General features: G+C 34.1%; 5 protein-coding genes across 6 annotated transcripts; 3 read left to right on the forward strand and 2 right to left on the reverse strand.

Annotated features, from left to right (window-relative positions):
- Positions 1-1,189: 1,189 nt before the first annotated feature.
- On the forward strand, positions 1,190-4,870 carry LOC136989510 (protein obstructor-E-like). The gene is made up of 5 exons (XM_067287691.1): positions 1,190-1,301; positions 3,234-3,458; positions 3,533-3,721; positions 3,901-4,063; positions 4,140-4,870. The coding sequence occupies exons 1-5, from the start codon at positions 1,262-1,264 to the stop codon at positions 4,315-4,317; spliced, it is 795 nt and encodes a 264-aa protein (XP_067143792.1). The 5' UTR covers positions 1,190-1,261; the 3' UTR covers positions 4,318-4,870.
- Positions 4,871-10,810: 5,940 nt separating this feature from the next.
- LOC136989445 (cholesterol 7-desaturase nvd-like) lies at positions 10,811-19,365 on the reverse strand. 2 transcript variants are annotated; one of them, XM_067287599.1, is made up of 8 exons: positions 19,068-19,365; positions 16,358-16,579; positions 16,092-16,266; positions 15,608-15,796; positions 13,994-14,172; positions 13,696-13,923; positions 11,143-11,313; positions 10,811-11,072 (listed from the first exon to the last, which is right to left on the reverse strand). In XM_067287599.1, exons 2-8 carry the CDS (start codon positions 16,559-16,561, stop codon positions 10,920-10,922), a joined length of 1,299 nt encoding a protein of 432 aa, XP_067143700.1. In that variant the 5' UTR covers positions 16,562-16,579; positions 19,068-19,365; the 3' UTR covers positions 10,811-10,919. The 2 variants fall into 2 exon arrangements, with proteins under 2 accessions (XP_067143700.1, XP_067143698.1); XM_067287597.1 differs by lacking the exon at positions 19,068-19,365 and adding an exon at positions 16,974-17,861.
- An 8,024-nt stretch (positions 19,366-27,389) lies between these two features.
- On the forward strand, positions 27,390-39,608 carry LOC136989514 (large neutral amino acids transporter small subunit 1-like). The gene is made up of 9 exons (XM_067287699.1): positions 27,390-27,903; positions 32,940-33,065; positions 36,168-36,264; positions 36,322-36,366; positions 36,427-36,550; positions 37,165-37,268; positions 37,327-37,423; positions 38,617-38,944; positions 39,010-39,608. Exons 1-9 carry the CDS (start codon positions 27,450-27,452, stop codon positions 39,075-39,077), a joined length of 1,443 nt encoding a protein of 480 aa, XP_067143800.1. The 5' UTR covers positions 27,390-27,449; the 3' UTR covers positions 39,078-39,608.
- Positions 39,609-50,340: 10,732 nt separating this feature from the next.
- On the forward strand, positions 50,341-51,588 carry LOC136989446 (uncharacterized). The gene has a single exon (XM_067287600.1). It carries the CDS (start codon positions 50,341-50,343, stop codon positions 51,586-51,588), a length of 1,248 nt encoding a protein of 415 aa, XP_067143701.1.
- Positions 51,589-54,387: 2,799 nt separating this feature from the next.
- Positions 54,388-57,472, reverse strand: LOC136989447 (gastrula zinc finger protein XlCGF49.1-like). Its single transcript, XM_067287601.1, has 2 exons — positions 57,301-57,472; positions 54,388-54,761 (listed from the first exon to the last, which is right to left on the reverse strand). The coding sequence occupies exons 1-2, from the start codon at positions 57,470-57,472 to the stop codon at positions 54,388-54,390; spliced, it is 546 nt and encodes a 181-aa protein (XP_067143702.1).
- Between the last annotated feature and the right edge of the window lie 14,617 nt (positions 57,473-72,089).

Consider the following 72,089-nt stretch of genomic DNA (forward strand, 5'->3'; position numbering starts at 1 on the left):
GCAAGACAAGTTAATTAAAATAATTAAAGAGATATCACATAATAAATGAAAATTTCAGTAAATTTAATTAATATTTATTAATATGTACATGAATATAAATAAAATTAAGCTTTTAAATTACGTTTTTCTTAAAATTAAATATATGTACAACCCTTTTTTAGGCGTAGACGTCTGCTACTTCAGGCCACTGATGTTCTTCTATCCACCTTTTGAAGGTCGTCTTGAAGAAATTCTATGAAAAAAAATCGAAAATAAAATAAAAATAATTAAGAAAATATTTAAAACGTATTTAAAATAATAACAGTCAATTGCATTAAAATAATTAAATAATTGATTAAATAATATGAAATTAATTTAGCGATTAAAACAAATTATGTTCTTGGAGGAGAAAGATCTTTAAAATGATAAAGAAATTAAGTTAAAAATGACAGAAAACTTGTTCTATAATTTTTAAAATTTAAATATATATTAAATTATTTTATAATATAAAAAATAGAGCATATATTGTAATTATAAAACAAATTAATACAGTGTTAAGTAAGGAACCGAACTTTTGTGCTGTGAACATCTAGAACTGCACAATTTCATGTTTAAATGATTATGTCCACGAATTTCGTGTAAAAAATAACAATAAAATTTTTAGAACGTCAGGAAACAGTTTTATGTAACAAAATGTCTTCTTTACATTTTATTATTGAAGTAATATGGAACATTTCCTGCACCCCTCTATAAACGCGCCTCGACAATACACTGCTTTCTTTTTTTAAATATATTTTTAAACCATAGAATCGTTCGATAAAACTAATTTGAAAAATTTCCGGAATAAATTACACATCTAGAAGTTCGGGTACATAAAAGCATGTGACACTAACCCAATTTCGAGGTCGCATCATCAGATCAAAACATTTAACTAGGTCATATATAAATTAAGGATTAACTCGGTAGAAGTCAACAATTCGTTTTATGTATCCATAAATATATGTATGTTTTTATATATATATATTTATTTACGTATTTGTATAGTTATAGATACAAATGTATGAGAATGTTACCGTTTCGATTCATAGAATCTCTTTTAACTGACAAACCGGACCGTTATTTGGAACGAGGGTGAATAATTGAGCACGCGCGCATGTAGATTCGAATCGTCCAATCAAAAACCGTTTCGCCCGGCGACGTTCCCAAGACACAAAAAGAACTCAAGCATATTTGAAATCTCAGTGTGTCTCGTAAGCTCTTGGAACTAGGTTTACTATTTAATATGATTACCTGGATTGTTTTATTCACTATCTTAACAGTGGGTGAGTACATATACATATACTTTTTTGGCATTTTTCTGAATTTTTTATTACTGTAGTAGCATCTGTGTGAGATAAAATTTATATTTTGAACATACATTAGGATTTTATAAGGTTATTCTTTGCTCTGATACGCTGGAAATAGTTGTGCCCATTGTAAAGTTGTCTCTACCATTTGTAGAAATTAACACATGTGCCATAACTTAATAAGATGTGTTATGCACAGAAAATACTGTATTTTTTTTAGTAAATTATGACATTAAAAACAGAATTTTATGACTTTATTGGAGTTTTTTCGTATAGAAATTGAAGCAGTCTACAGGAAATTTAGGTCTTTTTCTTTAAGTAACACTTATCTCTGGCAATCTTTCGATTTTGTAAACTAGTTCGATACGTGACCCACAAATTTTCTTTTTTAGTAATTATTGTATCACGTGTTAATTAGGTTTTCTGTTCCCTTTAATCTGATAGAACCGTTTGGAGTATTTATATATATTATTATTATCCTTTTTTTACAAGATCGTAAATTCTTAGAGATCCTAATCAGAAGAATGGATCGTCAATCTGGGAGTTACCCAAAGAAATAAAAAGATATACAAAAATTATCCGGTTTTTCGAGTTAATCATAACTACATAACTATCCATGATAGAAGAATGCGGGTCAACGAGGAAGGCCTTGCCATGAGGCCGATAACGAGGTATACAACCGAGTCGATATTCTAAAAATATTTTTACAGCATGAGGCATGAATCCGCAGACGAAACAACAGACATCTAACTTTAGTATCAATTTGCGAATAGAAATTTGCATTAACCGAATAAGAGAAAACAATTTTCCTGTTTGAAATATGTAGAAAGTTGCCTGAGGGACTAAAAATTGTGCAACAGAAGCCACAGAACGGTTATTTTAATACCCAAAAAGTAAACTGGATAGATCAACGTCCCTATGTGTTAAATCCGGTGAAAGGTTTCCTTTAACTAACTAGTTATCAAAATATTAATATGGAAAGTAAATTTTTGATGTTTCTTAAGCTTATTATATCTTCGTAATTGATTTCTTACAGATAAAATTCCTGTTTTGGTGCTAGAAGCGCCTTCCTCTTATACGCTAAATTACATCCAGTTCTAACTGTTACGATTATAAAAAAAGATAAATAATTTATGTATAATTTTGGAAGATATTAATGATAAGAGTTCAGTGAATGGTGTAATAGTTTTGGCATAGTCTTATTATTTCCTTAAACGTAGAAACTAGTAACACTTAACATGTTTGAAAATTGACATATAGCTCCTAACGAGTATCTTGTAAGGAGGAAATCACCCGTTACTTGTTTACTAAAAATTATTTTTAGGTAATTTATGGAAATTAAGATGTGTTCTGGGTAAATTAACGGAAATACTATCTTAAAATTTTTATAGAAGAAATTGATATATGTTAAGTGAACTTAAGAAGATGGGTACGTACAGCTTTACCGCTTTGCAATTTCAGAAAAAGTAGTTAAATTCGGAATTAATAAATTGAAATATTATACAAAAAGTTGTAAGGATTAAAATTGTTTTAGCATATTTTTCAAATCATCATTTAATAATCCGAAAAATTTAGAAACATGCTAAGTATGATAAAAATGCAACCTTAATTTAGGCAAACAAGTTAAACATGTTTTTCAATCAACTCTTGTTTTTCGTATGAGACAATGAAAAGAAAAGTAAATTTATTCAGTAATTATTTTTATTATGAAATGACAAATACGAATTTTTTAGATGAATTATTTTTAGAATTTTCATAGCTTGAGAATAAATATTCTCGAAATATAATTAGGCCCTATACAAGGAAGTAACCTAATCGTAGATATAAATATTTATCTATGTATTAATAATATTATTATTTCTAAATTGATTTTTCTAATATAATTTTATGTATTCATGTTTCTGTCAGGATGGGCTCAACAGAAACCAAAGGATAACATTTGCAAAAAGGAGTACGGCCTTTATCCACACGATCAATATTGCGATTATTATTATGAATGTATTGATGGAGTGGCAACATTGCAAGCATGCCCAAATGGTTTGGCATTTTCCGGAAAGGGCAGAGGATTGTTAAGTAACTGCGATTACCCTCATAGAGTGCATTGTCCTGATAATGATGGAAGAACTATGGGTCGTAAGTATCATTTCGAAACCCATTAAATATTTTAATATTGTAAAATTTTTACACCCTATTATGTTTTTAATTAGAAACTCCATCCGGAAGCGATAATTGCAACTGGTTATACGGTGTTTTCCCTCATCAGACAAGTTGCACCAGGTATTGGCAATGCTGGAACGGTACAGCAACCATTCAGCAATGTCCATTTTCTCTACTTTACAATGACGTTCTGCACTCTTGCGATTGGCCAGATAACGTTCCCGATTGTCAAAAGCACCGTAAGTATGAGAATATAAACAAAATTTCAGTAATAAAAATTTACTTCCTGTTTGCGTAATGGCATTCACTCGAGCATGAAATCATTAGAACAATAGGATTACAAAATAACGGGTTGATGACTCATTAACCACACCCTGATAATCTGATTGATATAATTATTTACATTTTCTGTTTACAGCAATATGTAAGGATACCGGTAATGGACACGTGGCCATAGAAAAATCATGCGTGAGGTTTTGGTTATGTGTAGGAGGATATCCAAGACTTCAACGTTGTCCAGCAGGTTTGGCATTTAACCCTACTAGTGCTCGTTGCGAACTGGCTGACAATGTTCCAGGATGGTAAGATTCACATAAAACACATATATTAATTGATAATAATTTTGGCATTATTCCGAATTTTTTGATCATTTTATAGCGAGCCACCACCGACATCTCCTCAACCCGATGACGAAGAAGAAAACGTAGCTGCACCCCCTCCAAGAAGTGGACAGCAACAGCAACAACAACCGCAACAAAATCAAGCAAGACAAGCTCAAGGAACACAAGAGCAACCAAATTTTAGGCCCCAGCAATTTAGACCATCAGGAAAATGAAATAATTCAGATGGTAAATTGTGATGACCATTATACATGTTTTTGTCCCAATTGATATCTGGGAATTTTTAAAGAATTTTTTTATATTATTTTTTATGTTTTATACCAGCACTATGCACTGCAAAATTTTTTTATATAAACATAATTCAGTACGTTTTACTTGGAAAAAAATCACTGATAATTCGCATCGTCTAAATTGATAATCTACGTGACATTACAGAAATAACAATTATTTTTTACCATCGGGTTAAGGTTTGAATAACTGTATTTGATAACCATTTATGTCTCTAAAATATCATTTAATCATTTATAAATGTTTGATTTTCAAACAAAATCATCTTTCTTTTAGCCTCATTTTTTTACAATTTTTAAAATGTCTTCAATGTAAAGAAGATACATTTATATATACATATATAGAAAATATTAGAAGCCGAATACTTCGAGCATTGACAGTATTAATTGTCCATTTACCAAATGTCCATCCGACAGACAAACTGCTGGGAACTTTCACCTCGTAAAATGGCTGTGTAAATAAAATGAACGAATATTCACATTTTTGGTTTTTTGTTTTCTTTATATAAAATATACACATTAACTCGTGGATTGGCGGGAGGCCTCGCTTTCTTAGAAGTCTCATTTCGCTGCTCTTTATTGATATTTTTGTTCTACATCCATATCCTGTGAGGAAATTGGGTTGGTTTGATGGAATAAGGCATTGCAATACATGGACGATTTGCCAAGAGGGTTACCACATAGGAAGATTTTTTATGGAAAGTTGGTCCCTAATTGGACACGTGAATGATAGATAATCCGGTAAACTCCAAGTAGCCTATTGGTCAGATGCAAATCATGGACTATCGTGCCAAATCTTCAAAAGTGCTTAATACAGAATAATAAACATTAAAATTAAATAATTGATTTATGCTTGTAAATACAATGAATATTTTACCAGTATAAAAACTAAAATGATGCACCTTTCGTTCGTTAGTTACCCCCTACTAGTGCTGGAGTAAAATAAAAATCGATGCGTACAATTTTTCACAAAATGGAAAAAGATCAATTTTCTTAACATTGGTCCTATGAGAGAAATCTGACTTTTGATCGCCTAGATGACCTTGGTCCCACCAATACTTTTTGATGAAACTCGCAGTGTAGAAAGGAAGTCAGAATAGACGATTTCTGTCGACGTTTGAAAATGCAACTAGTTATGGTTTGGTCGCTAGGGAGCGCGACATTTTTTACATTTTTTCTCAATTTCAAGCTAGGAAGCGATTTTATTTAATGAGTTATGACAGAAAACACACAAATAATTAATCTCGAGTTCGAACATTCACCAAGGTGTGTGAGACGGATGAACGGAAAGAACCCGACAGGAGATATGTACAGTACGTACTACAGTATTTCAATAATTGGTCATTTAGATCCCTTTGCAATTTAATGATAAATATATTAATAATAATTAATTTTTTTTTAAAAAATTATTGAGTTTATTGTTCGAACTCGAGATTAATTATTCGTGTGTTTTCTGTCATAACTCATTAAATAAAATCGCTTCCTAGCTTGAAATTGAGAAAAAATGTAAAAAATGTCGCGCTCCCTAGCGGCCAAACCATAACTAGTTGCATTTTCAAACGTCGACAGAAATCGTCTATTCTGACTTCCTTTCTACACTGCGAGTTTCATCAAAAAGTATTGGTGGGACCAAGGTCATCTAGGCGATCAAAAGTCAGATTTCTCTCATAGGACCAATGTTAAGAAAATTGACCTTTTTCCATTTTGTGGAAAATTGTACGCATCGATTTTTATTTTTCTCTAGCACTAGTAGGGGGTAACTAACTATGGGCTATCGATTGGACCCATTTCGAATCCGGACGGGTCACTAAATTTACAGGAATTTTTCGGGGGTGGTCCGTCCGAATATGTCAGGCCCCGTCCCTCACCACCCAGCGGACCCATTGTTGGCCTGGCCGAACCCATAATGGGCTTGCTAAAAGAGGCCATCTTAGTGCCCATAGGGCGAAAACAGTTTAATAAAAGTACATTTTTGGCAATTTATATGCCAGGGGTGGCCAGACTTTTTAGAACTTAAGCCATATATTGAAAACAGAATTCGTTGAAGAGCCGCATATACATATATACATATTTTCCACAGCTAAAGACAAATTTGGTCAGTTTTTATATAGTAAAATAAACAGTACTAACACAATTTTGAAAAAATCACATTTATTAATTAACTTGCATGACAATAAAAAAATCACATTGATACATAAAGCTTTAAAAGATTGCACCACTATTAAAAATAATAACAATAAATCGACTGACTAACGCAAAAAAAAGATACAAAACGAAATCATTTAATATTTAGTCTTTACTAGTTGAAGGATGAATTTGTAAATTGGAAACTAATTTTGGATAATTTGGTGTGTAATTTGTAACGGCACTTCTGAGCAATTTATTTAAATGGGAATTGGCAAGCTGTGAATGAAAATTTCGATTTAATAAATTTTATATTAGAATATAAAGATTCAACTTCATACATTGACCCAAATAATGATAACAGTCGACATGCTGCATTTTTTAAATGGCCATATTTTTGTGTGGGTGCAGTGTTCCAAAACTCATTAATTGATTTTTCGGATTTGTAAACCATTTATAGGCCTGCATCCTCTTGCATTTCAATCAATTCCATTTCTCCTATAGCTGTTTCCGGAAGTATTTGTTTTATAAGTGGTAAGCCGTTGTTGACTACGTCACGTTGGAATGGATTTAATAAAAATGTAATAGATGGTTTAAGTTCTTCTAGATCAGCAAATCTCTCTTCAAAATCGTCGAATATAGATTTTAATTTGTTTTTGTAATTATTAATTGTATTAAATGAAACATTAAATGTTGCAGCATGAGCTTTTAGACGTGGAAGACTGTTAAAAATTTTATCAGTAATATCCCTTTCAAATAATTTTAATTTATTTTTAAAACTAAAAATATTTTGCGTCAATTCCGAAATATTTTTATTTTTACCTTGCAACGATACACTTAGAATTTTTAGAAGTTCCATAATATCAAAAAAGAACATTAAGAAAGATAGTGATTGGATTCACTATCTTTCAGTTGTGGGTATAATTGTTTTTTTGTATCCAAAAATTCAGATATTGGTTCTATCAATGAGACAAATTTATATAAAACATCGTACAAAGACAACCACCTTACTACGCAGTACAAAGATAAATCTGTTATTGGTTCAGTTAAATTACAGTCTTCAATAAAATTTCGAAATTGACGATGGTTTTTTGCATTTGTGCAAATATAATTTACAATTTTTAATACTGGTGTAAATACATGCTCAAAATTTAAGTGTTTTGCAATTAAATGTTCGCGATGTAAAATGCAATAAATAGGGATAAAGTCCGGAATGGTTTCATCTTTTTTTTAAAAGACCAATTAAACCTATGTTTTGGCCCACCATTGCTGCAGCTCCATCTGTAGCAACACTAACTAACTTATTTTTTTGTTTTAAGAACATCATCAAGTGCTTTTTTATATCAACACTGCGTGTAGTATCTTTAAGAGCAATCGTGTCTAACAATTCTTCTCGCGTTATACAGTCATTTGAAACGAATCGAATAAAAATTGCCAGCTGCGGTAGATCAGTTACATCAGTAGATTCGTCCAGGGCTAAACTAAACGCTACACGATTATTTATGTCGTTATGCAATTGTTCCAATAAATCTAAGTTTATTGCTGAAATACGACGTTCAATTGTATGCCGTGTGGTAGGAATGTTCTTAATCGAATTTAAAAGTTTCGTGTTATTAGGATCTAAGATCTTAATGATATCAAGAATATTTTTCTTAAGAAAATCTTCCGTATATGGACGTTTATCGCGCGCGACATTCCCAGACATTATAAAACTAACTAAGCCTAATGATTTTGCTTCTCCCTGGTCATTAAATTAATTTGACTGTTTAATGACAATTTTAATGATTTAATCTTCTTAGAGCGAAGTTCTGATATTTCTGGAAATAGAGCGAAAAATCCGAATGTAATTTATAGTGGTGACGCTTTAAATTTCCCACTTTAGAATTGTTTATAATTGCTTTACATATGAAGCAAAAGGCTTTATCATCTTGTTGAATAAACGCATAATTTTCCTCCCAGTCGTCATTAAAATTTCTTTTTTATCGATGTATTTTCGCTTTTTTTTTTTTTTTTAATTTTCACATGCCATGTTAAAAGGTATTCAGAAATAAAAATTTAAAAACGAGTTCATTTGTTTACTTAATAAATCAGCAGAAATATTATCTTTTGTCAAAAATGTTTGTTTTCAATTAATATTAACACAACTAACTCTACTAACTATACAGACAGAGCGTTAACTCGACTTCAGCACCACTGCACAATCAGAATTGGGATAGAAGTTCACAAATACACATGAGGCAACATAGATTAAAAATAATACAGTGAAACCTCGCTTAACGAGCACATCGCACAACGGGTATTTCGCATAACGAGCAAAGCAAATTTTTTAAATTTGCCTCGTTTAACGAGCGATGTTTCGCATAACGAGTGATGAAGAGAGGGGAAGTCCCGAATTGTACGCACGCGGCATGCTCCATCAGTCTGTGTTTAGCACTAGTTCCGCTAGCATCTTAGTGTCGCTTGTGATCACACATATTACTTATAAATATCAACAACCATAGCCTGTTATATAATAAACACGCCACACGATATGCCAAATTCTTGGGTCATTAAATGTAATGACCGATTCCAAATTCAATTTTAGAAATGTCTGAATTAAAAATTAACTATTTATATTTATTAAATTTAATACGAGATGGAAACATATCTGCCTACCTCTAGTGAAATTAATTAATTTCTAATATTTAATTATAGCCTTTACATAACCCAAAAATTTGGCATATTGTTTTGATGTTTATCAAACATATTAGCTGTTAATTTTTTTTTTGTTTTTTTGTTTTTGCAAATCAATTTCTCATTCCAGGATGGTTCATTCCGCGCCAGAAGAAAAGATGATGATTCACGCTCCTTAACAGTGTATATTGTAGAATTTTTTTCAATAAACGTTATACATAAAACATTTGAGCATTTTTTTCGGCATGGACCGCATTATCGTATTTTACATTAATTTCTATAAGAAAAATTGTTTCGCTTAACGAGTGTTTCGCATTACGAGCAAGACTCTGGAACGAATTATTCTCGTTAAGCAAGGTATCACTGTATTATTAAATTTTACATGCTATTTTAACGGAAACTTTTTAAAGCAAATATAAACACTTCCGATTCTTATAAGCAATTCATTTAAATATTTATATAAAAAACAACGCTTTAGCTATTATTTAATTTTATATTATGTTTTATAATACGATATAATTTTTTAAAATAATAAATAAATTATAATTGCCGTATTAAGTAGCATAATCTAAATTTAAAAACCAAAAAATGCTAAAACGTTTCCTAGTTTCAATTGTCATAAGGAAATATAAATTTCAAGACTATTAACGTTATAGAAATTGTTATTCATTATGTATTCATTTTTAATGTTGACTTGGATAAATAAATACTACATTTATTTTTTAATAAATAATGTATAATGTTGCCATATTTTGACTTTTTTATTTCAAGCAATATATTATTTATTTTATATTATCCAGGAATCATACATAAAAAACAAAAAAAGCAAAATTAAAGTAAAAACAAATTTGGTATAAATTTAAGTATTTTGCAGTGAGCCACAAGTATACTAGAAAAGAGCCGCATGTGGCTCAAGAGCCACAGTTCGGCCACCGTGGTTATATGCTATGCATTTACTGTGAAAGTACAGTAAACCGGAATTGCACGTTGCCGATTACTTTTTACGATTTAGAAGGTTTCCGTTTTGAACAGGTTGTTTTTAAATATAGAAAATCGCTCCTTTCTGAAGAATTTCTCCCATTTAGGAGGATTTTCCTTTTATTCAGGTTCCGTTTTACATAGACTTTATTATATAACACTCAATCTGAATTTATTAACGAAAAATAAGGAAACAGCATATACAGTATGTAATAAATTTTAAGTATTTTAATTAAAAGCATATTAGTAATTGATGATATAAACTATATAAAGTTTTCTATACGATTATATTGCTAGGTTTCCATTTAATAGAAAATATTAGTCCCACTTTATCAACTATTTTTATAAAATAGAATATTGTATAGATTCAGTAATTATTAGCCTAGGATGCAAGCATTTCCTGGATTTTTATTTATAACTCTTTCTTCCCAAGATGTGGCACTGAGAGGTCCTTTTATTCTCTACCAATCCAAAGGGCGTCAATCTGAACACGCTCAAGTTTTAGAGTTATAACTATTGATTCCTTCGCAACACAAACTAGTGTCTCCATAGACATCATTCAAGAATTAAAATCGCATCAATTATATAAGTTATTTAATTTTAAATAATTAACTAGATAATTATCATGGAGTCATAGAAAACCCAGTGATTGTATGGTATTTTATATAAGAAAAAATATATATGTTGTTACAAAGTTCAAAGATGAAAAAGTCATATATATCCTAAACATATGAAAATTTAAAGTCACTAATCTGTTACCAATCCAGATTGCTGGGAAATTTCAGGCTATTTTCGCTGTAAAATTGAGAATACCATTTTCTGAATTGTGCAATTGTTTTATCTTCTTTTGTATACACGGGATTTTTCAAAAATCGTTTATTATTCCATATGACAGCATCTCGTCTAAACTGTTAAAAATAATATTTAATTCGAATTAATTCTGAAAGTAGACTATCTAAATATAAATAATTATCTTACCATATTTTCTTGCAACATAAAACGAATGTGAGCAGATACTTGCGAAAATCGAGGTGAATAATAATGATGAATAATCTTATGCCTGAACGGAAGTTCAGGGATGATGTTATGGATAAAGACTCCTGCTCCAAATGCACTCTTCATGTATATATGTGCTATAGCAGGCCCTATCTGAAAATTGAAGAGTATTTGAAAAAAGTAAAATTAAAAAATATTTTAATGATAAATTCAATCTATAAATATTTAGCAATAAATAACTACTCTAAAAAGAGGATGTAGACTCACGAAAAGTTAAAAATTCATGAAACATGATGTCTTTTGCGAATGTACACGTGATCAGCAAAGCGTAGGAGGGCTTGAGTAAGTGTGCTTTACTTGTACGTAATGCTGTCAATCTTGGTGTTTACAATCTTATTTATTATTTTATGTTTTTAATTGTTATTTTAATTATTTTATAACATTTTCTAGCATATTTTATAAAAATATATTTTAAAATGTTATACATTATACTGTATAATACTAGCATACAGTACTTTTCAACGAGTTATATACATTACTACATAGAGTGGCTGTAGCAACCCCATGTTGGAAGAAAATTGAATACACGTCCACCATTTTTCTTTTAGTCAAGAGGGCGTGCCATTTGTGTTGTGTAAAGGCAACGAGCTAGAATATTCGTTGTGCAAAAGTGTGAAAGAGGAAAGGAAGAGTTATAATAACACGAAGAAAACCCAAAAAACTCCACTTGACCAGTCCGTTGGCCATGCGCGAACCCACGACCGACCAACGGTGTTTGGAGGTTTTATCTAGTGCCGTAACTAGCCATTCCTGTGTTCTGTGCAAAAATTTGCATTTAGGCCCTTTAATTAATTAGGTTTGGAAAAATAATAAAACAAATACATGCCCCCTTCCAAGTGGGCCCTGTGCTGGAACATCTGTTGCACCTGCCTAGTTACCGCACTGGTTTTATCCACTCGGTACTGGTGGGCCATATTAAATTCAGACTGATAAAGAACTTATATGAACAAATGCATACGTGCGGCATATAAAATAATGTAGGCTACAGCAATGTCTGAACGTTCAGACCACACAGCCTAACTTATGGAATTTTAGAAAAATGCAAATATGTTCTGGTAATCTGGCATTTTCGATAGTCCGAAACCACTAGGTCCCGTAAGTGCCGGATTAACTATCCTCTACATTGGGAAACTTCTGTTAAATGATACGAAGTATGTGAACACAAACAGTTAAATCATTAACTGAAATTTCAGTTTATTTATTTACGAATTATTTTTATATCATGAAAATTACCAATTAAATCAAATCACTACAGAGAATATATATTAAAAACAATTAATTCCATCTAATCCAGCAACTTCAACCTTTAAATTTCCGGTACAAACGACGAAAATTAACAGAAAAAACTAACGTTTTCGAATCTCCATCGAGATCTTCTTCAGGTTCGTTAATGGAATGTCATGAGAATAGAACTCTTTTGAAGTTCAAAAATCGAACATCTCCAGCGTGCGATGACGATGCAAAACATAAGATTGATATAATAGACCTGAGTCTACTAACGTAACGTCGCAAAATATCAATGCAGGAAATAAAACCATGTCTACCATCGTGGATTGACCTCCGAGATGTATCGCCACGCGTACGATAAAACGTTGCTGTCTTTGTAATTAATGCATTTCCCCGATTTGGTAGCTCTGTAAATCTCCAGGGTCTCCAATGCCCTAATGTGGTCCGTTTTGAACGACTTCTTAATGAGGGTGGCGTTATCGAAGTCCGCTTTTACATCGGGGTCCGTGGCATACGTCGACAGGGCGGTGGTGTGCCTTTTTTTGGCAACGTCATTCTTATGTTCAGAAATCCTTTTTTGGAGGGATCTCTTGGTAGAACCAATATATACTAGGTCCCTTTGGAATCTGTGGTCTCTTAACGGGATACTATAAACGCCCGGTGCCCTTAAAATGCTCGGTTTGTCCTTGGCGTTTCTGAGAAGCGAATAGATAGATGGCGTTCTCGTGTACGCTAACTTGGTGCCCTTCCTTAGCGCTATTTCCCTGTACAAGGAATGGAGGTCTTTGTTGTATAGTACAACCGTGTGCTGGTCGGGGCTCGAGTTAGGATCACTTCGGCCTGCGGAGGTGTGATGCGCTGTGTTTATATTACAACACTTACGAGCTAAATTGCGGATAAGGCTACTTTTGTATCCATGGCTAGTGGCAATGTCTTCAATGTGTTTTAGCTCTGCGATCGTGTCTTCCCTTTTAGTATTATGGGTGAATGCCCTATTTACTAACGCCCTGAACGCCGCAATTTTATAAGGGTACGGATCCTCCGACCTAGCGGGTATGTACGTACATAGGTAGGTAGCCGGGTTTGTAGTACACCCGCGTTTCAATATTGTTTATATCGAGCGTTTATATCGTTTTGTTCAATTGCTGGATTAGACTTTATATGTACCGGTAGTCACGAGTGAAGTTTGTTTTCAATTAATTCCATGTTTAATATTCTAAGCTAAATAATTCGCTATTCCATATTTACCTGTTTAACTTCCATTTTCATTTGTACAAAAGGTAACGATAAACCAAACAACTTCACATCCCCAGAGATATTAATTGAAGTCATATAGTGATGAGGAAAAGAATCGGAAAACCAAGAAGCCCGCCAATTGTAACTCCAAAAAGTCCATTGATTATTCTTTCCTGACAAAATGCTGGCACTATGTATGGAGTCGAAGTGTTTTATATCTGACCCATTTTCTGGAATCTCCTAAGATAAACGAGATTATAAAATTGGAACCCTTAAATTTTATATTTCTAAATTTTAAATGTTAAATTACTTGTATATGACAGCTGACGATATGCTCCGAACGACCTTTGTATGTCCACAATCCCTGTTCGATTTCTGGAATAACAGGAGGTTTCCATGTTGGATTTTCGCCTTCCGCGTGATACCAGACGTAAATGAAACCGTTTTGTTCAATTGTTTCCCAAGATTTTACTCTAGCCACGTCTGGGACTAAATTTAGAAAGCAAATGTATTAATTTTTATGTGTCAAACAGTTTTTCTACTGCAGACCTGTGTTAATAACACAGGTGGAAAAACTGCAGTGGAAAAACTGTTTGACTTTTTTATGTGATCCTTACTCGCTTTTTTACGCAGAATTCAAAAATGTTACTAGTTTTTCTCTATCAAGTAAGGTTTTTCTACAAAACCATTTTTATTGGATAAATTGATGCTTTCTTCGCATATTTTTCGCGCCCATAATAGTGACATGTTTTAGTAGCCGTAATTTATTTATTTTGTTAGAAAAATATGCTTACATTTTTAAAACAAAGAAATTGATTTAGAATTCCTGATTTACCTAAAATATACACGTAATCAAACACACATCAGGTGCAAGTTATTAGGTTAGCAGTCAGGTTATACCAAGTCTCCATGTTTTCATTGTGAATGGGAAAGTATAGCCAGGAATTTGCATCGGGTTCGGAAGCAATGGCCACCTAGAAAACAATTACAACCTGATATAAAGAATATTGTGAGGAGTAGCTTGGTGAACCCAAAGAAAGTGCTGCTGACACCCTTGCATATTAAGCTGGGATTAATGAAACAGTTCATAAAAACTCTACGAAAGGATGGAGATTGCTTTTTGTATTTACGCAAAAAGTTTCCAGCCTTGTCCGAAGCAAAACTAAAAGGTGTATTTACAAGATCTGATTTAAGGAAATTAATATCAGACACAGAACTACTTTCTTCAATGAATGACAAAGAACGGAATGCCTGGATTGCATTTAAGACAATAGTTTCAGTTTCTAGGAAACAATACAGATCCCGATTATAAAGAAATAGTAGAGAGCTTTTTAATTAAGTACTATGAACTGGGCTACAATATGAGCCTCAAGGTACACTTTCCGAACTCGCATTTGGATTACTTTCCTGAAAATCTAGGGGCTGTAAGTTAAGAACAGGGCGGAAGATTCCATCAAGACATTAAGGAGATAACAGGGACGATGGGATGTCAGTATGATGGCGGACTACTGTTGGATGATGCATAGGGATATTCCAGATGCAAAACATAAAGAGAAGGTCCACGAAACGCAGTTTTAGGTCAAAAAAGAAAATCAGAACTGATAAGCACCGAAGATAATTAGTGGCTTATGTTGTATTTTTGTACTCATATATGTTAATAATAAACTGAAATTAATAATTTTTCCGCGTGAAAATAAATTAAAACGCTATTATGCATATATATATAATATGCTTTTATGAATTTTTGACTAAACTTTGTAAAGCCTTTGTATCAAAACGTTACGTGATAGAAGCATTTGAGAGGTCGTTTTTAGTTGTATTCATAGTTGTTAGTAAAAATCACATCTCAAAGTCCAAACAGTTTTTTATCAGTTGAAACAGAAAATAAAACCTGTGTAATCTTTGTATATTCAGCATCTTTTACCTTTATCACAATATGATATTTTGACACATAAGCCATCTTGACCAGAAAATCTCCATCCATGGAAAGGACATTCAATGCAATCGTCGTAAACTTTACCTTCAACTCCTAAATGAGCACCCAAATGAGGGCAATAAGCGTCTAAAACGAAACTTTTGCCGGTTTTACCTCGAAAAATAACAAAATCTTGACCTGTAATTTAACAAATAATCATTATTTAGATATTTAAAAAAAGACATGGAACCATTTTCGATACTTTCTTGTTTTTGCATTTCAATTTTGTCTTATTTTTGCATTCAATTTTATTGATAAGATCATTGAAATTTTACTTTATAAAATTTTACTTCATCTTTACTTCCGAGTAAATACCGTATACAATAATATTTTTTAATGTGAGTTATGAGAAAATATTTGAAACTGCAATAGGAATTTTCGCTAGGCATTAATGGCTTTGTTAAATAAAAACTTCGAATGAAAAAATCCTTACCCAGAGCATTTACAGGCTTACACTGCCCAATTAAGATATCCCTGGACTCTATTAATGGTATCCAACCGTTAGGATATACAGGAGGCAAATCTCTTGAACCTTTGGCTTCTTTCGACAGTTCAGACCGCTTTTGGTATCGTTTCCCTACTTTTATATTTCCACATTCGGTCAAGTCCTGCAAGATAACACTAAACTTATGTATTTTCTGCTGCTGTTACTTATAAATTTCGTGTTAATGGTGTCAATATTGGTGTATTTTCACTTACCACAGTTTTATCGTAAGTAAATGATGAATAGTAAACAATCAAGATGAAGAAAAACAAAAAGATTAATCGACATGGACAACCTACGCTCTCCATGAAGAATACACATAAATACTGGAATAGATCTTCTACGAGACCAATAGTTGAATCCTTTGTCCATGATGCAAAGTTGGAAACGTCTGTGGTGCTGAACATCTTTTCATGCATGTTCTCTCTGTAAATATTCTTTCCAAAAAAGTCATGTTATCGTGGATTCTTGATATAGTGTATAATTTAGTTCATCTCTTTCCTGAAAATCTAGGAAATTCTCTCTGTATATCGTATATATAATAGAAAAACAAGATTAAACAATTACCATTCGTATTAGTTTAAGTACGCAAGAGCTTATTGGTTAATTCGTGAGCCAATGACTGTCCAAGAAGTGGGCAGAGTCATTGGTGTTATGAGACATTTCATAGAAATTGTTAATACACTCGTGAACAAAAAAGTTATGCATCAAAAAAGCGTTTCAATAGAATATAACTTTGTTATTGTGAATGTAATCATCATGGTAATAAGTAATTATAGTATCATTACAAAGGGTCAATTTAGAATAGGAAAATGAACAATTAAAAACAACCTTTACTATTATTTTTTCTGTGGCTCTTTGTTTCTCCTGGATATATGCAGCGATACGGTCGGACATACAGGCACTGTATGTCATGCTGTATTATATTGTCCGAGAAATGTTGCAAGTTGCAATGCGGTTCCAGATTTCTCGTACCGATAGATGGCCGAAGCTAGCGAACATCTTATCCGACAAATATTGGATAGGCAATTAATCCGGAGACCAAATAAACGAAATGAATGTGGCACGTTCCTGAAAAATTTTAGCTGTATGCTGCCGAGCATTCATTATCCTGCTGAAAAATGGCTGCTTGCACAGGTGCAGACATCCTGAACGTAGAGCTGTTACTTTTCCTCGTACAGTACCACTATTAGGGTTAACCAAATGTCATAGGAGATGGCTACTCAGACTAGTGAAGGGATCGGGCCGATTAGTAGTAAAGGTAGAACTGAAGAACACACCAGTGGTACTCCACACTAACAGTGGTCCTCCGTTTCCAAACAGAACTGGGATGTTAGAGCGCTAATGGCAGACCACGAGTCGTAGCCATATATATTTTTACTGTTAGTAGCTTTCCGGTGGTACAGAAAGCGTGGGGATTTTATACTGAGGCTTATACCTGTTTCTATATAAACGGCAAAGACGTCATTGCAACTATATGTGCTTGTCTGAGGCATCCAGAGCCTACTCACTATGTGTACTATGACTAATTTACTTTTCATGGTTAGATCAGATCTATCATAGGCCGAGTGGATAAAACCACTGATCCAGTGTTCAGTGGTTTTATCCAATAAGGCGCTATTTTAACTTTTCGATTATCATTAATATAAGCAAATACAGTCATTAACAATCAAGAATATAAAGTTTGAAAATATCCATTCTTAAAATCAAATTAAAAAATTTTCTAGAATCATCATCATATATTTAAAACTTAATCGATAAATTTTAAAGAATAACGTATCTCTTTGATTTTAATTAATGAAAATATCGTTTATAATAAAAAGGGGAACTTAATTTTAATTAATAGGAATTCGTATTTATAAATTGAATCTATCACGAATTTTCCTCAATAAAAATTGAGGAAAACATGCGCTAATTCATTTTACGATTTCATTATAAAACCTTTCCCTAATTATAAAATTTGAATATTTTTTAACATAATTAATAAATTTCCTTTTATAAATGTCAAGGTAAATTTCCACTGTAAATTTTGTCACTGATACAACTTCCTTACAAATACATCGCGCAATAAATTTCTATGTTACGCGGAAACCTACTGTATTTGTTTGAAATATTTGTATTGTTTTTTCTTGTGGATTTTGTATTCAATATTCTTTTGTAGAGGAATAATAATTCTTTCATAAGAAAATATTGGTTTACGCATGGAGCTATTATTCATGAATAAACGATATTTTTCGTGCACGTGTTGTCAAGTTACAAATTTCTAATCTTATTATCTTATTATTAAGGTTTTAAGTGGTTTTATTAGTTTTACTGGCGTCATTTACAAAAACAAAAGTGAGGTTATGGTGGGATTATGAAATGTTACGCTAGTAAGAATCTTTGCTTTTCGCACCAATGAATAAATTTACATGTAAAATACACCTGACATAACGTTACTTTCGTATATGGTAATTCGATTTTGTACCACGTTAAGCTTGGAACACTTACCTCAAAACAACATAATAATTTGAATTTATTCATAAAACTGCTATTTTCAATAAATATCTCTTTTAATTTTATATTTAAAACAGAAATTAGCAAACAGCAAACAGCAATACCATTTTCGGTTTCGGTAACATTAAAACCATGTGCAAACCATCTTTACGTTTTTAACACTTTAAATAATGTTAGTGTTTATTTTTCTGGGAATGGCCTTTTATAACACGAAATTCTATTATTATATTTTGAGATATGATGAAGTGTTGATAATAGGACTTTTTCTCATCCATTTTATTTTCATACAGTCTTTAAACTAATTGTTCCAATTGCCAATGTGTCTCAAAAAATATAACATAAAGGAGGGCACTGTTTCAACACAGAGAAGATTAGGTTATTATTAAATTATACCAGTGAAAAGAATGAAATAATTTCATTATAATCAACCTTTTCGTAATAGTGGTACCCCCAACTTAGTACATTTTTCTTGTGGCATCCCTTCTTCTTTATCACTGGTACAGTTACAGCTTACTTTAGAATATATCTTTGCTCGGTGCTATATTTCGCGGCACCCCTGAAGTGGCACTCTAGTTGAATACCACTGATTTATACAATTGTAAGTCACTATAATCTAATATAACTTCTATATTAAAAATCTCCTTACCTGATATTTGTCGAAGTGACTTTATTAATGATGAGAATATCGAAAATAATGAAATATATAATTGCTTTCCCATACAGTCACGTGGTTGAAGTTTATTAGTTTCATTTCAGTTTATTTTTTTTATGTATTCAAGTGATTACCAATCTGTATTTTACATTACAAATGCAATTTTCCTCTTACTTGTTAGTAAGAGGAAAACATTCTCAATACGAAATTCTCGTAGTCAATATAAATATTTATTATTAAAAAAAGAAACTCACAGTTTATAAACTTAAAAATAAGTTTTTATTAATTTTACAAATTTTTAAAAGATGTATAGTAGATTCTGTCTAATCAGGCCATTTCTTGCACAGACGGGACGCCGGATTAGCGTGAGTACCGAATTGCTGCGAGTATATAGGCCTAAAGCCTACTTAGACAATAAATGACGTGACCTTAGGTACTGGGTTCTTTGGAGGAAATAATACGGGGCACTGAAATGCAATACTGTACACCGAAATGAAATCCGAGGAAAGCAGGACACGTGACACGATTAGCACTTTATTATGCATCACATGTAGGATGTACCGGATAATTTATATGCTTAATTATTGTTGCCAGAGTAGCGAGAGTCTACTGTTTAAATAAATGGAAACAACATATTTTCATTGTACAGATTTTAGGATATTTCAAGAAGGAAATCAGTTAGCTTCTAATTGATACACAAACAGAGCGTAAGTAGATGCAACGCTAAATATGGCCATGACAAGGCTAGCATCCACAGTAAACATTCTTCCAGCGTTAAATGAGGGAAGATACTGTCGACACTCGATGGAAAATCGAAAAAGCGTTTCTACCATCCGTTTGTCTTCTTCCATTACGTAAGAATCGTACGCTACGAAGGAAATTGCTTTAGCCTCATCTGTAATGCGAGATATGCAAAAGCAAATTTCTGCAAACAGGAAAAAAGACAACGCGGAATCACCCAAAGTTGTTATGGACAAAAGGGGGTAAGACAGACGATAATTGACCACGCGACTAAGAGATAGAGTCATATTGGCTCCAACCAACACACTCCATAGAAGTAAGATAAAGGAATATGTTTCTGAAATGATTTCTGCAATCTTCATTATATCTCGATCCATTTGACGTATCGTATCCATTTGACGTTCTTCTCGTCTTTGCAGAAACGTATTTTATCATGCAAAATTTTGAAAGCCTGCTCAATGCTTCGACATATCATGGCAAAAAATATATACATGATATTTTGTGGTATTATGACAAGTATACCTCGAAGATAGAGACTCAAATAAAACATGGACAAAGAGATCTTTTCTGGAATTCTCTGTCCAAACAAATTATTTATATTCCAGAATGGTATCACCCCTTTTTCTTCGCTATTTAAAGCAAATACAACAACAAAAGTACCTAAAATAATAACACCCCATACACCGACGATTTTCGTTATAAGGAATTTCTTGTTCACATGATTTCTGCCGTCTGAAATTTCAGAAATCTTCATTATCTGAATCGACAATTTTTCTTTATTGTCATGAAAATGAAGAAAAGAAATCAACGCTATCAGATTGGGAAATCCAATTTGAGTAGCCGTCAAAATAATTATGAAAGATGACCTTCGCTCCCATAATTGAGCAATGCATGACGTGAAAAGAAATATAATTAGCGATACAATAAAGAATAAATGAAAGATGCTAAGAATATTAAACTTTTTTCTTTCTAGTTTAAATCCCCAGAGGAGCATTACTCTGAGAAGTGGTTGCCAAGCATCCTCGTAATTAGATTTCGTGATCTTCTCTATTTTCTTGGGATGAATATGAATTAATGTGATCGAATTCATATTTTCCTGACTTTTACCTATTAAACAAAGGACAAAAATAGAGTCTTGACCTTACCTACACTATAAAATTTCGAATACTCACCTACGAAATTTGAAGACAAGAAATGGTATAAAATTTTGTTCTCTCGTTTCTTTTTTATCTAAGAACTCATTTATTATCCTTCAATAATTGAGTGAATACAAAGTAAACATAATTTTCTGTGAAGACATTGGTGTTTGCATTATTATGAAGACTATTGTATCAACTTTTTGTTGTTGTTTGTTTAGTTATGGCAACGCAACACTTAGGCGATCTGCCTAGGGGGATGCTTTCCGGGAGGTTTTTTTTAAGGGAAACTGGCCCCTATTTAGGCGTTACAGACGTGGAGAAAACCTGCAAAACTATACGTGGCTAGCCCGTCCGAGCGAGGCGCGAACCCACGACCGACTCCCAGTGTTCAGGGTTCAGAAGACCGCTTGGCTACTGGTGGGCCGTATCAACTTTTATATCAAAAATAATTGAAAGAAATTCGATTATTTTCTCTTACAATCTTGGCCTTCAAACTGCTTGTGTTTTAAGCTGCAAAAATGAGAGGAAAATCAAATTTATACGATCCAATTGAGGCATAATAAAGATGACAGAGGAATTATCAGATCTTGCTTCTGTGGACTGTTCCAGTTGGAACCATTCTCTCTTTTAACCACAGGATTAATTAACTACAGAATTAATTAACTAACTAATTAATTAATTAACTAATTATTTAATTACCCCTATTGTCGATAATAGTTTTGGGTGATTCTATATTGTCTCTTTTTCTGTTTACATAAATTTCTTTTTCATTACAAATTTATAAAATCGAAAACATGTTAATTGGAGAAAGTGAATGCAGTCTTCAGCAAAAACACAAGTTATATCATCCTGTAATGAATCGACAGAGTAATTATGATCATTATAGTGTAGATTATTATAGTGTAATCACTTTGATCGAAACTTTAGTTGAAGAAATGGCGACTCTTCAACAAACAATTGCAAGACTGAAAAAATACCAATTAAGGGTGAGAATTATTTTAGAATAATCTTTCTTCAGGAAATCTTTTTTTTTCTTTGTCTAGAAATTCTGAAATGTCAAATGATAATTACAACTATAACTATATTTAGGGCATTTCTGAAAGACCTGCAAAGAATATTTGGTATCCAACTGTAACTCACCGTTTTCGGAAACAACAATAGGTTACATAATAATGAGGCAAGTACCAGACCAGGACTTTATTTAAAACTAATAATTTCCACAAACCACAGACAATATCAAAATCTTGTACAGCTTTCTCATAATAAAGAAAACGTTTTATCTCCTCCTCAAGCTATAAATAGTGTACAGCCAAACACAATTTCCTCGAACTTATCACTGACGTTTACCACCTTGGTCACCTGAAGCTCTCTCTCCTTTTGGTCCTGGCTGTTCCGCTTTTAATTGTTCATCCAGTGTAGCTCCGCACTGTCTAATTTACATAGGATGATGTTCCAGGATCGGGCAACGATGCAAACTAAGTTAAAAATTTTCGTTTTTTTTGTTCTTTTGGTCATTGGTGCTTGGGAGTTTGTCCGTAACAACAAAAAAAAGGAACCAAGAAAAAGAAAAGAACAAAATAAAAATAACGCCCCAAAACAAGAATTAATGATCGGACATTGACTCCTTTACACAACGATTTTCTTCCTTCTACATCGTGGATTCGTAAAGAATCATGTAAACCCGCAAAGAAGTCTGAAGAATAGAAAGCTGAAAAACAAGTACATTTTAAACATGTATTGTCCTAATAAATTGTAATAAGCGGTAAAATAACTCGCGCAAACGACAAGTAATTTAATACTACATTGTTTATATTGAAAACAATTTATCATTTCTTAACACCTAAACGGAGTCTAGTTGCAACGTAGAAATTCCTTCATGGTGACACCTCCTTGGCATGTCGCTCCTATGAAACAAAGCTATTTTAGTTACAAATTTTAATAATAATTATATTAATATAGGAAAATCGGAACACAAAAACTAATTTTACAGACAAAATGATGTCGAATACGATCAAAATCCCTGAATTACACAACACTCAAATGGACTAAACAGGAAGATCATGAAATGTTTGTTCGATCACAACGAATGGAAGATTTAGAAAGGGAATTAGACCTACTTTTGACATTTAGTATTTTGGATACGCACTTTACGCATTCGCCAAAGATTCGCCTAAATAATTCAAAATTTATAATAATATAAATTAGTATATATTGTATTTACATATACACGGTGTATAATAATGTAAATATACCCAGGAAAACATATAGTAAACATCCGTATCTCAGTTATTAACAGTTGGCATCAAGACTGTGTTTTCCGTGTTGCATGCAACGTGAAAAGAAAATAATCTGCTAAACCTTTACTTCCATATTTACAGATATCCTCCTTCCACTTCCATACATTTCCTTGGAAGATCGCTATTGGACAGCGTTGCCAGATTTGCCGGTTTTCCGGAATTTTTTCAACTGCCATCTGGCCACAGGACTTTATTCTAAATCCTGTTCCTACAATGAAGTATCTCTTTAATTTACCACAGTTTAAATGTATGTCTCTAGCAGAGTAAAAATTGACTGTTTTTCCCCTTTAATGTAGGTATATTAGTGTGTGCTTCGGAAGAGGCACAATTTTGCTCACCTGATTTCAAACTCAATAACTCCTGTGCTTTTCGTCGAAAATTTCTGAAATTTTTCAGGGAGGCTCGTGTATTAGGGAAATTGATGCTACTAAATTTTGGTCGTTAAAGATCGGGAGGATGGAGAGATATAAGAGATTACGTGTTGTATCTCGAATGAGATCAGACTTAATGATTATACTGGTTATTAGCATTTACAATTTTTTTTTTATATATATAAAACCCATCCCTACCTCCAAAATTAAGCTTTTTGCCATTTTACAATAATTTATAATATTAAAAAAATATTAAAATATAATATTATAACAGATGGCGCAGCGCACAGTTTTAAATGTTGCAAGGAAAGTTAAGCGACTCGTTACTGGATTTTTATACAATGCTGATAACATATTTCACCGAGTTTTACTGTGAAAGACGGGAATGTGTTGCCATCTGTTGATGGAAAACAGAATTAATTTGTTTTTGTAAACGACAATTTTAACATCGTTTAATAAATTGTTAACAAACAATTAAACTAATCTTTAATTAAATCATATTTTTCGTTTGATATTATACAACCACGCAAAGACATTAATAATTGCAATATTTAAATCATGATTAAATGCCTTAAAAATCCACCCAAAAAATTCAAAAATATTTGGGGGAATGGTCAGTTTGGATATTTGAGGAAAGCATCTTCACTTTTGTCTGATTTTTATAATTTAAGGCCCCAGCTCTGCAAGACAGCGCCTACAGACAGAAACCGTACCAGTAGGGCACAAACAATGAGGTCCTTCTGATCTTCGAAATGCTTTATATTACAGTAAAACATGTGTAATCACACAATTCACAGGTTAGGCAGGTTTCTGTCACGAACAGGTTAAACCTCATAACAACGGCCACTTACAAGAACGTAATAACTGAATGTTGTTTGCAGGTTATTAGGCATGCAATTTTGTTAGCAAAGAGTTCTTAAAAATGGCCGCTCTTTACAGGTTACTGTTGTTGGAAGTTGGTCGTTATCGGAGGTTCGTCTAAAGTTGGGGTGTGAAATCTGAATAAAAAATTGATTCATTAAATATAATTTTATTAAATATATTTTTATTCATTTAAAACTATAAAATACAAATTAATTCATATTTAATTTTTATCTTTAATTTTCGCCATTTTAATATTTTTAATATCAACATCAAAGTATTCTTTTGGAGTTATTAACTCGTGGTTACAAAAATATCCTGAATAAATTCGTGGTTACTTTATCCAGGATAGAAATACTTCTGTATAAATCTGTGGAAATTTATCCAGGATTTGCCTACAGGATACCAATACTCCTGGATAAATGTACATGAAATCCCAGTTTGTAATAACGAAAACATTACAAACTCCACAGTAGAATTCCTTAGTGCAGGATAAGAAACGGAAACATACAGTATGGTCCAGAAGGCGGTTAACTACTGTAAAGATTCGACTGTACTCTCATTCAAATACCATATTGTTTGACATGGACTACTACACTTTATATTACTGTAATATTAATACATAACTTGATATTAAAAATTTCTAATATGATTTTAAAGGTGGTGTTAATGATGAAACACGAATTTCTTCAGTACAATGCTCAGTAGTAATGGAGAAAACTTGATACTGGTTATTCCAATTCTACAGATCCTATACAGTCGAATTATCAATCAGAGTGTTCAGTATTTGTATTATTCAGTGAGTCAACCCGATACATTTGAAAAATGATTCCCAATGAAGGATTAAAAGATCATGTGTCTAAAATATAGGCCCTAAGTGCTATATTCAGTCTTGAGTGAGGCGAATAACGACGTAACCGCTCATTAATACAGGCTCGCATTCTCTGAAAAGCCATAAATAAAATCAATAAAAACAGATTTTGAGGCCTTTTCGTGTCTGAATTCCAGACCAAAAGGCCCTTCTAACATTTCCTATGTCTATCTTTAACGCTCCTAAATGTAGAGAATGCTAATAGGAACTTAATATAAGGCGTCCTTATTCTCTATAACAAATTTAAAATATGAAGCCTTAAACTAGTGTTTCCCAACGTGGGACCCACGCCCCACAGAGGGGCAATTTGATTGTAAAGGAGCAATTCGAAAATGGACTCGGCCCGAGTTTAAGTTAACCGTATAGCCGCTGCATGCCATATTTATTGTAAATATTGATTTAAGTTAGCTTTAATTTTCTTTGTTCTTTGTTTCCCTTTCCTTCTAGAACTTTCCTTTATAACCCTTTTCCCTTGGGGTGGGATTAACAATTCTGAAAACCACTGAGAACAAAGAGAATGAACGAGGCCTGAGACCGGTGAAAGAAGAGAAAGGACATTCTTTGCCCAGACCTCGAGGTGGGCAGACTTGAGTTGTGGTGTTCCAAGTCGCGTTTGGCAATGACTGGAAAGTGCAAGAGACTTTGATGAAAGGATCGGATTTTATGGTGGTTACGATAAAACAGTGTGGCAATTAAGTGTAAGAAAAACTTCAACGAACACGACGAGACACCTTCCAAAAGAGTTCAACGTATATGTTGGGGGGGGCATAAGAATTTTAGAAAGGCTTAGGTGAGGCACAGCACAATAAAGGTTGGGAAACTGCCTTAAACTGTATCCCTGTAACTTGAGGTTAAACCATGTTATAGCCTTACAGTAAAGTAAAATAAAGTGAGGCCTCATACGGGGACACAGTTTATTATTATTTTATGAAGAATAAGAGCGTTTAATACGTCAGTATAGCTTATTTAAGCATGTTTTTTAAATTAATATCTCATTAAAAATGAACATTTTACAAGTAAAAATTACTTAAATGCGGATAAAGAACGAATTTCAAGTTAGAAAATATAAAAATAGCCCTGACAAGTTTGTAAATAGATCATTAATTAACACTTAACAACGATTTAGCAAGGGGTGAAACGTTCGTTAAGCCACGTGATCGACTCACGCACGTGCAACCGGGACACAAAAGTCGCACGTGGGTGAACGATCACGTGGTATGAGAAAATCTGCTCAGTGAAACCGAATAAAACGATATTTTTCTACATTTATTCTTAATTTTCTATTCAATTTAATACAGAAGAACCTCCCAACACCGGACACATCTAAACAGCGGCGTGTATTTCCGAAACATTTTGTTTTTGTTTTTTTAAATGCTTATAAAATAACTTCCGAACAACGGACATTTTGTTACGTTCCTTTCAGTGTCCGCAGTTCGGAGGTTTTTAAAATCTGATTTTGTGTTTAAAATTTTAAAAATAAATTAACTTTTAAATGCATTTTACAGGAAAAGTCCCTTGAAATTTGAACTTTAGGGGAAAATTTGACCCCTTTCTTCCACTTTAAACGCTCCTAACCTGGAGTTTACAGGTTTTAATTTTCTCGAGAAAGGCTTTAAAATATTTAAATTTCTTACCTTTATACACGTTATACTTATACAGCTTGATTAATATTGTATAAACTGTATAAAATTTATCCTCGTGACGTAAAGGTAACGTTAAATTTAGGTGAATCATTGCAAAGGGGGCGTAAAGGCGTCAACCTCCCCCCGGCGCCGTCCTTCGCACCGATCGATAAACCGACGCCGATGACGTCACCGGACGATTTCCGGTGGAGTGGCGTGCGCGCGAGAGGGAGGACGTCGATCCCGGTCGGGTCAGAATGGAAGCGTCAGCGGCGGAGAGCGCGAGCGCGAGAGATTCGGGGGTGAGAGTGGAGAAGCGGATCACCCTGATCAACGGCGTGGCCATTATAGTGGGCACGGTGGTGGGTTCGGGCATCTTTCTGACCCCAGCCGGTGTTTTAGAGTACGCGGGATCGCCGGGGGCCTCCCTGGCGGTCTGGGCCCTGTGCGGGGCCTTCTCTGCACTAGGCGCCGTGTGTTATGCCGAATTGGGCACGGCCGTCCCCGATTCGGGGGGCGACTACGCTTACGTTTTAGAAGCGTTCGGCCCCCTTCCCGCTTTCCTCAGATTGTGGGCAGCTTTGCTGATTGTCAGGCCCACCGCTCAGGCGGTCGTCGCTCTCACCTTCGCCACTTATGCCCTCAGGGCCCTCGACCCCGACTGTCGTCCCCCCGACCAGGCTGTCCGATTGTTGGCTGCTGTATGCCTCTGTAAGTAACCGATTTCTTTATTTTATAAACCACTCGCGTTCAACCTCGGGAGGAAATTCCGTTTCCGTTTCTCTTCCCCTCGTCTTTTCCATTTGATAAACACCCGTCCCGGTATTTATATACATCCGTCGCGTGCTTCTTTCACTCACCTTCCGGCACGAGTGATATAAATCGTCGTAAAAAGGCGACGAAAAATCTTTAATTGTGTCGCCATTCATACACCTGAAGGTAAACACGTGATAAATAGACACTTACCCGCTTCTCTCTCGCAGACACGGGACAGTGTATTTCAAGTGTTGCCATCTCTGACGTGTTTTAAATCGATTGTTCTTTTTTTTTCTCTTCTATCTTTAACAGCTGTTTTCTGAGAAAATTGTACAACCGTGTACGTGTACGTGAGAAATTTTTCTGTATTACGTATTTTATGTTTTACAGATGTTTCTGTTATCGTTCAGTTCACGTTAGTTTACTTCCGCTATATGTATATACATAAACGTACAAACATAGTAAAACAAAGAATATCTGTAATTAGATAAAACAATAGCAGAAATTTGATATTGTTTAAGCAATTCGGCGTGTGTAATGTGACTCTTTGATATAGTGGATACCCGATATAACGAACGATTTCGTATGTATTGAACTCTAAGAGTTCGCTATATCGGGAATCAACTGTATTCTATATTTATAGTAGAACACCGAAGCGATTTCTTATTATTTCTTTAAGTTTAATTAATTTATAGGGTCTAATTAGATATTTTATTCTTCTGGGGCTCCCTATGAACGTTTCTTAATTGTATTTTGATAAAATAACCTTTATTATTTACATAGAAAACTAGAATTTAGCATTATCTTGTTCCGTTCTACATATAACAGTGAAGGTTCCCCGTATTGTTTCCGTTTATTCGTACATATACAAGCATTTGACTTATGTTTTTGTATACAATATCCTTTCATATATCAATTAAACTAAATAATTATATCTCTGTACGATTCCTATTGAATTCCCCCATGAAACGATGGAGCACCCAACAGTCTTGACTCTTGAATGAGAGATTCAAGAGCTAAGATTGTCGGGTCCTCCATCGTATTTATATTGTATATTATAAGCAATATCTTATTGTTTATAATTGACAATCTTTCTATATTTTCCGCTAACACAATTTAAATACAGAATACATTATTTATGATAAGTTTGGTAAACAGAAAAGAGGTGAGGAGGATGTGGATGATGGATGGTATCCATCTATCAGCAGCCATTCTATCAACCTATTGTCATTATAGCCGATATCTTTCTCTATATTTGTCTTTGATAAGAGCTGTATAGAATATATATGAATAAGATAAAGGGTAGATATTTCACTTTTTTGGATTATTTACTCCACTTTGACATAATATCCACCCATTCTCCAATGGCAGCTTTGTTTAATGGGTGGCTTTTCATGTGTTTAGAACTGTCAATAATTAAAAAAGACGTTGGCAGATGTTAAAATCAGCGTATTTTCTACGATTTGAGGACAATATTTAGCTTGAAATGGATATAAATCCGGTACCAATAGCTGTTCCTATTAAACATGCCAATTAAACATTAATTAACATATTAATTAGTGGTGAGAGAGGAATGCTGTATATCTAGAATGTTAAATTTATAGGGTGTATAATACCTAAATTTCAATAAATTTTATGCTTTGTAGCAATCAAGGACAGCCACAAGATAGTGCCTCAAGGGTAAATATAAGTTAGACAGAAAAAAAACATCTACTTCAAAATATATCAAACTATTTTCATCTGTCTTTATAGGAGCGGTATATAAACACGTATAAATGAAGCAATCTCCAAAATAAGCTATTGTGTAAGGCTTAAAGGTGAAGTAGAGGGGGCCATCTCGTCGTCATTGTTTTTATCTTAATGCCTTTACCTTACGCAACAGTTACTCAAAATCAGCATAGAAAAATAAAATGAATTAAATCATTTACATGAGGGGAAGTTGTTCCACCTGTGAGTGCCCTTGAAAACAGCATTTTTTCAGAAAGGAAACTCTGAAAATTATACAAATTAAATCTTACCTTTTCGATCATTCTTTTTTTTTCATCGAATCTCTTTAAAAATCAAGCAACGAGTTGCGTAACTTTCCCAGCTAAAGAATTTAAAATTGCGTGTGGTGCCGTCTGTAATCAAATTCTATTAAAAACTTTTTGTATTATTAATTATTATAGAATGGCAGAATGTTATATTTTCAGAGTAGACACGAGTTTCTAAAAAAACTAAAAAAATGTAAATCGGCACCCCACTCGAGACACGTGACATTCTATCCCCCTACCAACTTGACCTTTAACCAACAAAATTTAATAGCCTCAATCTCCTTAATACACAAACCTCTCTGCAAAATTTCAGAAAATTTCGACGAAAGGCATAGGAGTTATTAAGCTTCAAACAGGGTGAACGAAATCGTGCCTCCCCCACAAACACACATCCCTACATACAGAATAAACCCGAAATTTTGTTTGCATTTCTCGACTTTTGAAGATCCTCGAGCCGAAATATGTAAAAATTTTTAGGGGGGGTCATTTTATGGCCCATCGCCACATTTTCCCTGTGTTATACTACGTTTATAACAGCCAGGAAAGTAAAATCGCTTTTCAAGTCTTCTGTACAGTACATAAGTTGCTAAACTTTACAAATGATTGAGCATTTTTTAAATCATTCTCTTAAACTTTGATTAGTCAGCAAATAACTCATAAATTTTGAATGTATTCGTTTAAAAGTGGGCCTAATTTAAACATTATTTAATGTATAATCATAGAAGACAATAATACAATGGGCAAGTTGCCTGTTAAAGCGGCATTAATACAGCTGAGTGAGCAAGCCAAATGACAAAGTCAATTGACTCGCTTATCCGGCTTTGTTAAAGCCTTTCTATCATGCAATGCCTACATTTTAAGGCCCCCTCGTTGTTACGACTTCTGCGGGATATGCGAATTTAATAATTTTTTTTTTTTACTTTTATGTATAATATCCCTCGGAGATTTATTTTATTTAAATTAAAATTATATTCTGCTTTTATTTATTATTAAACACGAGAATTTAAAATAGGACGCGAAGACGAGAACGGAAATTTCGCTACGTATAAAATTACAGTAAATGTAATTAAAATATTTAATAATTTATTTTATAATAAAGTTACGTGAAATTTAATATAGAAGACAGTTTAAATAGAAAGTTAAATTGGTTAATTAGTGTATAAATTTATATTTTACGTAATTAATAATATCGCTTCTTGTGTAACTTAGTGAATGACGTATTGCGATTTTTTAATTTCAAACTTATGCTTTAAGCAAGATCAGTTCGCTTAATTAGAATTTAGAAAATTTTGGATACGTTTTGAGACAAACAAATGACATGAATAGTCTTATGATAAACAACTGTCATTACTTATTGCCTGTCGCCTGCAAGCTCCCGTAACAGGCTTACTTATCTAACTGCTTGCTACTTAGATGCTTGCATTCATAAAAGGTTTATTTATGTAGCTGATTGTCACCTAGATGTGCTCATAACAGGCTTACTTATTGAACTGGATGCGTGCATTCGTAACAGGCTTATTTATTTGGCTTATTGTCACTTGGATGCACCTATTGTTTATGAAGATTCTGTCGAAAAGAAGAATCTTCACAATATCTCTTTCTAAATATATATTTTATTCCCTATATAGCAAAAACAATACAAAATTGCCTGTTGTACGCAGATTGATTTTATCAAATATTTACAATGCTTCATACTTATAAAGAACAAACGGAAGCAAAGTTAATAAGAACAATAGTAAGAGATCGAAGTATGAACTGGTCAACAGGAGAAAAATTCATCGAAAATATGACAAAAACGTGCGTCGATCGCAGTCTACAGTTTGACGTAAGAAGAGGAAAATGGGGATGGCGGGATGCCGATAGTTTTAACGAGAGGGCGACTAACGAACGGATCATTTCCCGTAGTTATGTGACAATTAGTAGAGTGAAGGGTGAGAAATTTCTATCCTTCTCTCGTCAGGCACGTTCCTAACTTCCGTTTAATGGCAGATAACAAGAGATCGTTAAATTTGTGTGAAAAGAAAGCAAACACAAAAGAACAATGTGAATTGTCGAACCTCCCCCCATTGACTACTTGCGAATCATCCAACGTCTTTTATAGTTATAACGAGGTGCGACTGATTTATTCATCACCTGTGTGATTGTGGGTAAGTTATACAGTAAAACCTGTGTATACCGGAATGCCACTGTTCCGAATTTTTTTTCCCCACTTTGGGAGGTTTCCGTTTTGAACAGATTCCTTTAAATATAAAACGTCGCTCCGTTCCGAAGAATTTCTTTTGTTTAGACAGGTTTACGTAAGTGAAAATTGATAAAATAAGATGCCGAGAAGTATATAAAATAATTCTATTCCTCTTGAATTTCTGCAAGATTTCTTGTCTAAAGCATAAAAAAAAATTCGTATAATTTATTTTATATAAGAAATCTTGATGACTGACAACAGTACAGACAAAAAAAAATGATATAGAGTTGTCTATTCTTATAAAAAATGAAGGGAATTGAAAATAAATTTTTTTGGGATGTTATAAAATTTTGTGAGAGGATGTAGGGAAAGTTTTTATACCTTGTTAGAGGTGCCGAGTGTAGCACGAGATCGATTATCTGATATCTGGTCTCGAAAGGTTTCTTTTGATCATAGAAAGGTGACACTTCTTAGATGACCTTTGACTTATTCGTGTCTCGAGCGACGAAAGTCGATCCCTGATGTAGATCGGATGGCCGAACGATCCGATTTCTAGCTTCGGGGAATAATTTACCCTCTCTTCGCCCACTTTTGACAAAAACGGAGAAGTTGGACCGCTTTTTAAAGCGGCTCAAACTGGTTCTGACCTGAACGATGGGGTGGGTGAAACTCTCCTCCTCCTTCTCCTCCTCCTCGTGGAAAAAAGTGACGTGTCTCCAGTCACTCCACGTCTTTCGAAGTGACCTTTGAACTGAATTCTTTGTTTTTTTCGGCAGGTTCACTGACCTACGTTAACTGCCGTAGCGTTCGTTGGTCTTTGGGAGTGCAAGACGTGTCTACAGGTGTCAAGTTGCTGGCCCTTTTGATCTTAATTCTGGCTGGTGTGGTTCGTCTCTGCCAAGGTAAGAATCAATAAAAAGAAAGTGATTTTCATCTTCCTTCTTTTGTCTAGAAGGACATCTGACAGACTATAATACAAGGTAGACGTGTCAATATCAACTCGCAAAACTTAATTTTCGTTTAAAACGTATGGGCCCCTTAGAAAGGGGACCATGCGGAAAGAAACAAAATTCTATGTAACATTTCAAACGATGCCATTATGACATTGATAAACACGAATATAAAAACTCTGGAGTTAATCTTACATAACGGTGGCTTAAAAGTTAGTTTGGTATATTTTTAAGATTATTTCATACATTAGTTTCCAATAATGCGAATACTAACAAGTTTTATCCGTTCTTGAAATATTGTTAAAAATATATCTGGGTTATTTGTGAAACACATTTCTTGTGGTTCTGTAAAATATCTGTTATAATGTAAATTACTTCCCATATTGTACAACGTCGAAGGAATAATAATAGTATTTATTGGTTAATTTGTTCCCAATTCCACTTGTAATTACAAGAGGTCATCCACTTCGATACTATCTTCTCTAAATTGCTCACCAGTGGCTCAATGAATAAAACCATGAACACTGGCAATTGGTCGCTGGTCGCTGACCATCTGGCTGGGCGAGAGATCTTTTCGTGTTTACTTCACCGATCTAACACCTAAATAAAGATAGGTTCCCATAGAAACTCTTGACAGATCGCATATGTGTTGCGTTGCTTTATCCAATTAATCCAACTCAATTTCTGACTTTATGAATCCTAGAGGCTCTTTGTTGAAGACACAGCTTGTTGCCATTATTATCTGTCATGCACTAGGAATTCCCAATTATCTTCACAGTTCTGAGTTGTTCCTTTACCTGGTCTTCCCATCGTTTCCATGAACGAACTCGTGATTTTTTTTTCTGGATAGAACTTCTGCAATGCTCTATATTGGTCCATTCTTAGCACATGACCAATTAGAACCGCTGCAGTTTATTGAATCCAATGAGTATAAAGGTTTTTAATGTCTTACAATTTCATATGGTACATACTCAATATTTTCATCGACACTTCACCATAATTATTATCGGTTTCTATGCTGAAGTCATGTTTTATGATGGAACTGCTGGAGTAAGAAGATAATTTCAAATTTTAAAATTATAATACTTCACATCCGTACATACATTGATAATATACTAGTATAACCATACACTACTGTGTGCCTTTACGCATCTTGTGCTAGTGTATAAACTAATGTACCATAAAGCATCAAATCAAATCATATAACATTTAACATAAGTGAGGGATGAATTTAGCAGCGTTTTAACAAAAATATGAATAGAAAGTCGCGTTATAATACGTATAGAGTTCAGAGCTCACTCAGGAAATATAAAGAAAATATACAGACATTCAACTACTCTACTAGCAGCTCATTCATTAACCGGATTTGCCGGATATTGCGTATAAAATCCCTTCCACGTCATACTTCACGTGCTCTAATTATACCAAGAGTTAATTTATTTTTATTACACAAGACGACAGCCATAAATCAATGGTCCTCAGCCGGTGTGTCGCAGCATATTGGCAAGCCACGAATTCAGAAATGCTAATTTTTGTCTATTTTTTAAAATATTATTCATGTAATTTCATACCAGAAACAACAGCAGATATTCAAGATCTGTGGTGGTTTCTTGCAGATCAGCATTTCGTTTACTGCATCTTATCAAGCTACACAGGCTTGTGAGTAAGCCCCGAAAATTTTCATTAGCTCAAAAATGTGTGAAACCACTACAGATAGTTGCATCCTTTATAACCAAACAAGAAAGACCCTCTAGAAAGTAGTCGATAGTCCGGTATGCGAATTGGAATTTGTTTGGACACGAGGTGCGCTAAACATCCTTAGCGGAAATACATCTAAACATTACATAAAAACACGAATCATTGTAAAGGTTGATTCTGTGCAATATGGTGCCGATTAATATTGTTTCAGGTATTTCAATGGAGCTTAACACTATATAGCGTTAATTTCCATTGAAATGCCTGCAAGAATATTAATGGGCAGAAGTCATGTACTAAATTATCTTCACAGGTAAGTGTGAGCGTAAGTAAACAAATAGAAAGCATACAGCATCCTGCGCAGGTACAAATTTTACAGCAATGTTTGCAACGTTCGGATGGCATATAACTTATCGGATTGAAAGTACAAAACGTCCTGTAATCCGACACCACTATGATTCCAAACTTTACAAATACTAGTTTACTAGTATACTAGTAATATTAAAAACTAGATTAAGTAAACATTGAATGTTTACTTAAAGTTTTTAATACTTAAACATAAACATTCCCGGAAGTCTTAAAAAGCGGAATACACTCTCAAACAATATGAACAGGCGGCACATGAAAACACAATCTATCTCAAAATACGTATGACCACCATGTGAATAATACAAGAGGACAAATTGTCCTGTAAAGGAGGACATTATGGACGTGTTTGAAAAAGCTTAAAGTATAGAAACAATTTAAATAAAGCAAATTTTTTTTATTACCAAAGTGTTAGTTATTATATTTTTAGAGTTAGGTTACTATGAGACATCTTTTAAGATGGAGGACATGTCCTTCTTCTGCTGTGATTTGGTTTATTCGTATACGGATCTGCCGAGGAGGGGGTGCCTCCTGAGAGGTCTTTTTTTGGAAACTGGCCCCTGTATAGGTGTTACTCCAGAACCCGGGAAACTCCACTTAGTCAGCCCGCTGGCCAGGTGTGAACCCACGACCAGTGTTCAGTTGTTTACAAAAGAGGCCGAGTGGATATTGATAACTGCCTGTTGTTTCGGACACGTTACGTTTGACGTTACTTACCAATGTATATATCAAATATGGTTTCTGTTATCAACTACTAATTCTATCTTAAAAGAGATTTTCAATAAAGATTCTTATTTGTTAAATTTCTTAAGGATTATAAAATATTTGTTTTCGTTTCGAAAAGATCGCCGGATTACAATAGCCTATTGTTAACATCATACAAAGTACGAAGGATTTGGTATTATCATCATGTAAAGTCGGCTCTTTCCTGTAATATCTTTTCCTATTTTCCTCACCGGATGCAAACACTTCATAACGACTTTCTATTTTCAGGAGAGACTAAACATTTTGTGGAATCTTCTGGCACAGAATTCAAAGCCGAGAAATTAGCTCTTGCCTTCTATTCGGGACTGTTCGCCTTCGGAGGATGGTAAGTACGGGTGGGGGTCTTCCCCTCCTTCTCCACTCATTATTTTCTTTTCTATAGGAACTATCTGAATTTCGTCACCGAGGAGCTGAAGAACCCGGAAAGGTGAGTGTGAGGTGTGGCATTAGATGATTGAGTTTTAAAAATGGTGTTTTCTCTTCTTAGAAATCTACCAAGAGCGATCTGTATAGGACTGGGTATGGTCACCGCCGTCTATCTGTTGGCCAATTTGGCCTACTTTGCTGTGCTCTCTCCTACTGAAATGCTTTCCTCCCCTGCTGTTGCTCTGGTAAGTTCAAACTTCTTCTGTAGAATATCACTTTCTTTAAATGAATCTCTTTAATTTCTGTTTGCAGTATTATAATGTGATTATGTGACTTGTGTAGCTTTGAATTTATAGAAGTCTCTTTCGAGAATTTAGTAGTATTTTCCATTTCTTTGACACAATATTGCGTTACAAATGTATTATTGTATGGTACAGGTTTAAGTTATTTGTACAGAATTGCCTTTTGTTCTCGTTGTAATTGTTATAAGTAAGCATAAAATTGCTTGAGAGAATATACAGGAACACAGTTAAGGCCTGTATTTCCATTATGTGTTCCTGTATGATTCGTTTTCTCAAGCAATTTTTATGCTTACTCACAACGGTTTAAGCTAATATAAGCCATAATCTTTCATATTAAAACATTATATCGTTAATTTTATACTTGAAATCCGAAATTTACGATAAAAATGTATGTTTTGAACCATCGTTAGATCTTTTTTCTCGAGATAGATGTTCTTCATCTAACTCGCTTACTATCCAGAAAACAGATGATGAAACGTGATGAGAAATTTTGAGTGATTCCCTCAAAATTCCTCATCACGTTTCCTCTTTCTTCAAGATTATCTCTTTTATTTCAGACATTTTCCAACAAATTATTTGGTTCTCTGGCTTGGACCATGCCTCTTCTTGTAGCTGTCTCCACTTTAGGTTCCGTTAACGGGTTGCTCTTCACATCTTCCAGGTAAGATTCATCTTTTTCTTAATTTTTATCACCTTCTAATAATTATCTTTTTTCGCAGGTTATTTTGCGTAGGAGCCAGAAAAGGTCATCTTCCGACTATAGTTGGCATGATCCATCTCCGTCATAGAACCCCCATTCCATCTCTGATCTTCACGGTAAGTATTACAACTAAAATGCTAGTTAACGAGACTAAATATTAATTTTAGACTACTTTCTTATTGCAAATTGTGTCAGCATGCCGAGTGTTTACTAGTTAAACTTAGCTAAGTGTTCTATCAATTTCTAATTTGTGTGGTATGTGACATTCTCATCTTCCTCCCTTCCATCTTGTGTGTGCCGTTGTCATGGCATCATTGTTAATCGAAGATTATCTTGACACATTTCGTTGGCTAGGTAACTGCCCACCACTTTTAAGCAATCCATTTAAAGGTTAAAGGATAGAAATGAGGACAATTTTAAATTTTCTCGTAAATTTCTTTTTAATTTTAATCAATATATATTTTAAAGAATATATTTTAAAGAACAGAGATAGAAGGAACAGCAACAAGTGAGACATATATTTCAACGTTATAAAGGACACGTAATGAAAGAAATGAGTTATGATCAGCCACGTGACTGTCTTTTCTTATAATCTTAACCGAAGAAGATTTTATGTGCAGATAATTTTCAAGAACTTGAGGAAAATAAAATCATTTAGTGTTCCCATTTAACGCTCGTAACTGGGGAAGATCTCTACTCACTTTTACTTGTGTTGTAAATACACCTAGGCATGTGCTGAAATTGTTAATGAATAGATGGATGTATTATTATTTCATAAAATCTTGAAAAAGAGGGTTTTCCAGTCGCAACACAATGGAGTCGTCCATTGAAAATGGATCGATTGTATCACCTGGCACATCGATATCGGTTTCTAACGAGGCGGTTCACACGAGAAATCTTCGGAGTTTAGCACCCATTTCGGAAGAATTATAAAATAATTAGTAGCGTCTTGCCTTTGTATATCATACTTTTCCTGTTAGAAAGGGTCGTATCTGACAGCTTTCATGGGAAAAGTTTTTAATTGAAATCATGTGACTTTCAGTCTAGACCGGAAGTTCATATACAGTTATTTTCGGCCTCCTGCCCATAATCTTTCCATATCTGGTCTGGGCTTTTATCTATTCAACTCCGTTCTCGAGATTAAGGAAGGACAGACAGATGGTGGGAATTTATAGGTCTACGATATTTTTAAATTGCAGCCCAATAATAATACGTTTTTAAAAATCCCAGATGTTTCGAAATTCTACGCACGGGTCTGGTTAGGAGGCTCAAATTTCTAACATTTTCAATATGAGTATTAATTTTTCAGTGTGCCCTGTCCTTGGTCATGCTGAGTTCCAGCGACGTTTTCGTTCTCATCAACTATTTCGGCTTCGTCCAGTGGGCCTGGGCGGGAGTAGCAGTAGCGGGATTGTTTCTCATCCGGAGGAAAGAAACAATAAGAAATTACCCTCTTCGAGTTTCCCTCTTCTTTCCCATTAGTTTCTTATTGGGCATAGTACCATTGACGGCAGTGGCCTTCTACGCCAGTCCTATACACTCGAGCGTAGGTCTAGCCCTTACCCTCACCGGAATTCCGGTTTACCTGTTGTTACTTCGAAAAAATCTCACAATTCCGAAGCTTCGACGAGCTTCTGGTAGGTAATTTTTCTCTTCCTTTTATCTCTACGCCATTTTTATTAACAGGAGATTCTTGATTTAGATTGGTCTACACGACTGCTGCAGCTCTTCTTGTGGGTGGTACCTCCTGATAACGACGTTTCGGACTGATTACAACACTTTACCTTTGTCCGTCTTTCGGAAGGAGTGACAGATATAACGTCTTCCCTCCCCTCCGAGAGTAGAATAAAGGTGTTTGTGGCATTTCTGTCTCTTCTGGAGTCCTTTCTGGAAGTAGGATAGAGATTCCGCTCGGTGATCTCATTTTTTTTCTTTTTTTTAAAGCTATATTTCATGTAGGAAATAATTCGCGTAACGCGCAAACATGGTAAAAGGACGCGTAAAATTTCGATTTTCGTGTTTAGATTTCATCAGATTCCCTTATTATACATGTTTTTCAACTTCTATAAATGATAATATCGTGTATAAAATAAGCAAAAACACTGCCATTCGCGTTGGTAAAGTGTTCAATGACGGAAATTACACTTAAATCTGTCAATACGTCACACTATTCCGTTAAATTGGTGTTTGTTCCCTCCAATTTTTCATACCATTCACCTTTTTAACACTCTTGAAAGTTTTCCTAAATTTGATGTAAACGATTCTTTAATAAAATTTTACATTAAATTTTACTTCCTAAAATTATTTTCTGTATTAATTACACCGCTGGAATTACATCTGTGATGTAGGCTAGTAGTAACTCTAGTTTCTTAGTTTAATGTATTTAAAGTCTTGAAAGCAACTGAGTTGCTGCTGAATGTGAAAAGCACGATATTATTTCTAAAAAATCGCCATTAGACGAGCTGTCGTAAACGAGGGGCTTTAAAGTGAGTTGTCGTACATAAATGTTTACTCTGTACAGAATGATTCAAAGCAGATGGATGAAACTATAGGGTGATCAATTATTTAATTTACAGTAAAAAATATCCGATTTTCAAAGATAACCGAGTTAGAGAATAAAATCTTTATTTCAAATCAGGTTACATTTTTTACTGTAAATTTAATAATTGAGCCTTTATAAAGGTTTATCCATCACTGTTGAATTATCTTGCACTTATTTGTCTAATATATATATATATATATTATATATATATTATATTAATATATATATATATATATATATATATACATTGCATACATATATACATATATATATATACATAATGTATATGTATATATACATTTTAAAAAATTCAAAAAATATATACAATGAAGCATTTAACATTAAAAAGTAAATAGTATATTTGTAAATAATATCAATAACGGTTTAAAATTTAATAATTCTAAACAATAATTTTTTACTGTGATTCAGTATGATTCAGAACATGGAATGAAACTGAATATCTTAGTGAAAGATAGCCTAAAATAAATAAAATAAAGTTTGGTCAGATTTTATTTCAAAAATGATTAATTTTATAAATATTTATTTAAATTATTAATTCACTGATACTCGTTTCTTAACGTTGACATTTTAGTAATTTTTTTAAAAATTTATTAACTATATTTTATATATACAGTATATATAAAAGCCTATACTTAGGAGTTGACAAGGGCAAGTTTTGCAAGTGACAAGGACCCATGGAACGAATAGAATGACAATAAAAAATACAGAAACGAGTTGTTTAACTTTCCCGGTAACATTTGGTGGCGCTAACTGTTATGATATTTTATTTAAAAACTTTTTATATTTTTAACTATTATAAAATGGCAAAAAGCTTAATTTTGAAGGTAGGAATGGGTTTTATAAAAAAAAAAAAATTGTAAACGCCAATAACGAGTAAAGTCGTCATTAAGTCCGACCTAACTCGAGATACGAAACACGACCTCCTTTATCTCCCCACCCCTCGATTTTTAATCATCAAAATTTAACAGCATCTATCTTCATAATACACAAACCTCTCTGCAAAATTTCAGAAATTTTCGACAAAAAGTACGAGAGTTATTAAGCTTCAAAAAGGGTGAACAAAATCGTGCACTTCACACACACTAACACCCGTAAAAAATAAAAGAAACTCGATTTTTTTCCACATCTGTAATGAATTTTTTAATATGAAATTTATTAATTGTTTCGAAAGAAATAATTGATAAAATTCATTACATCCTTTTTACTTTCATTACATTCTTTCTATTCTAAGAATAAAAATAATTTATGCCCTGGTGAAATGTTAATTGATCACATGATCATGCTGGAGAGCCTTGCACATTAATTCCTAAAATAAATCATTTAAAACGTCTATGATTTAAGTACATAATGTTATAACGGTATGTAAGTTACTCCTGAGCCATTTTATCATCGTATTTATTGATAGAAAATAATATAATTTTATAAATTACCGTTTAAGAGAGAAAATATATTTTATTTATGGAAATATCAGTAATAAATTGTGTTTTATTTATTTAGGAAAATATTAAAATTTTATAAGATTAAAAGAATTGGAACTATTTTCACTCTGAACGCAATTCTTTGCATTTATATATGATGTAGCTCTTGTATGGTGCTTCATCGTACCTCTGTACATGAATTACCATTGAATATACATATATTTTTTAAATAATGAGAAATACTTTGGTATTTCGATGATAAAACTGTTAATTATACTCTTAAAACAATTATTACTTTGCATCATTATTACTCTCGATATAATGACAACGATAGGAATATTTAAAATAAACTGATTTTTGGATGGTTTAATTTAAAAAAGAAGCCAGTATTTTTTAATATATAATTTGTATTTTTATTATTAATTAATTTTTAAACCGAAAATTCTGCACGAAGAGTTCAACTTCTTTCGGGGAAAATCTAAGTAATAAAATATTTTTTACTAACGTAGAAATAATTTATAAATTTGAATTAATCACTGGATAAGAATTGTATTTTATTGCTGAAAATTAAATGATTTTGAAAATCATGGTATAAGAATCAGGTGATACCCCTCTCCATTCGACGACGTTGGCGAAGTGGTTGAGCTTACTCGAGTATCCACCAGATGTCGTGACGATGTAGAAGTCCAATTTCCACCATTGATTACGACTAGCAACAATTGCTAATTGAACCATAATTTGTGTTAAATTCAATAACACTAGCAAAATTTACATAAAATAATCTAAAAGTAATAGAATAGGTGTATAAATTTTTTAAAATCTCCATTAAATTGATATTTTTATACTCTAAACGGTTTAAAATATATACTATTTTAGCTATTAGATATAATGAGAGCTTTTTAATTTCTTCCTCATAAAAGTTTTGAGAAGTAGTATAACCTCTTAATGACGGACATCGACTGGAAGTGACGCGTTTGTCCTTATTTCGAGGTATTTAATATTTTTCGACATTGTACAATATTAAAATGCTCTTTAATTAAAGGTGTGCGTTATTTAGAAGTGTCCTTTACGAACGGTTTTTATTCTGTACGCCCTTGACAGCAGTTTTGGATTTGGCATGTAATTTTTTCTGCGACAAATTTTAGTACAGCATAATTCTTAATAGCAGATCATTCGAACAATATAAACTCAATAATATACAGTATCTACCTGTATGCAATATTAATAAACAGCTTTATTCAGAACGAAATTTGGAATATTTTCGTCTCTCTTTTGAAATGCCTTGAAATTTCATGTGGTGTGTCTGGCAAATTACCTTAACCTTAGAAGTACAGTACATAATGTTTTACATTTCATTTTTATATGCGTTACATGGAAACGCGATTTCTTTTATGTGACATTGCTTCTGCAATGTTATTCAGAATGTCATCACTAATCATGCTGACTGATAATTTAATTAATTAGTCAAAAAAGAAGAGTATTTGGGTATGTGAATTTGCTTTTTGTTATGAGGTGCCATAGATTGTGAACGTTCATCCTTGGTCAATGCCTTAATACAAACTTCACAACCTGTAAAATTAAAAAAATTTTTCGCAACAAAGCCAGCGACATAATATATTATGCATTCTAATACATCTGCAGATGCGTAATTGTGATTAATTATCTCATCACACTCGTAAATGCCTCTCTCAATATGTCCATCTAAATTCTCTTGTAATGTTTTCGAGTGGGTAAGATCCTTTGGATTTCTTTACGAATGTTTTTTTTTTTTTCTTTTCTTCATAATGAACTTTTGGTTTCTCATCAAACGGAATTTCGCAAATACCAGATCTTGATGGTTTTAATAGGGAATGTAATGACGACAATATATGTACAGTATAAAATATATATATATATCATTATATAGTTGCAAAAATGTTGGAAGAGAAGGATATTTATTTTGACATCCAGTTCTTTTAATTGTTCTCAAAACCGCTGTAATAAAAAATATTTGGTTATAATTTTTATACACTGCTGTAGAAAAAATGCAGCAATTAGAAGTATATTTTAAATTATGGGTTGGATAATTTTTATAAACTATAATAAAGGTAATTAAAAGACTTTTTTGAAGTGTTTTGCTGAGTTTAGAAAGACTTGATGGACAATTCGGAAACAAGGAGTTGCATAAGGAACGTTGACGATTTCTTTTCCATCTTTATATACTCTTCACGAACGAAGAATTTGATGCAGAGAAAAATGCTTTTCACAAACATCCTTCTTAAACAATGCCAAATCTTTTGGTGCCTTAAATATATATACAATTTCTTTCTTTAGATAATACTTGCCTTTGCAATTATGCACACATCATATAAAAGACATAGATTTGTATGAATTTCTTAAAAACACGGTCGAACGAGACGATAGTAAATGGTAAACGACGATACAAAATGGACTTCCCAATAAGACGGCACCTTGTGACGAACGTCTGAAGTACGACCACATTCCTGACAAGTTTTCGACAGTCAAACAATAGGAGTGGTATCACCTGTATTCTTACACCATGTTGAAAATATTCATAGGGTACAATTGTATCAATACAATTTGCTCACCAGTGATCGAGTGGTAACACTACTGAACAGCGTTCGTGGGTTCGTGCCCCGCCAACGAGCTGGTCACTGGAGTTTCCCGGCTTTCTTCACGTGTCTAACACCTAAATAGACGGCAATTTCCCGTCAACGTCCTCCCTGGAGGTACCTATTCCTTGGCAAATTGCCCAATTGTTGCTTTGTCTTATCCAATCAAACCAATCAATGGAATTTACTGGAAAAATTGCAAGGTGAAGTTATAACATTACTTTAACAGTCTCTGTTTACAAACGAATACTTACGACTCATATTTATATAATACGCTAGTGTTTGGCTTATTATATATTCAAAAGTATAAATTCAATTATCACTATATTCAAAATTAGAATGTTTAGAAGGCTCTATTGGTGTGTAACACGCATTAGTATGCACACAAAGAAAAAACATCTTAGAGACTCTGATAAATATTTTCATTAAAAAGAATAAAATAAATTTAAAATAATGATGTTCGTTAATCCGGCACCTACGAGACCAGGCTGATGCCGGATCATCGAATATGCCGGACTAGCGGACGTTCTGCACTTTCACAATATTCGGTCATGTGTCATATCTCGAGAAGGGGTCCGACTTAAAAAAGATTTTACTCGATATTAGCACTTACAATTTTTTTTGTTTTTTAATGAAATTCACCCCTACCTTTGAAAATTAAGGTTTTTCTCATTTTATACTAATTAATAATATAAAATATTTTTTATAGCTTTATCTGATAACAGATGGCACCACACACAATTTTATTTATTACGATTAATAATATAAAAGTTATTTTTTAAATAAAATCTTATAACAGATGAGAAAATTACGCAACTTGCTGGATTTTTTATTTAAGCATTTTATAAGAACCCTCTTTAATCAGTTTGAAGATTACAATGCAAGTCTATACTGTGTTAAAATCCATTGAAATACCTGTAAAAACGTTAATAGGCACAGAATCACCCTTCACAATGGTTCACGTGCATGCAATATTTATTTTTCCAGACACGTGCAGTATTTTTGCCCGGAGTCTTTACTGTTCCTTGTGTCTCAACAAATTTCGATTCGCGGATTATTAACGGGCAATTCCGGATTATCGGCAGCTGGATTAACGAACTTATACTGTCATATTCTTGATGTTGATCAGATTTCGGAAATGTGCATTTAATATTTTATTGTTAAAAAATTACACAGGTTAAAGACAAAAGTAATAATAAAAAAAAATATTTTCTAAATCTTACAAAGTCTATTTCAACCATAGAACCCTACAAGTGGCCGAATGGATAAAACTACTGAATACCAGTAGTTGGTCGCGGGTGGGGCCTGGCTACGTTTTCGTTTTTTCACGTGAGGTTTTCAGGGTTTATTGGTAAATAATTGTCCAATTTACTTATTTAATTGTGAAAACAAAGAACTTCAAGCTGTTAGAAATTGCAACTTTATTAACAGATTCAAATAAGACAAGGTACTGAATTACATGGGTTTCTACTGTTCTTCCGAAGATTTTGCAAAAAATCTGACAAAAATACTAAGAAAAAAAGTTTAAAACTTAAACTTTAATCACAAACTGTTGCTGTTACTTGACTTGTAATTGGTAAGCAACTAAAGTGTAAGTACAAGCCACGCTGAGTAAAGCAAGTACAAGAGTTCCATCTACATTAAACATTCTTCCGGCGGTGAAAGATGGCAATTCTTGTCGACACTTGACAGAAAATCGATAAATCAACTCTTCTATACTTTTGTCTCTTACGAGACCAAAACGGTCGTAAACTATAGAAGAAATTTTCTTTGCAGCTTCCGTTATATTCGAAATAGAAAAACAAATATCAGCAAACAGGAAGAAACAGTAGAAAGAATAAGTTAAAGCTTCCATGGATGCGAGAGGGTAAGATAATTGATAGTTGACTACACGACTGAGAGACAGAGTGAGATTGGCACCAACCAGTAATGTCCACAATAGTAAGATTGGAGAATAGATTTCAGAAAGGACTTCTACTGCTTTTCTTACATCGTTGTAAGTGGCACACAACCAGCGAATGTCCATCTTCAAGTCTTCCACAGACTGTAATCTCCCGTGTATAAAACTGAAGGCATTTTTCATCTCTTGACAAACGACAGCAACAAAAATAAATAGAAGATTCAGCAATAACTTCACTAAAATACAATGAAGAGGTGAGGCGAAATAGAATATAATTAGTGAAATTTTCTCTGGAATTTTCTTTCCAAATAAATTATTTATACTCCAAAACGGGAGTATACCATCTTCACCACTATTCAACGCAGAAAACACGAATAAGTTATGGATTATCATTACTAACCAAACAAATACAACCTTCATTAATAGTCGTTTCTTCTTGATTCCACTACGATAATTAGTTATTTGGAAAATCTTCTTTATTTGGATGAGTAACTTGCTCTTGTAAATTTGAAAATGAAGAAGAGAAATTAGGACCGCTATCGTTGGAAACTGTACCTGAATAGCTGTTAAGATAATTATAAGAGAAGACTGCTTCCCATATAATTCTACAATGATTGAAATTAAAAGAAATATATTAAATAGCACGTGCAAAATCAAAACAATTACGCTTCGATAATTAAATTTCTTCTTTTCTAACTTTAGACCCCAAAGAGACACGCTGTTCAGCAACGGTGCCCATGCTGTCTGGAAACTTGATGTTTTCTCGACATTTTTGGGATACATTTGCATAAAGAATGTGGAACTCATTTCTTCTCATATATCTATAACATAAAAGTATAAAACAGAAACTTAAATTGGTTAGAAACTTTACAAAATTTCTCACCCGTGCAGAAGATGACTCCTCTCTTTCTCAGGTTTTCATGATATATTAAATTCAATTATTCTTCTTTCCTGGTATTAAATTGGAGAGGAATAACGTGAGACAAAAGCAAACATAATTTTCTTAGCATCTAATGTGTTTACTCAATTGTTTGAAAGCACATTTCGAGATTCTTAGACGAAGTATCAGGAAATTAAGAGTGAGTAATTTATAAACTAAATATAATAAGTTAATAAAAATTATCTTTACCCTGCAAGAAAACTGACTAATTACATTTTCACTTTATTATAATCATTGAATTATAAATATCCCTTTCTGTTCCTCAAAATTATCATTATCACAATAACTGCAATAATTTAATAATTATCTGTTAATTTATCAACGCGAGATGATTATGATTAAGACCTCAAAATCTAGGATGACTCACAACGTATGGTTGGCTTTTGTTTTAAGATATTGTCAATCAGATGATATCTATGGCGTTTCTTATTGCATTCAAATCAGATTCTAAGATGCTGGATTCGAATCTGCACCCTGGACTTGACCCATATTATACTTAGTACAAAACATTTTCCATCCCCCATTCTTCTTAACAGACATCGTCGAGAGTCTGGTCGAACAGTAATGGGCGTATTTATGACAAGCCAGATAGCTCGTGTAATTAAATATATTCGATTAATCTTTCTACCACTGAAAGGGAATCGTCCCGGAGAACAAAGCTATTTACGTTGTCGTCCTGTTGAATCGCTTTGTCTGGGTTTGAGTGGATAGACAACCGAATCACATGACCATTCGCTAAAAGTGCAACAGCAAGACGACAGAGCGGAACGGACGTATACTACGACGTTGGAAGTTGTTGTTCTTCTACTCTTGGACCTTGGCACTTGGACCACGTGCCTCGGACTTTCTAAGGTAAAGGTCGGGCTCTCCTCCATCGAGGAGCCTCGAAATAGAACTGACAATGAGAAGCGCAAGAGAGCACCGTTGGCAAAACGGGAAGGAAAACCTCAAGGAGACCGTGAGGTGTACGAAATTGTCTAACCCAATAAACGCTACTTGGATCCAATATCCTCAGAAATTACTTCGGCGATGGAGGAAAGTCCAGGATTATCGGAGTAGAAAAGTACAAAATTGAAAATTGCATGAAGGAAAGATTCGGGTCAAATATACTACTTTGGACTTAGTGCATAAGAATCTACTTTTGGGTTTTCGCGCACTTCATAAAAATTTCATATCACGTTAGAAAAGTATAAGCTATAATATAATATAGAATAATATAATTATTGATTCTTTTAACTCTCACTGTCCTGTGGATAATAAGAGAGCCTTTTTAGCCAGCTCTTTATGAATTAGACCAGATTCATGGGTTCTTGCTGCGATTTTATCAAATCCATCATTTTATAACGTACTATCTTTGTAATTTATGAAATTTTGGATTTATTTCTGTGTTTGGTTACATATATAATCTCAACCTATTAACCATGGCATCCAAGAAGAGTGTGGATGCAAAGAAGCCCAACAAGAAGGTTGAGGTATCAACGATTGAGATAAAATGTAACTTATCGCGAAGCACCTATGGCGGATCTGGCGGCCATATTTAAGATGCCAAAGTCAATGGAATGCGCCATTCTTAAGAAGGAGAAAACAATAAAAGCAGCAAACGTGGCTAAAAATGTAACAAGGAGATCGCGTGTTATTGAGGAAATGGAAAAATTCCTGCTAATGTGGATAAATGAGAAACAATTGGCTAGTGAAGTCATCTCCGAGAGATTGTTTCTGAGATACTCAAGCAATCTGCATTGTGAGCTTAAATACTGTTAATTTGTATTTTATCATCATCAATTAAATAATCGTTGATAATAAAATTAGAATTTTTTATAACTATTTCCGCGCAATTAACAGATGTAAATATAGTGTTTAATTAAAATGTTGGTTATTTTAAGTTTTGTCATATTTTAATTTTATCAAAATTGAAAGAAATTACGATGAAATCAATCAATGCGGATGACATGTTAAACAACTTTCAAGTAAAATATCATTTGAAATTTTATGCTCAAATATTTCACTTTTGAAAAAAGTAATAAAAAAAGTTTTTTTTTTGTATTTTGAATTACAGACAGCGTCACTTAAGTGACTTAATTACTTTTTGAATTTTGGATTCTGTTGCGAGAGTCGGCTTGAAAGACGTTTGAGGTAAGGAAAATACGGTAAAAGTTTACTTTTAATACATCACGAGCTTTCTCCTAATTTTGCTTTCATAAAAGACTTCACTAGTAGAGGTGTCCTAAACCAGTATATCGCAACCGGCGCGTTGTCACATGGTGGTTCACGTCACAAGTGTGACGTGAAGTTTTACATATTCTGTTAATTTCAAGTTTTATTTATATATTTTTATCATAGTTGCTGTGTTTCTTATGCTTGTATTTCATTCTCTGCCGCTGTACTGATGAAATAAGATGATGTTTGTTTATTCTTTATTACAAGCCACACATTTTTATGTATTCTAAGAAATTATATGTAAAATAAATTTGTTCACAGGTGTTGTCTGTTTAATAATAATAATAATAATAAGTTAGTGGCATTACGTAATTCTGCTAATAGTAGCATATCATACGTTTTTGAGAGGAATAACATTTTGGTGTGCCGCAAGTAGAAAAAGGCTGCGGAACACTATCCTAAACAAATGGAAATTTTGGGGGCGACGCATATAAAAAGAGATATAAACAAAAACTCATCGGATTACTTACCGACTAGGCACGGTGAAAACCGCCATTACCTGACCTTGTTTATATCGCGGAGTAGAACATTAGAGGCGGACACTTACAAATGGTATCACGTGACCTCGCTGAGGCGTTTCCGTGGACTTATTTTCTGGCGGAAGAATTCATTCTTTTCTGGCTACACTTTGGAGGCATCACGTGATCAGCACTGACGCCATGTTCCGTATCACATGATTTTTCTATTTGAGAACAATTATAACAGTTCTAAATTTGAAATTAAAAACAATTTACATTTATTTTACAGAGAGACATAGCCTCAAATAAAAGGTCGTTTCTGTAAGTGAAGATTTGTGCTTTTTTTTTTTTTTTTTTTTTTTTTTTGTTTTAACGAGAGTGAAACGGAGGATTCTGAAAACATTTTTGTATTCTTCGTTATAATTAAATTTTGTTTTATAAATATCCTTTACGGCGTCACACGACCGATTTTTTTTTTTTTTTCGCTTTTTCCAACGCTCAGTGTTTAAGATAATTATCATTATCGTATAACATAAAGCAGATACTAGCTCAGCCAATAATTAGTCTAATACACAAAAAATAACACCTTTTACTTATAGCTGAGATAATTTTAATGAGAAAACTAACGTTTTCGGCTTACTCAATAAGCCATCTTCAGGCTTTAACTTTCGAAAAAATGGAACATTATCATTCCATTAAAAGAATACAATTGTTTGAAAAAATTCAAATCATTAGTAACGGACAAAAAATAAAACAAACAGGAAGAACATGGTAATATAAATAAATAAATAAAGTCGGTCCCTTGCCGGTCGGTTTCATCTTAGAAAAGCGATTACACAGATTTATATCCTCTCAGCTTGATAACAGCGCACTAGTAGCACAAGATCCTGCCAAGGTAGTCGAGGAAATACAAAACTTAGCATTAATGGAAGAAGAAGTGGCAACGGTATTTGATTATGAAAACATGTATCTTTCCGTAAAAATCGAGTCTTGCAAGGAAGCCCTTTTACAGTTCTTATTTGATGTAAACCCGGAATTAGCACGTTACAACGAAGAAATATCAGAAATGGCCAATCTAGTATGTTATGAATCCTGCTTTAGTTTCAACGGCCAAGCGTACAGGCAAAAACGGGGAGTACCAATGGGAAGTCCGGTCTCAGGAATATTGTGCGAGTTGGTCATTAGAAAACTGGAGAAGAAAGTCCTGTATGATTTTAAAAAGGATGTATTATATTTCAAGAGATACGTGGAAGATGTTCTTATTGTATGGAGGAATAATAGTATGATAGGTAAATTCGTGAAAAGAGTAAATAGCAACAATGACGGCCTAAAATTGAAAATGGAGCAAAAGAGTTCCCTCGCTATCCATTTTCTAGACATTAATATTGTGTTCAAAGAAGGGCATTTTTCCACCAACATGTATATAAAACCAACACACAGCCCACTTTATATTCCATCGCATTCTAACGACCCGTACCATTACAAGCTGGCAGCATTCCGAGCTCTCATCAGAAGGGCCTTTATCTATGGTGACGACGTTGTTAATAGAGATAAGGAAATCGACAGAATCACGCAAGTGGCCGAATCCCTAGGATATAAAAAAGGCACAATAGCAGGATTGGTTAAAAAGTATGAGATGGGCACAACAGGAGATTCAAAATACGTTCCCAGTAAAATCACAAAGTTTACTTACAACAAGAATTCAAAAAGCATTATAAAAGAAATTGCAAACCGCAAGGATACCAGAATGGTTCTAAAAAGAGCTCTGAACCTATACACAATCTTAAGAAATGATAAAGATCGTATTAAAAAGGAAGAAAAAGCAAGAGTATACAAAATCCCGTACGAGAACGCGGAACTGGGTATAGAAAAAGACTACATTGGAATCACAACAAGAAGTTTAGGGAAAAGACTTAAGGAACACAAGTACGACGTCAAAAAAGGCTCCAACACAACAGTACTTTCGCAGTACGCGCAGACCCAAGGCTCAGTAATTAAATGGGAGGAAGCGGATATTGTAAAACCCTTGAGCTCCCCAACGTTAGCGGGTACAGCAGAGAAAATCGAAATTTATAAAAGCAAGTTGGGAGACGCATGCATAAATGCGAGGGACGCTGACAGCCTACCAACAGCTTGGAAATTCGTAGTTAAGAAGTGTATCACGAACTCATAGGCATGTCTTAGCTTGTTTTGGCATCATTCCTCGATAATCTGCCATTCTTTTTAAAAAAAGTATCACCAGTGGAATCATTTTTATTTTCATTTTTTATTTTTCATTTTTTGTTACTTCTTATTCCCACTATAACGTTTTTATAGTATATTTATGCATTTTCACAGTTCATTAAATGCGAATCACGTGGTTCCGACAGAAACTGGTTTTTATCGTATTCGTTAGCTTAACGATATTACTCAGAATAGGTCCCCTGATATGTTCTTCCATAAGTGGATCAAACTCAGAAAGCAATTCTACCAACTTTAGGAAGTTTCCGTTATTAGGCTGAAACAAATGTTCAGTTGTTCTACGAAAAGCTAAGCATTGTGAGGCCAATAGTCTAATTATTGATATAATTATTTTTTAGAATTCCTTTCCAATGCTGAATTTCTATATCCATAATTTGTTGATACTCAGCGTCAATAGTTGTTTTCTGTTTTAATCGAATGTTTTCCAATTCTTTCCATGCTCTAAAAGCATTTCTGTGATTTACAGACTTTTCGTGCATTGTGAGGGCTCTTGGAAGATTTCCCCAGTCAGAATAGCCTTTTTTGGCCCAATCACTAATAGTAGACGAATTATCAAATAAAATACAACAATAGAGAGGTTGAGGCCGAAGTTTTAAACGCGAAAACGTGTACGTCGGACATTCAGCGCCGCTTTCCTGTAAACCTAGAAGTTTGACAGTGGTGTTTGGAAAGTCAGTGGAATCATGCTCGACATTCCAAACACCATTGTCAAACTTCTACACTTACAGGAAAGCGGCGCTGAACGTCCGACGTACACGTTTTCGCGTTTAAAACTTCGGCCTCAACCTCGCTAATAGCATCATTGCATTCTGTTACAAAACAGAATAAATCAACCAACTTCTCTCAACGACTTCAACATTACTTAACACTTTCAAATAATGCGAGGGCGGAAATCTACGACTTCCTTTATTAATAGGAAATTCGAATTCATTAATTTGATGTGGACCCCCTCTCCACCAGTATTTGACAAGTTTTGAGATAACATGCAGAAAGCATTCCATAATGCAGGATCAGAAGGAATTTCGTTTAATATCTGCTACTGCTAATCGGCTCTTGATGAACCTCTGAAGGTGTTATTTTTTGGTTCTCTTCAACTTCTTCTGGAAGTGATTGGGGCAGCACTGAGTTTTCATTTGCCAAATTCATATCGGACGGTGTTGATGTGGATATGGACGGCTCATCTAAACAGGACTTTGTATTAAGAATTTCTTCATAACATAGCTTAGCTTCCCTTTTCTTTAAGCATTTCTTTTCATATTGACTTCCAGACAATTTTTTCCTTTTCTGTTCCATACCGTAATAAAAATATGAAATAAAAATTTACAGTCCTTCGCAAAGACCGGAGGAGCTCATTGAAAATGATTAAATATGATGATGCTTATCATGCTATTAAAATAGGGTAGATAGAAATGAATTGCAATATTAAAATAACGATAGAAATGAGTTGCAAAATCGTTCTTGAAATAATTATTCTCTATTACTAATAAACACAATTTTATAATCCAACCTGGATCATTGATTTTATGCAAAGAATTTTCAATGTTATTTTTTATGCTAGGATACATACTTTTAATGTCTATGGACAAAAATTTCAATTATTTATTAATTATAACGTTTTCATTAGTTAACCTATTTAGTAATTCATCAACATTTTTCAAACTATAATTGGAATTTTCTAACATATTTAGTTTATTTTTAAAAAATTTTTCTAAATTATAATATACGTAATTTCTAACATCAATTAATGGTCTATACTTAACTGGATTTTAATGTGTTTTCACTGTAATATTAAATTTTGGTATGCGATTATTTTCACTTTAAATTTTTCCAAATTCTTCTGTTATTAAATTTTGTTTTTTTTAAAGCTCTAATTCTTTATTCAAATCACTTGACATACGTTTACTTGAATCATTTTCAAGTAATTTATATTCTCCACCTTGTATTAACTCTTCTTTCTTCTTTTCTGATTCCACGACTATTATTTGTTTCGTTTTATCACCTTGGAGCAATTCTAAATTATTTTCAACTAAAATTTTTTTAACGTTATCTAATTGTCATTTATAATTTTTAACTTTATCTAGAGTTTTCTTTGTTAATTTCTGATTTTGTAAAATGGTTTGCATACCTTTTCTTGTTGTTTCCCCTTTTCCTCTTCTGGGATTCTCCATATGTTCAGTAAATACCACAAAGTCTTCTTTCTTCATTATAGATGGTCCGTTAAAATGGTAGGTACTTATTGTAAGTATTTTTAAAAATAGTATTTTATTGTCGGGAAATTATTATATACGAAGGCTTATTTTATTGTTTTTTAGTTTTTTGTAGTAATACTGCTGATGAAAGGCTTGAAAGCCTGAAACACGTGTAATATGCGTATAGAGAAAATTACAGCAGGTGATATAATAAAATGTTTTTTCTGAACTAATTCTCATTCTTGTGTCAAGTCTTAACACCAGTGTAAAGTACTAATAATGAGTAAAGTCCATGTAGACAATTAAAAATAACGTCAAATCTAAATGTCTTCTTTCATGTGTCAATGTGCTGGCTATGCTATAGTAATATATGCCTTTTATAAATACACGAAAGAACAAAATTCACTAATTATTAATCATTATTTATTTTTATTAAATATGAAATTTTTCTCAATTCTAATTGTTAAATTACGATATAAATTTTTATTATAATAATATGAAGATTTAAATTACATTTAACGAAGAATTTTTGAAAACAATAATTACATTGGTTTTTCTCTTGAATGAATTTCCAAATGTCTGATCAAATTTCCTTTAACTGAAAAACTTCGTTTACAATGGTCACAAGTGAAAGGCTTTTCACCTGTATGAGTTCGCAGATGTGGAATCAGATGATGTTTTCGTGCAAAACGTTGTTTACAATGATCACAGCTAAATGGTTTCTCTCCGGTATGTATCTTGACATGGTTAATTAGATTGGTGGACTGGCTGAACTGACGATTACAGTATCTGCAAGACAAGAGTTCTTCTGCAGTGTGAATCTTCTGATGACATTTAAATCCAAACTTCGAAATGAATTCTTTCTTGCAACTTTCACATCGATACTTCCCATTCTTTGCTTTACGATGAGATAAATCTGTAAAACATGAAAAATACGATAACTGAAAACACCAAAGAAACGCCTAAAATCAAAACTGTTATTGTCAATCAAATGTACAAAAATGTAAATTTAAGCGCAGTATTTTTAAAGTTTCGCGCGCAGATAGAAAAGTAATTTGTATCTACCTCATAAAGTTTCTTAAACTAAAATTTAAAGATTAAAACTACCCCAATGATATCATTGCACCATGTACACTAACTGTACACAAAATATTATCAACAAGCGTAATCACAATCAAAATTGATGTAATTTTTACATAGATTTTCTCAAAACAATTTATATAAAGTGTATTTTACAAAATAAAATATTTGGAATATAATTTTAAAACATCTTCATTTAATCTTCTGTTTCCCTTCATTTGCATGAAATTCTTCTTCTCCATTGATGTATTCATGTATCCTTTTATGAGTGACTTCAATTTCAGTATTCCGTAAAGAAGATAAATACATCCTTCAACTCTTCTTGGAAATAATTCTCCAGTCATTACACGGGAATGTCCTCTATTGGTTAGAATGGATCTGAAAATAATAAAACGTTCTCTGTTAAATAAGATACCAGAATAATGAGAAACATTTTCTAACTCCAGTTAAATACAGTAGAACCTCTATTATCCGGACTAATTGGGGATGAAGGTAGTCCGGATAAGGAAAAATCCGGATAATCGAAAAAATAATAATTGACAGTGCATATAGTATGAATAATTTTATTTGTCTAGATTTACATATAGCTTCAATATTAAATTATTTTTTATTAAGAAATTCAATTAACGATTTTTGTTTAAAGCTAGCTGTTCTTTTTGAAGCTGCTAAATTGCGAATACTTTTAAGACATATAAGTTGTCCTGAGTTACACTCTTCTTAGCTCTCAAACCACTTCATGGCGACATCTAAGCACTGAAAAGCTTCAGAATGTGTAGGACCAATATCTCTTACTTCGCAAATCTCTTCGTCTTCTCGATCTTGTTCATCTGAGGCAGATATTTCTTTAATTATTTCCTCATCATTCAAAATTTGGAATCCAGGATCGTTCGCATCGCAATTTAACCACTCAGTTACATCTTCTTCGTCACATTCGGCACATATTGAAATTTGTGCTATTGCTTCCGTAGTGTCTCCTATACCACTTTCTACTGTTACTGGAATTTACTAATGGTCTTTTCAAAATTTTGTTCCATGCATTCCATCACGTATGTACATAAATAGTGTCGCAATTCGCAAAGTGCAAATCAGCAAATTCGTACAATTTTTGTTTATTTTTAACAATCCGGATAATCGAAAATCCGGATAATAGATGTCCGGATAATCGAGGTTCTACTGTAATACAAATTTAAAACAAATAATTCTACAGATGCTTTCTTGGACATTTTACACCAGAAAATTATATCTTCACTTGAAATCTGAAAAAGAAACGAATCCAAATTAACTTTTATTAAAGGATATCTATTTATACGTATTATATTAACCGAATTCATAAAAGCAATGTTTAGAATAAAAGTAGACCAAGTAATACTGTAGTTTATGAAGAATACATCTTTCTTTATATCATGTTTTACATCTTTCATTGCAGAATTAAAACTTATAAAAACCGAAACGTTTCTAACCTCTTCAAGAAAAATGTCTTTAAAATATCTTCAGTAAAGAAGTAGAAATCTACTTACATTTTGTCTGTAGTTATGAATGGACTATTCTCAACGAAAGACCATCAAGTACTTACAATACCGTTGACATCAAGTTCATAAGTTTCATTTTATATAATAAGAAATGTTTTCAGAAAAATCGCCTGCTGTTTCGTAAGACGTTATCTGATTTTTGTTTTCTTCATTCCAATGTAATCATTATTGAGATTTTCCTCCTCAATCAACACTATTGATTCGAAATCAAAAGGACAAAGTCGAAGAGATGATGAAAAGGCAATCCTCTCTGTCGAAGAGATATCTGTCAGCTACCATTAATTTTGTGTTACTGTGAAGATCCTAAAATCGCGCTGGGAATTCGATTGTTTACAAGATCGCTACATCGGGAAATTTCGGAAAGTCAATCGGAGCGAGAACGCGCGACGGGCTATAAACCGGACATCTGTAAAGCATTTCTTCTAAAACAAACACAGCGCGGTAATAAACGACGAAGGGGATGTCGCGGTGCTCGTATACAAGAGTCGAGATGTAAACAATTAACAAAAAGGGGAGAAAGAAGAGAGACAGATGGTCAAGGACACCTGTTAGACCATGAGCCCGGGACCGTCTCGAAAAGGGGGTGGCCGCAGAACGTTCGGCTGATCGGCCCGGCCAGATGTCCGCGCGAGAGGGGGGAAAACAGTGTAAATTATGTGAGTAGCTGTCAACGCCCGGGCGCCATCCCCGGCCAAACTTAGTTTTCGTCTTGCTTAGAAACAGTAGACTGACCAATCGAAAAAAGGAAAAAGGGACTTAAGACCAATCAAGAGGGGAAGATTCGAGGGAAAATCGTATAAAAACCCCCGAATCAAGGTCGAAGGGGGAGACGACAGAGCTTTCTACCAGGAAGTAGACGACGGAACTCCAACCAGCCACCTACTCCTTCGCCGACGTCCGTCACCGACCCCTCGGACTCTTCTACCCGACTGCCCCGGGGCTTCAACGACGACTCCGACAGCACTCCCCGATCGCCGTCATCCGGAGCTCCTTCTGCCGCAGACGATCTAGATCGCATCTTGTATTGTAGGCCTACTTTGTAAGTTTGTTTTGAATTTAAAATAAACGGTTATTGTAAGACACTTGTCATCTTTGCCTCTGCCGCCACCACCCACATACGATCGGTCCCTAGGTTTTTCCTGACGTGCAATTAACTAATTGCCCCATATGTCGGCAACTTACATTAACTGCATGGACTTAAGTGCAACAGAAACGGAGAAGGCTAAGACCGAGGCTAAGAAACTGACACAAGGCTAAGATTCAAGCTCTGGGGATCTACAATTCTGGGATTCCGACCCCAGAATTGTAGATCCCCTGTACGAGCTAAAATGTCCAAGGAATCACGAGACCCTTCGAGATATTCACCTCCAAAGGTTAGTTTTTAACATGTATCAGTATACTGCCCATTCTCCATGCTCCGCATTTAGTTCTGCACTTCGGGACGAGTCCTCACACCGCTTAAAACTATATAACACTAAATATTCCACGAACAGTCAAATGGGGTACTCAAAGCCGGCATATTCACTTGGCTAAATAGTCTTAGTGGAAAGACACGACCTGATTTTGGAAGGCTGTATCTCGCGAAGGGTCGCTTGTAGAGGTATAGTTCCTTTGACTTTGCTCTACAGCTGTGATAAGGTCCCAACCGTGTCATTGTACCGACGTTTCCTTCTATTTCTTCCTAAAATGTTCGCTACCTCAAATAACTTTGAATTTCTTTAATAGTTACAATAAAAATATACATTACTGTTATCCTACTTCAAGGTAATCCAACTGTCAATTCTTTAAAAAATAAGTGGCATCACCTAATATTTAAAATTCAAAAATTTCTAATTTTTATATCTTACGAATTGACCTATTAGCGAGGTTGCGGCCGAAGTTTTCATCCCTAAGGCGTGAACGTCGAACGTCGATTGCCGTTTACAAATAGCCGCGCGGCGCTCGACGTTCACTTTTAGAGACGAAAACTTCTGCCGCAACATCGCTATTATGTATAAACATAAAACTCAAAAATTGTCGTTTCATTTCGGTATTGTTCAGAAGGAATAAATTCTTTCTAATTTTTCTAAGTAATTATTATGTTGAACAGAATTACAACAAGCCATTGGCTGAGTGACAGCGGAGAAACGAATTCCCGAGGACAATTTATATTCGAATATTAGTCTGTCATATTAGGGTCGGGGATTGAATTGTGTAGGCGTAGGCACAGAATATTATAAAACTAGCGGGTGGGCCCGGCGTCGCTCGGGCAAAAGTAACGATACCGAAGTTTAAGAATATTACCTTACCCGTTTACACAGAATGCAAGAATTGGGTCCCTTTGTTTCCAGACAAATTAGAGAATTTTTAGATGGGTCTAAAAATATGTTCGATTTCCCACAAAAACGAAAAAAACTGCACCTGCGTCTTGGACATCGCTTTCTCTTAACAATTCCATCGTTACGTAACACTTCTATTGTTAATGGAAGTGTTAAGCCTTAATCCAGTCCCTCTCCCCCGTGGGGAGGAATTTCGAAAAATCCCTTCTTAGTGTGCATTCTCGTGACGTATCCTGTGTACCGAATTTCAACTTTCAACTCCTAACCGTTTGGGCTCTGCGCTGATTATTATTATTATCAACTCGTCTCAATTATATATGTAGATTGTAAGAATTATTATTTTTTCACAAAATAATTAACAACACTGTAATTTAAACGTCTTATCAATGATGTATGACGGGTCCTTCATATTTAAGCAGGAAGGCGAGCTGGAAGAATAATAGTTATGTAAAGACAAAAAGCTTAAAGCCGAGGAATATTTTGCATTGCGAAAACGTAAGCAAACGTGCCAGATTATTTCTAATATCCATCGTCTTTTCCCATTTTTCTGGAAAAGTCGACCGTACACACCTTAACCTACTGATGTACCGGTACGTTGACTTATTATACCATGCATAATGTATCTTGCAATGTATTTTGAAGGAACGTGTTATATCATTTGTTATGAAATTTCCGATATTTTGCAGGAAAGTTTGTTTCTTAGGGGATTGATTCTATTAAATTTTCGTGAAAAGGTTGTGGGGTTGGGAGATAAAGGGGATCGTGCGTACCTTCAGTAGGGTCAAGACTTAATGTAAATACTAATAACGAGGAAAACCGACAATTTTTTTTATAAAACCCATTCCTACCCTAAAATTTAAGCGTTTTGCCATTTTATAATTATTAAAAATATACAAAGTTTTTTTTTCATAAAATATCATAACAGATGGCTCCACCAAATGTTGCCGGGAAACTTAGCAACTCGTTACTGGATTTTTATAATCTGTATTCGAATATCTCAAAACAAATAGAAATGTACTTACGTTTCTTTAAACCAATCAACAAATTAACGAAGAAACATCAGAAACGTTTAATATTCCTTACAATTATTGCACAAATTTAAATTTCATCCCAAATTACAAAACACGGAAAAATCTCTTTGTCGTTTTCTCCACCAAACTTTTTCCTCTTCCAGAAATCATCGGCCGATTTCCTTTTCTAATAAATGCGTTATTTAAAATTAATGGATATCGTTACCTCAAACGTCTTTCAAGCCTACTCACGCAACGAAATTCGAAATTCAAAAAGTAGTTAAGTGGCGCCGTCTGTAATTGAAAACAAAAGAAAAAAAATCTTAATATTTATTATTACTTTTTCAAAAACGAAATACTTGACATAAAATTTCAAATGATATTTTACTTTAAAGTTACTTCGTATGTCATCAGATAAAAAATTTCAATTTAAATATTTTCTAATCATATAAAATTGGAGAGTAACCGCTAGTGGACGGTTTATTGACACAATGTTTAATTTCATTACTTCGATCGTATGAATCAATTTATGACCACACTATTGAAGAATATCACGACAAGGTACAGTACTCAAAGAAACATGCTGTCAGCGAAAATTTAGGATTATCAGGTAAAGATGGCGCTCTACTACAAATCGGACATGATTCTCGTGTGCCCGAACATCGTCGAATATCAGCAGGTTTTCGTTGCACAGACATGTTTTCCGAGCGAGAAGTCGCTTAGTGTGTCAGTCTTTATTCTTACTGAGGTATAAAAGTTTTAACTAATATATATATTTTTAAATATAAGTCTAATTTGAGGTTACTGATAAAATAACACTTTTTGAATTAACTATCGTTAATTTCCATAAAGTTAATTATTTAAAAATTTTACGTTATTCAACCGCGTTAAATTAAATTCGCGTAATGGAGAGTTTACTGTATTCATCAACTGTTTGTTTACATTATGATGTAAGCAGTCACCATTTACCGATAGTGAAAGAAAAATGACAGTAAAAATACTTCAAAATTAAATTATCTATTCAAAGCCATTAACATCTAAAACTATATTAATACTGTAATTAAATTTTTTTACTCCAAACACAAGTTGTCCATCAGCAGCCGAGTGGATAAAACCACCGAATACTGGGCGGTAGTGGGTTGGCATCTCACCAACGGGATGACCAGTTGGAGCTTTCCGGGATTTTTTCACGTCAGTAACATCTAAGGGCAGGTTTCTCGTAAAAGACCTCCCTCCCTCGGCAGGTCGCCCACGTGTCGCGTTGCCGTAACCAAATCAACCGATCAAACACGAGTTTACCATCACTAATCCGGCATCATTGAGATCCGTAAGGGGCTGGATTTTGTTAAATTACTGATAGTTATGTTAGAATCAGTGGCGTGCCGTCATTGGAAGCGGTGGAAGCGCCGCTTCCACCTTCCAATGACCTTCCTTTGTATTTTCTAAAATATAAATTTTCATAGTTTAACGTACTTTGAATTAATTAAAATTAATATTTTATTATAACTGTATTATGTATCTTATTACAAATTTCTATACTACATGTGAAAAAAACGATAAGATTGCTATTGTATATTCGAATATCAGTGGCGGAAGGAATGTCGAAACCGGGTCAGCTTCCACGGCGAGAATAACTGTATGGTGTAAAGCAGCCAGAGGGCATTGGCGCATGCGCTTTACAGAGCACCAACTCAGCCGGTTTAGCTGGTGGAAGCTACACATGTGTAACGTTTCCAACGACCCTTAGCCACTGGGAGCTATCTGACTAAGTGAATTGTTTAAGAATTAAAAAGTAAAGAGTATTCGATGTTATTTTTATGTACGGTTTTTTGCAAAGTTATATTTAATTATAATTTTCTTTTAATTATACTGTAATTATATTCACAGATTTTCAGACATGAAATCTTAAGAATTTTTATCACTTTTAGATGTTAATAATTTTAATATTATGAAAACCAATTTTTCCAAGCGTGTTTTAATTCTTTAAATTAAATAAATTTTATGGGAAATTTTTTGATTTATCTAAATTACGTAGTGAATCGCAATATTTATATTCGTGTCCGGACTATATTGACAAGTAACTCTTAAACATAAAACATATTATAATTAATGTCGATCCGAACAAAGACGTACTAAAAGAATTATATGATTTAATATCATTAATTTTTATGGTACCATCTACCAGTGCGTCTGTTGAGCGCAGTTTTTTGACCACGAAACAAATTCATACATTGGCCAGGAACACGCGGTCGGAGGAAAAATTGTCGTCGCTAGCGTGGCTTTCGATAGAAAAAGAGCTTTAAAATACGTCGATGGAGTCGACGACCAGCGACTTGTATGATAAAGTAATTAACGACTTTGCGGAAAAAATCGCCGAATAGAGTTAGTTTATAAAAAATTAAAAAAACAAGTTTTTCTATTATTGTTTGTATCATATCAATTTGTATTATGTATGTATTATTTGTATTTTAGAACTAAAATACATAAATTGTTTATTTTTGTTATTTCCAGTATTTCTTTAAAACTTTTATGGAAATGTGAGGTACTGGACAGGTCTGTCCCGTCACGAAAGACGCGAAAAAACGGTTAATTTAGAGAAAAATTTATTAGTTTAAAAAAACATAGGTAAAAGTCGTTTGTAGTTAGATACCCATTGTTTATCAAACTGCCAGGCAGAAACCGTAAATCGCGGAAGGAAGTCGTCCTATGATCGGTGGAAGATCGAATTCGTCTTCGATTTTGACTTTTCTCGCGCTCCAGGTAAGAGTCTCGTTACGTTTAATAACGAGGGACCAACCACTCGGGAAGCGTGATTGAGGGAGAACGACCAATCAAATGGACGAAAGAAAGAACGGAGATTGATATAATCTTTGACAATCGAGGACACCTGGCACTCGGTTAACGTTCCGAATAACCAAAACACCGTGTGTCAACGCGCAAAGAATAAAAAACAATTTCTCGTCTATTGTGCCAACCTGTAACCCGTGCCCCTTTGGACTTAGACCGTGTTCCCGACGCCAACAGAGGAAGTCTCCCGTGCCTTACAGACTTATCAACGCCACTGTTCCGAAGCCACCTTCGATCGACTATCGAAGAACCACATCGACGCCCAGAATGTCCAAACGGCTGATTGTCCTAAAGGAAACTATTTTGTACATAGCGTACAAAATTTTGTACATACATATATTTTAACATAAAATAAACGGTTTTTATCAGATACTTGTCGTCTTTCTCTTCCGCCACCATGCACGTACGAATGGACCCTAGGCCATCACTCACGCGCAATTAACTGATTGCCCCTGGAAGTCGGCTTCTTACAGAAACACAGCTTCCCTATCATCAAATGTCACGGCACGCCACTGGCGATTAAGACTTCAGTCTACCGCTCTGACATCGAATTCGGGCTGTTGAAGAACCCAGGGCGATCTGTACCTGATGTGTCGAGTTCCGTTCCATGCAGTCCAGCAGCCCACATTGTGAATCTTAAGAAACCAAAAATGGGTAAGATTAAGACAGTTCTCGATGAACAAAACCAGCTGCCATGATGCTTGCAAGTATGATGAAATGTACGATAAGCACGAAGATCTTTAACGAGTTAGCAATACTGAAATACGAGCGAGATAAGTTCTTACCACACTAAATTTCACAGAAAAATTCATCACAAAACGATTATCGATTGCTAATGTGTGAAATTCCATTTAATCGATGCAAGATGTGTGATTACCAGAGCTCCTTCGGCCGCCAATTTAAAGTATTTTAATCTTTAAAATTGGCGTTTCCACTTCCCGGGACGAGGACCCAGGGGTTGGATTTGTGGGAAGCGAGTGTTCGGGTTGTTTCATTGTGTCGAATTACATACACAGAACAGACCGCTTGACGTGTAAGTGCGTGAGTGCGAGAATTCGAGTAAAGGTTAAACGGTGTATATCTTCGTGTAAAGTGACGTTGTGTCCGCGTGTGTGGTGTGTGATCGAAGAACGTCTTCGGCATGTCTATAAACAGAAAAACGATAAATTACGATACGAGAATAAGATGTGTTAAAAAATAAAACGAAAGAGTTTTTACCATCGGAGATTTCGGAAAATATTCACTTGTCCACTTGGTCCTCTTCGCGGTAAAGTTGGGGAGGGAGAAGAATCTCCCTCCCAAATGTTCCTATAAAACACAAAGACAGTGAGAAAAGGAGAAGTTGATTCATTTATTACCTAAGGTTAAAATTTTTACCTTTGTCAGATAGTCTTTCTTCCCGAACAGTGTTATGAGAAGAGCCTGACCTAGCCTAGCCTAACCTAACCTACCCTAACCGGAAGCTCAATCCTCATAACAGCTGTTTGGGAAGAAAGATCGGCAGAATGTCGCGTCCGGTGAGTAAACGTGTCACGTCCGGGTGGTCACAATCGGGAGTCAAATCCGTTGTCGTCGACCGAGTGTCAAGTTCGGGAGACAAGTCCGTGTGGGTCACGACCGGGTAAGAGAGGTCACGTCCGGGAAAAGGTGTCGAGTCCAGGTAAAGTATCGAATCCGGTAAGAAAGTCGCGTCCGGGTGAAGAAGAGGAAATCAAAGAGGATCACCGCTTAGGCCAAGGGAACCGCAGCCGTCCCCAGCAATAAAACCACGGACAGCCCGGTCCCTCAACTTCGGCGGCTCTCTCCTTCGACTCCTCCCCGTTCCGACTTCGGCAAGGCGGTGGCGTCGCCGTCGCGGACGAACGGGCAGAACGCGACCAACCAGAAAATGTCAGCTCGGACGAGTTGTCACTTTCAGCATCCTCCACAGCAAGGTCTGTGGCAGGATGACTCCCCGAAGACCTTGGCCAAGTGCACTGGACCCAGGGTGTAGCGTCGCATCATCCCGACTCCGGGAGGATGCCACGCCACGCGCACTTGGGGAAGGTCTTCTTCACCCGCTGCCTCTCGCTCGTCGAGCCCCCGCTCCTCCAACGGCACGGAACGACAGACTCGTTCCGCGTCGTCCGAGGAACCCCCTCCCTCCGGCGCCACCGCCTGCCTCCGCCGGAACCGCCTCCAAAGCCGCACCAACGTCTTCATTCTGTAAAAAAGAAAATTTGCAATTAGTCCAGTGAAAACAAAAGCTTAAATTAATATAGACATAGAAATATAACACCTCAATTTGTTGCTGAGAAGAATATATAATTGAAAACACAAACGTTTTCAGCCCGATTAACAGGCCATCATCAGGTCAAAAACAAAATGGAACAGATACGTTCCATGTATAGAATACAAATATTTAAATCAAAATTTAAAACAAAAAATTTTTAAAAATATCCAAGAGAATCGGAAGAACATATAAAATTAACACAAAATAAAATTGAAAATAAAAAATATCATAAATCTTCCAATAGACTAATTCTAGCTTAAATTAATGCTTAAATTCTTCCGAGAAAAGCAAAATGCTCACCGCAGCTGCCTTTTTAAATCTAAAAGATTCGAATCCGAAGCGCAAACGGACGACCATCGAACGATGTGCCGAGATGTCTTCTGGGACCGATTCTCCAAGTAATATTAAATAAATTCTTACGTCTAGGGTCACTATGCATTAAGACTTACCTGAAAAATCTTCAATCTTCTCTGCAAAAGTCCGCAAACCGCAAAAAAACCAACGCAATCCAAGAGCACAAGAAAAGCACGTCCGACCACAACCAGAAACACAATCGAACTGCGAATCGTCATGCGTGACGTTTTTCGAACAAACGTTAAAAGACGCGTCAACAATGTTCGAATTACGTAAAAATTAGAATTAAAAAATTCTATTTTATTTTTTTAAATTAATTTATAATTTTTTTAAAATTTCGCTTCAATCATTTTCTTGTGTTCGGAATTTGAAAAATAAATTATCTTCTGCATTTACATAGTGCAGAATGTCCAACGTGGAGATCTTTTTCAATTCTACGTCTCGAGGCTTGACCATCTCCGAAAATCGCCCGAAATTCGTTTGAATAAACATCTTTTTCGTCCATTTTCGGCCATGGCATGAAATAAATCAAATTCTTAAGATTTCGCCCAATATTATTGCGAAATCTTTGCGCGTATTAATGCAACATCAAACTGGATATAATTAATATTAAAAATACCGAAAAACCTTTATAATACGGCCGAACGAAAATGAAGTCCGACACAGAGGATAAACATATTGAGCCAGGGAGAAGCCACCATTCTTTCTCCTCGAATTTCTGGCTTTTTAAAGGATCTCTCCCCTAAATTCTTAATTTGATGGATTAATCAATTCGACACATTCGTTCGTCTTGGTCCGCGAGTGTTGATTTAAATTTGAAACTTTCGCTGGTATCTCACGCCGTGATATTTTCTTTTCTGACGGCTAAAAATTTTCCTTTATGTCTTCATTACTTAGTTAATTAGAACGCGACAATTTTACTTTCGAAGGAATGCTACATTTATTTCCAAATTTTGTCATGTCTACGAGAGTCAGAATCGAAGCTGTATTTTTCTGATTGACATTCTAAACATTCCAAACTATTAGTTGGGACCCGTGACCTCACGTTGCTTACCACACTAAATTTAACTAAGTTAGTTTATAAAAAATGAAAAAAACAAGTTTTTCTATTATTGTTTGTATCATATCAATTTGTATTATGTATGTATTATTTGTATTTTAGAACTAAAATACATAAATTGTTTATTTTTTCATTTCCAGTATTTGTTTAAAACTTTTATGGAAATGTGAGGTACTGGACAGGTCTGTCCCGTCACGAAAGACGCGAAAAAACGGTTAATTTATAGAAAAATTTATTAGTTTAAAAAAAACATAGGTAAAAGTCGTTTGTAGTCGGACACCCGTTGTTTATATCAAACTGCCAGGCAGAAACTATAAATCGCGGAAGGAAGTCGTCCTATGATCGGTGGAAGATCGAATTCGTCTTCGATTTTGACTTTTCTCGCGCACCAGGTAAGTCTCGTTACGTTTAATAACGAGGGACCAACCACTCGGGAAGCGTGAGTGAGGGAGAACGACCAATCAAAATGGACGAAAGAAAGAACGGAGATTGATATAATCTTCGACAATCGAAATCTGTCACTCGGTTAACGTTACGAATAACCATAACGCCGTGTGTCAACGCACAAAAAAAAAACAAAAAACAGTTTTTCGTCTATTGTGCCAACCTGTAACCCGTGCCACTTTGGACTTAGACCGTGTCCCCAACGCCAACAGAGGAAGTCTCCCCGTGCCTTACAGACTTGTCAATGGCACTGTCCCCGGGCCACCTTCGATCGACCATCGAAGAACCACATCGACGCCCAGGACGTCCGAACGGTTGATTGTCCTAAAGCAAACTATTTTGTACATAGTATATGTTTATTTTATGTTAAAATAAACGGTTTTTATCAGATACTTGTCGTCTTTCTCTTCCCGCCACCACGCACATACGAATGACCCTAGACCATTACTGACACGCAATTAACTGATTGCCTCTGGAAGTCGGCTTCTTACAGAAACCAGCTTTCCTATCATCAAATGTCACGGCTCGCCACTGGTTAGAATACACTTAATCCAACAACTACCCAGTTCATCCTATCTTTAAAGTACTTTGTAACATACTTTAGAACATGTTGGTTGAGTTCTGAGCTGCGCCATTGTCGTGCCCTATACCTCATCCTCATCGGAAATCGAGGGTTCCCAGATATGGCCCAAATTTAAATTTCGATATTCTTACTATAGTAATGAGTTTATAGAAAATCGGATTTAAGCCTCCTGTTGGCAGGGTCTCCAAACAATTCGTTTTTTTCAATATTTATTTTGATATTAATCTTCCTACTAGTTCACAAACTGAATTAAATACTTTGGTATGTATTCCAGAGTATTTATCACGAGTACGGTATTATCCACATGAGTTATCTTATATGGTTTATTCTAACTCCATTAAATTAATTTTAACACCTGTGTCTTAGTGCATTTTTAATGGTTTTTGACAACATTTCTGAATATACAGTCGAGTCCGCATAAGTCGACACCTCAAGGGAAAGTAGAAATGTGTCGAGTTATCTATTTCTATTAAACCGTTATCCCTATCAGGGGTCGCTGTGAAAAATTTAAACAATCGCTAATTATTTCGCCAGTCTTAAATGTTTTTCGCTGCTTGAAAATATTTATTACCATTTTTACTTGCCAATTAATGCAGGTGACGGTAACCTTCTCAGTTTGGAGTCTGGAAAGCAATAGTAACACGTTAAGCTTTCACTTAGAAATACGAATCGTGTTTGAATAACTCTTCTATATATATATATATAAACATGTGTTACCGCTAAAGCTCGAAAGCCGTTAATGTCCACATTACCTAGCTAATCTCCAGATTAACTAGGGTGATCCGTTAAAGTTTCGAAAATTGTTCCATTTCTCAAATTACCTACTAGGCACTCAGTAAAGTGAAAATAAGATCTTTGCTGGAACAACAGCAACGTTTCTGTACGCTTAAATTAACATAATGTTATTTATTTAATTTTCGATATCTAAAGAATCAAGTTAATACAATCAAACAATCAACAAATTAGTTGATAGAATCAATTATCAATCAATTAAAAAACTAATACAAAAAATCAAACGGTTTTAAAATATTATTACAATTACGGAAATGAATTTGCAGAACATATGATAAAATTGTGCTTACTTATTAGTGCAATCTAAAGATTGGTGACACTTTGAGTTACATAGCAATTGGTTTTGCGACAAGCACACCTATTTGTGGTATATTTAGATTTGCAGTCACATTTTCTGAAACCTTGCCCAGTACCAAGGTATTGTTTTATTGTTGTTTGATGTAAAGATATTTCTGCAGCAGGGACATCTTCTTTCGTTAAAAATCTCTCTTTACAAACACTGAATTCAGATTTTGCATACAATTGTTTTAAAATACCCGTTTTAGTACCAAGTTTATGAAAGCCAGCCTCTGTTATACTAAGAACCACAGCTAAAATTGAGCGTGCATCAGTTTTTGCTCTGTCTTCTTTAGGAAATAGTAGGGAAAGGAAATGAGAGAAACAAACTTTTGAACTTTAACGATACGAAAGCCGTTAATGTGCAGATTACCTAGGTAAAATGCGGAAAACTCTTGATTTCGCACGTTAACGGATCAATCTAGTTAATCTGGAGATTAGCTAGGTAATGTTCACATTTACGGCTTTCGAGCTATAGCGGTAACATATATATAAATGAGGAGGTTTGTTTGTTTGTTCGTTCCGTATAAATTTCTAGGCCGTTCGAGCAATTGCTACGGTACTCAACTGTTACGTTTACAAACTTTTTTTTAGATAAGGCCATATATTCTACCCCAAAATATCTATTGAGTTTCTGTAAATCAATTATTTCCTATCTACATTCGATTTGATGGTTACACATAGCTCCATCTATTGGCAAAAAAAATTACCACAATAAAAAACTAAATATAATTGTTAAAAAAGAATATAATTTTAAAAAATATATATTATCTTGACTTAATTACTGCGACAACGATAAAGTGCAAAATAGACTCATCGTTGTCGTATGAATTAAGTGAATATAATATACTATTATTGAGGCATGTTTTTTAAAATACAAATTTCACTTTCGTAGAAGGACGTTTCCGTTTCGTCTCGGCCTTTTTGAAAATGTCCTCGGAAATGAATCCGTGTTGTTTTGCTTGTGGAGACACTTAAAAAGTATGATTTATCGAAGACGTGGTGCAAGTTTATGAGCCTTGTGAGAATCCTCATAGAGAATCAATTGCGGTCGGCCGTTGAAATCTGAAAAAGGACGAAGAGTCGTTTTTAGATTTTTCACCTTCAAGAAAACGGGTATCACTGAGCAATAATCCCTTTGTCGCTAAAGTCTCCGCATAGCACCAGTGTTTTGTGCAATAAAAATGTTTGTTGCTTGCAGCGCAGAAAGCGTCTTAGTTGTCAGTTTTGGTGTTAATTCTTTTTTACAAAAATGTCTTGTTTGTGTCTACAAATATCACCTCACCACACCAGATTTGATTGCATTTGAATTGCAGAATATCTCTCTATACAGCGTTGAACAGGGGTATTTTAATCACGATCAACCATTGATTGGTGTTCATTAACAGCAACATAACGATTGTATATTTAACAGTGAAAAAATTAGACATTAATTATTTCCCCATTACTCATTAAACATATTTTACTTTACATTGCTGTTAAATTATATTAGAAAGTGCAATTGAAATGTTTATTCTTTTGCATATAAGAAAAAATAATACAAAATTAAAATTTTCGTTACGATTGATTAATGCAATGACATCGTCTATATAAACGATCAAATGCTTAATATATTCCGATTTTTATATTTTAAATTCAAAATTTAATCGTGGGTCGAAACGTTTAAAAACCAGAAAAGTATAAATCCAATATCAATTCCTCTTCAAAATACATTTTTATAGACGATTAACCAGCCGTTGGCAATAATTACACGTTAGAATTTGAGATAACATCTCAAATGTACCGTATATCTTCTATAATTCATTGACCTCGATATATATATATATAGAAATATATCGCCCACGTGGTGCGTTGGCGAATCCCATTAAAACCAAACGAAACCCATGGATGGGTGGCTATAATGCATTAGGCGACTTGGGCATTGCCTAGGAGCGCAGATTCAGAAGTGCGACAAAATCGAAAATTAATCAGTCGATTATCTGCTAACACTTCATTGCATTTTGCAAATTTCAGTTAGCTTCTTAATAAAGTGCATGTCTAAACGAACACATTGAATCTATATTTCTTGATGCGAATAAATTTTCTAGACAATTTTCAATGTGTATATTCATCAGTGTTTATGCATCATAATGCTCAATTAATTTACTAAAACACAAGATAGCTCTAAAGTCTAAACCATAGGTTTGCAACATGTTTTGGCCTCTTTAAAAAAAAGTACTCACCGCCCCTTTTCAGAAAAAATCACGTAAACTCCAGTTCTTGAAATCAATGTAACCCATAGTTTTCCAACTTTTTTGGGTCATAGCCCACTTTTTCAAACAGCGAATCGGTGTCGCCCCTCTTAGGTGAAGTGTACTATATTAAATATTGAAAAAGAAGGACATATTTTAAAATTAATTTATGAAAAGATATTAACAATATTGGTGTATTGCTCAAAGTTTGATTAGCAAATATATATTATTGAAAAAATTAATATAATATTATTAGTGAGAGGGCTGAGCTTGGTGTAATGACATTAATTTTTCTATATTTGGTGCCATATTTGTCACCAGCAATCTTAAGATTGCATAAATAACAGAAAGAATTCTGTAATTATGGAAAATATTTTACGACATAAATTGTTTTCACGAAGCATATATTATCTAGAATGGACACCATGAATTTTACACATTAAAGAAAGCCTTTCAATAAATTTAAGGCAATATATTATCGCGTAGTACACAATAACACAAGATATTAGTATAATATGTTTTCACATGAGAAAATCTAATCCTTGTGGTACTGTCTCCACATTAGAATTTTTTTTAAATTTCATTTTTTACAAAAATTTAATCTGCGCAGATAGTTTTCATAGGAAAAAAATACAAAAAAAAAAACGCTAAAAATACACGAAATCAAAGGAAACTGAAGAGCTATTTTAGCTAAGGTATCATTGAATGGCAAATTAGCGTGCATATTTTTCACCAATACTCACAGTTTTAAGCCATAACAATAATCTTTTATTTTTATTTTAAAAAATGGAAAAGTTTTAAAAATTGTAATGCGAAGACAGTCTATTGTAAACATTAATGTTTATCGTGTGAAAACATACTATACTAATGACATAACACAAATGGTAGGTGGTCATGTAATACGTAAATACCTAAAAATGAGTGTAAAATCGAATACTTATAAATCAGGCTCTTAAAAAACAAAAGTGCACCTCCCGAATAATGTATTTATTTGAGGGGGTAAAGTAATGCAACGTGTTTCTTATTCCGTTCTCAATTTCATTATTCCATAAAGGCTATATCATTTAGGAACGGACTGTATTTGCAAAACTAAAGTTTTATTCGTAGGTTGTAATTGTTTTAAACTTAAAACCGGCAATCGGCCCATAGACTTTACATGGCAAACTTTCACCTCGAATATCCCTGCCCATAAATGGAATTTCAAAATCCTGGCTTCGTCACGACATCGGGTTTGCTGAGTTGTACATATTTGCGAAAATCATGTTAAACGGTCTTACGGTTGCTTTAAAGTTTCATCACAGACGAAACACTTTCTGACTTATTAAGAGTTCCGCTCAATAATTTGAAAATTATAGTTGAGCCTAAAAAGCCTACACTTACCAAATCAT

The sequence above is a fragment of the Centruroides vittatus genome, unplaced genomic scaffold (genome assembly GCF_030686945.1).
Source record: "Centruroides vittatus isolate TY-2023 unplaced genomic scaffold, ASM3068694v2 scaffold_576, whole genome shotgun sequence".
Lineage (NCBI taxonomy): Eukaryota > Metazoa > Arthropoda > Arachnida > Scorpiones > Buthidae > Centruroides > Centruroides vittatus.

Excerpts from the sequence above, each read along its gene's own strand:
- LOC136989510 (XM_067287691.1), top strand. The coding sequence starts at position 1,262 with ATGATTACCTGGATTGTTTTATTCACTATCTTAACAGTGG. Across the intron at positions 1,302-3,233 it reads ATTCACTATCTTAACAGTGG|GATGGGCTCAACAGAAACCA; the intron begins GTGAGTACATAT and ends TGTTTCTGTCAG. Across the intron at positions 3,459-3,532 it reads TGATGGAAGAACTATGGGTC|AAACTCCATCCGGAAGCGAT; the intron begins GTAAGTATCATT and ends GTTTTTAATTAG.
- LOC136989445 (XM_067287597.1), bottom strand. The coding sequence starts at position 17,057 with ATGACATACAGTGCCTGTATGTCCGACCGTATCGCTGCATATATCCAG. Across the intron at positions 16,267-16,357 it reads TTACTTACGATAAAACTGTG|GACTTGACCGAATGTGGAAA; the intron begins GTAAGTGAAAAT and ends GTTATCTTGCAG. Across the intron at positions 15,797-16,091 it reads TAAGCCTGTAAATGCTCTGG|GTCAAGATTTTGTTATTTTT; the intron begins GTAAGGATTTTT and ends GTTAAATTACAG.
- LOC136989514 (XM_067287699.1), top strand. The coding sequence starts at position 27,450 with ATGGAAGCGTCAGCGGCGGAGAGCGCGAGCGCGAGAGATTCGGGGGTG. Across the intron at positions 36,551-37,164 it reads CCTCCCCTGCTGTTGCTCTG|ACATTTTCCAACAAATTATT; the intron begins GTAAGTTCAAAC and ends CTTTTATTTCAG. Across the intron at positions 38,945-39,009 it reads GAAGCTTCGACGAGCTTCTG|ATTGGTCTACACGACTGCTG; the intron begins GTAGGTAATTTT and ends TTCTTGATTTAG.
- LOC136989446 (XM_067287600.1), top strand. The coding sequence starts at position 50,341 with ATGGAAGAAGAAGTGGCAACGGTATTTGATTATGAAAACATGTATCTT.
- LOC136989447 (XM_067287601.1), bottom strand. The coding sequence starts at position 57,472 with ATGCGATCTAGATCGTCTGCGGCAGAAGGAGCTCCGGATGACGGCGAT. Across the intron at positions 54,762-57,300 it reads GTTCCGTCGTCTACTTCCTG|ATTTATCTCATCGTAAAGCA; the intron begins GTAGAAAGCTCT and ends CATGTTTTACAG.